Source organism: Bombus terrestris, chromosome 17 (assembly GCF_910591885.1).
Source record: "Bombus terrestris chromosome 17, iyBomTerr1.2, whole genome shotgun sequence".
In the NCBI taxonomy this organism is placed as follows: domain Eukaryota; kingdom Metazoa; phylum Arthropoda; class Insecta; order Hymenoptera; family Apidae; genus Bombus; species Bombus terrestris.
Genome location: NC_063285.1, coordinates 3,660,096 through 3,732,184, shown reverse-complemented (window position 1 = coordinate 3,732,184; position 72,089 = coordinate 3,660,096). Strand labels below are relative to the sequence as shown.

At 39.1% G+C, this 72,089-nt stretch overlaps 3 long non-coding RNA genes across 6 annotated transcripts; 2 read left to right on the top strand and 1 right to left on the bottom strand.

The window, feature by feature from the left end:
* Positions 1-20,472: 20,472 nt before the first annotated feature.
* On the top strand, positions 20,473-28,187 carry LOC125386654. Its single transcript, XR_007227004.1, has 2 exons — positions 20,473-20,789; positions 27,950-28,187. It is a non-coding gene; the product is annotated as an uncharacterized LOC125386654 (long non-coding RNA).
* Positions 28,188-33,733: 5,546 nt separating this feature from the next.
* On the bottom strand, positions 33,734-61,295 carry LOC125386645. Of its 4 annotated transcripts, none has more exons than XR_007226989.1 (3): positions 60,946-61,295; positions 48,064-48,215; positions 33,734-33,757 (listed from the first exon to the last, which is right to left on the bottom strand). It is a non-coding gene; the product is annotated as an uncharacterized LOC125386645 (long non-coding RNA). The 4 variants fall into 4 exon arrangements; XR_007226986.1 differs by lacking the exon at positions 33,734-33,757 and adding an exon at positions 40,666-40,903 and having other exon boundaries at positions 60,946-61,293; XR_007226987.1 differs by lacking the exon at positions 33,734-33,757 and adding an exon at positions 41,013-41,172.
* LOC125386646 lies at positions 57,690-59,272 on the top strand. The gene is made up of 2 exons (XR_007226990.1): positions 57,690-57,821; positions 59,045-59,272. It is a non-coding gene; the product is annotated as an uncharacterized LOC125386646 (long non-coding RNA).
* Positions 61,296-72,089: the final 10,794 nt, after the last annotated feature.

The following is a 72,089-nucleotide window of genomic DNA, read 5'->3' as shown; positions in this document are numbered from 1 at the left end:
TATCCCTGCATAGATCTTGTATGTTGTATCCATTAATATTACTCCTCTGTAACTCTTCGCTACTCTCTTGTCCCCTTCTTATATATCGGACATATTACTCTTTTTTTCCAATCTTTTCATTTTTTCTCTTATGAACTCCTTTACTGTCTCGTCATTGCTTCCTTCGTTCCATTACTTCGTACCATTACTTTTTTTGCCGCGCTTCTGATTTCCTAACCTCTTCTCTTCTAGTTTTTTTCATTTGTATCTCTCTCTCTCGTTCCTATCTTCCTTTCGTTTTTCTTTCACTTTTTCCTCGTTTGCTCATTCTTTATTTTCCCTCCTTCGTGTCACTTTCTGTTTCCTTCTCCTTCTTCCCCTCACACTTCACTTTTTCCACAGAGTTCTCCGTCCGCGTGTTACCCTCGACCCGAATCAAACAGAAAGTCCTATGTCCAATGTATTTTACGTGAAAGAAATGGACAAAAACTTGATTATCTATGCAGGAGTAACGGATGGATATAAAAAACTTATAACAAATACAGAAACTTGATAGTAATCGTATTCAAAGAACATGGTTTGTATAAAATAAATAGTTATATTGAAAGGCAGGAGTCTCATGCTAAAAATGTAGAAAAATGACACAAAAAGAAAAATATTACAGAATCTTAGTACATGTAAATTTTAACTATTTAAATACGGTGCTGTTATGTCAAAGGGAATTGTCTTCCCTTAAATCGAAAATGATAACGCTAGTTGAAATCTATCCTTGAAAATTCCGATCGGTACGGTAGTTGCTGCCACCAGAAATAGCTAAGAACTATTTCATCAAAATTTTTTTATTATATATTCCGAAATTCGTGACGGTGTGTAACATTAGCTAGCGTTTTAACTTGTAACTGTTAAATACATTCCACTTTCCGGTTAACCTACTATGCGTAGGAATACTGGCATGGGAGAGGATTAAAGTTGTTGAAAATGCACAATTATCTTTGATACACTGGGGTTTTATTTACTTCGACTCGATTATATTATAATTGACAAAATTTATCTTTATCTTCCGAGTATTCGTTATTGTAATTTATGGGCGATGCCGCTCGTGAAGAGTAGGGTTGTGGTTCTTCCAGTCTGAGGTATTCACGTTCTGGTATCGGCGAGTTACAAGGCGAATAACTTACTTGCGTGTGGTGTCGATCGCTCTTAATAGTAATATCGGTTAAATACTAAAAGTGTCAATAGAGTGAACTCGGACAGTTTAATTTCTGTAGATTAACTAATGTGATTAAATTTATAAACTTTCAACTAACTTTTATTGGCTGAGCACCAACTTTCAGCTGGCAGGATAATTTGTAAAATGTTTAATAACTATTGGATGCTACTAAGTTAACTCTTGATGACTTTAATTATACAATGTTAAACACTTAACTCGGTTGTAAAAGACGCGACAATAGACAACGCGAAAAGAAACATACGATATCTAAAAATTAACTCGTTCGAAGACTTATATTCATGCTGAAGACAACACGTATTAACATCAACAACTATTAGTAATTGTAGGGACAAATTAAAGAATTTAAAACAAGGGGCAACAGAAAGTGTACAATCTTTCAACTCCAGATTCCGATAACAGCTGAACGAGTTAAATTACGCGGTTCAAAACGAAAACCGCACACCAACTGAACGACGCGTAGCTATAGATATTGAAGAACGCGAAGCTCTTAAAACATATTTGCACAACTTACGATACGAAATAGGACAGATGGTTGTATCTAGCGATCCAAAGAACCTAAACCTTGCCCAACAACTAGCAGCTGATAGAGAACAATGGTTAAAAGAAACAAATCGTGTCGCCAACCGCCCAAAGAATCAATCTCACAACACTATATTAGTATCCAAGCGAAATACTACCGATCCACGACCACGAACTTTTGCTCAGCTACCTAGCCAACCATTAGACGGCCGCATGAAACCGAAGTGTCCAAAGAGTTTACGAACTGGACACACAGCCGAAAACTGCTACTCCCGAAATTTTCCATTCGCCAACCAAGGAAAGATTCCACCTCGAATAAACCAAACAAGGTTCCGGAGAACCCGGAAGAAGCTTACATAGAGTCAGCTGCACCACCACCGGAAGATTACTCACAATACCTTTATCAACCCGAACGACAGAGCGAGTATATTTGGTCGACAGAGGAGCAGGAATAAACCTAGCGAAACGTAACAAAACTGTCAACGCGATACAAATAGGGCCTAGACAAAGATTTTCTATGGGACGAGACAAATACGAAACGAACGAATACGTAACGAAACGAATTTTTGGACAAGACCACATCTTTCTCATAGTACCGGACAACTTCCCAATCATCGAAGACGGAATCATTGGGCTACCATGTTTAGAGAAGTATAATTATTCAATATCCAATGACAGAATCCGACTAAATGACAAAACCATTTTATTTCAGAAACCAATACAATCAACTCCTGGAGAAAACAGAGTTCAAACAATCTATCTGGAAGGCAAACCAACTAAAGTATGTTTTATCAACACTGGTGAGCAAAACATTGAAATTTCTAATAATATTCAAAATTCTCATGATGTTTCCAACGTATCAAAACTAAAAAGCCTAGTGAGAACAGATCACATTGAAAAGCCAATCCGCGAATCCATAGAAAAGATTATTCTCCACTACGTTGACATCTTTAATTTAGAAACCGACCTTTTGCCCTGTACTAATTTAACCCAGCGCACAATTTCATTAACCAAAGATAAAATCATTAACACACGATCGTATAGACCACCAGAATGTCATCAAGACGAAATTTCGCGACATAGGAGACATGTTAAAGAAAAATATTACAGAAGAATCAGATTCCCCTTATAACTCTCCGGTATGGGTAGTTCCGGAAAAATTAGACGCCTCAGGAAAACAGAAATGGAGGATAGTCATTGATTTTAGGAAACTAAATGAACTCACGGAACAAGACGCTTATCCTTTACCTGACATAGACGACATTTTGACACAACTAGGAAACGCGAAATTCTTTTCGGCGCTTGATTTATCCTCAGGATTTCATCAAATTCCAATGAACGAGAAATCCAAAAAATATACCGCTTTTTCGACACCGCAAGGCCACTTTCAGTTCAATCGAATGCCATTCGGTCTTAAAAACGCACCCGCTACTTTTCAAAGATTAATGGACAGAGCCTTAACTGGACTTGTAGGAAAATATTGCTTTGTTTATTTGGACGACATAGTGATATTCGGGAAAACGATTCAAGAACGTAATGAAAACCTCGCGATAGTATTTCAGAGACTCAGAGAATTAGGACTTAAATTGCAACCGGATAAGTGCGAATTCGTAAAACCGGAACTAGAATACTTAGGCCACGTAGTTTCAGCCGAAGGAGTTAAACCAAACTCCAAGAAATTAGACGCTGTAAAAAACTTTCGATTACCCCGCAATGCCACGGACGTTAAATCATTCTTAGGTTTAGCAGGTTATTACCGCAAATTTATTCGGAATTTTTCTAAAATCGCGAAAAGCCTTACAGACTTAACAAAAAAGGACACACCATTCCATTGGACTGACAAACACCAGACTAGCTTTGATACTTTAAAGGACAAACTCTGTAATTCCCCAATACTAGCTTATCCGGACTTTAACAAAACCTTTACCCTAACCACCGACGCAAGTAACGAAGGACTAGGAGCAATACTGTCACAAGACGGTCATCCTTGCTGTTACATTTCAAGGACACTAAACCCACCCGAACAAAACTATACCACGACAGAAAAGGAACTCTTGGCCATCGTATGGGCCGTGAAAAGACTTAGGCAATACTTGTTAGGACGACGCTTCATTATTCGAACCGACCACCAAGCCCTTAAGTGGCTACATAATTGCAAAGACCCCTCTAGTCGACTGATTCGTTGGAGACTTAGACTCGAAGAATACAACTATGAAATCGAATACACAAAGGGTAAAGATAATACAACTGCAGACGCCTTATCTAGGGTTCACGCGGTAACTCGCAACGAAATAGTTAATCTCGACCTATTAATTGACCACACTAATTCATTCAACGAATGGAAAAACAACAACGAAAACCCGAAACTCTTAGAAATTAAACCGAATGATCAAACGTTTTACCAATTAACTCGAAACGATTTAGGGGAATACGACGAGACACTTTGGATCAGAAAACTTTACAAAATTCTTAAAAATACAACAAAAATCGGCATAGGAAATAACGATTTCACTGAATTAGAGAAAACACAGATTAAACTTATGCTAATATATTTTAACGACACATACAAAGAAATTACTTATGCGCCCAACCCCATCTTAAAACTGGACGAAAGCGAAATACTACAAGCAATAAAGGAAAACCATAACGACACCGTAGGACATTTAGGGATACAGAAAACGTATCAACGGATTAAGGATAAGTTCAAAATCCCCGGCCTTTTTGAAAGAGTAGAAAACTTCGTGAAGACATGCGACACATGTCAAAAGGAGAAACTAACACGTATCAGACCCAAAGAGTCCCCACAGATCTCAGACACACCGCTTCACCCTAACGACAAAATCGCTATGGACATCATAGGACCGATGACGAAAACCAAACGCGGAAATCAATATATACTTTCAATTCACGACGAAATTACGAAATATCTGATCCTTGTTCCCCTCAAAACGCAACGAACTGAATCTATAATTAACGCGCTCATTGAGCACTATATTTACATATTTTCGGCACCAAAGACGATTCTGACAGACCAAGAACAAAATTTTGTTAGCGATTTAATGACGAAATTCGAAGAGGCCTTTAAAATTAAACACGTCAAAACAACTTCATTTCACCCACAGAGTAACGGATCCCTCGAAAGAACACATGCCTCGGTTAAAGATTTAATTCGTACTGCGTTACACGACAATGACAAAGAATGGGACGAAGTACTTAATTTCATTTGTTTAGGATACAACACTGCAAAACATGAAGGAACAGGATTCTCCCCCTTCGAATTGACTTTTGGGCGAAAAGCGAACTTACCTTCCGCAATATCCAAATTCCCCACATTTACCTATGACGATATGTACTCATTTTGGCAAAAACAGTTAAATAAATATTGGGAAATAGCTCAGAAAACACTTATTCAAAATAAGCAACGCTACAAGCGAGACCAAGAAAGAAAGATTGTTAAAACTCAGATCGTGTTTAGGAAAGGAGACTTTGTTTTAATTCACAATGACCATAAAAGAGATAAGTTGGACATTGAATGGTTAGGACCCTATAGAATCAATGATGTGAAAACTCCTTACTATATTATATCTTTTTTTTTTTTTTATTTATTAAAATTCACAATTTGTCCAATTTGGACATTTGGTGGAATTTTTTAACGGTTTAATTAACATGTTGGTGGCTACCTCCAGCGGGGTACCATCCTCGTGTTTCTTAGGTTATGTCCTTTATAAGGTCTGCTGGGTGCTTCCTTTTTAGTCTTCTGTCCATATTTATGGTTTTCAGTTCGCTGTTGAGTGCCGAAGCGTGCAGACGTGTCTCTAGTGCCCAGTGAAGTTCCAAAGCAACACGTGTCACCCAATCGTCGAAAGTGAACACAGCGTGCTCCTATTCTCCCAAGTGTTTCCTATCCGTCAGGGAGAAGAAAATCCCACGCACCTAACCCAAACCCGAATTTTTTCCTCATAGCCTCACGACTAGTTATTCATATTGAATTAGCTAGCTCGATGTTGGCTCAGCATTCACGACTAGGCTCTCCTGAGCAAACACACAACTACCTCGCGCTACCCCCTCCGTGGCAAAAGTGCAGCAGATCCCACCGTGCCAGCGACGCCAATAAGTCGAAAAAACGCAAAATTGAAACATCAAAAACAAACTCGAACGAACAGCCATCAATACAAATTAACACTCACAACAGGTTCGCAGTATTGGAAACCTGTGTAGCAAATCAAACCATCACGCACAGAGAACCCCCCCCCCCCCACCAATATTTGTTGATGATGTCATCGACATCCAAACAATGATCAAGTCCTTAGAGAGAGATATCTCCAAGGAGGACTACAACTTGAAGATAACCAACAACAAAGTCAAAATCCAGGCGACGAACCCAGAAACCTACAAGAAGCTTACCAAGATACTTAGGGCCCTGAACGCCAACTTCCACACCTATCAACTCAAAGAAGAAAGTCCTTTCCGGGTGGTGCTGCGAAACATCCACCACTCCGCAGACATCGACGAGCTAAAAATCGAACTATCAAAACTCGGCCACGAAGTCATCAACGTCAGCAACATAAGGCATAGAGTCACAAAAGACCCGCTATCCCTATTTTTCATCGATTTAAAACAGAAACCTAACAATAAGGAAATCTACAACATCAGTCGCCTAATGAACGCTATCGTAAAATTCGAACCACCGCTAATCAAAAAAGAGATAGTGCAATGCAAAAGGTGCCAAAGATACGGACGCACGCAGAAATACTGCAACCATACCTTCCGCTGCGTCAAATGTGCAGGTACACACCCCACCGACCAGTGGAGTAAATCGCCGGTAACCCCAGCGAAGTGCATCCACTGTCAAGGTGACTGAGGTGGCCGTGTTGTGAGTTATAGTTGTTGGGCCTGGTCTGCTGTACTTGTCACTGGGGGCTGTAGATGTCGCTGCCGGGGTACTGCTGATTTTTCCTCCGTTTTTTGGTGCGTGGGAGTAAAATCGGACTCCGGTCGCCGGGATTCGAACCCGGGTTTCAAACGTTCGCAACCTAAGACGTTAACCACTGCGCTGCCGTCGTCCGACACTAGTTAGTGTCGAGTGGTGGTATTTGGCTTGTCGAGTGCCGCCACAGTGACCATCCTGCCAACTACAAAGGCTGCTTAGCCTACAAAACACTGTACTCAAACAAGTACCCCAAACTTAGAGCAAAAGAGGTAACCCACCAAACATCCAGCCCGCCGAAATTCACTATTACCCCAATCCCCTCAACCAATAAAACACCCAGTCCTACCAAATTCACCACTCCCTCAACCTCCTATGCCCAAGCGGTACAAGGCACTCAAAATACACAAAATAGCCACAGGGATCCTCCCCAAAATAGTGCCCCCACCTCACCTAACACAGACAACGTCTCTAGACTTGAAAAGCTAATAGAGAAACAATCAGAGCAAATAAACAATTTGCTATCGCTATTAACACTCATCATGGATAAATTAATACGCCCAGACACAAAATAAAACCAAGACGCATAGCTCTGTGGAATGCCAATGGTCTAGCGCAACGCAAACTTGAGCTAGAACTCTTCCTAAAACACCAGCTAATCGACATAATGCTCATATCTGAAACCCACTTCACCGACAAAAACTACCTGAACATAAACGGATACAAGTTCTACCATACCCAACACCCCAGCGGAAAGGCCCACGGCGGCACCGGAATCATAATCAAAGCAAACATCAAGCACTACGAACTTCCACCATTCCAGAAAGACTACCTCCAAGCAACAAACGTAGCAATAGAAGACTATCATGGTACAATCACCACCTCAGCTGTATACTGCCCTCCCAGACATTCCATCGCCAAAGAAGACTTCGACCACTTCCTGGACACCCTGGGCAACAGATGCATAACCGGAGGAGACTACAACGCTAACCACACCCAATGGGGTAGCAGACTGGTTACAGTAAGAGGCAAAAACCTCCTCAACAGCATAATATCCAACAACCGCAACTACCTTACCACATGCGAACTCACACACTGGCCCACCGACACAAACAAAATACCCGATCTCCTTGATTTCCTCATAACTAAAAATATCTTGTCAAGACACGTCCAAATCAATTCCTCGGCTGATCTCTCCTCTGATCATTCCCCCGTGATAGTAACTGTCAGTTCAACTATCATCGAGAATGCACCTAATGGCTCCATTCATAACCAACACACCAACTGGCAGCTCTTTCGAGAAGTCTTTACCCACACAACTTCAGCCTCAACCTCACTAAAAACCAATGACGAAATCGAAGCAGCCACGGAATACCTAAATGCGAGCATAATAAACGCTATCCGCGTCTCCACACCGGCAAAAACGTCCATCAGCAATCACGAATACCCCCAGTACATATTAAAAAAAATAGCAGAAAAACGTAGACTAAGAAGGATATGGCAGACCCATAGAACACCGGAGGACAAACGCAAACTAAACAACGCAACTAGAAAACTATCCAAAACCATAAAGAACTACAATAATGACCGTTTTCACAAATATCTCGCCAGCCTGTCCCCCACAGCCGACTCAAACTACTCACTATGGAAAGCCTCCAGGAAACTCACGCGCCCTCCACAAATAATACCTCCAATCCGCCGCCCGCAGGGTGGATGGACGCGTAGCCCTATAGAAAAAGCCAACCTATTTGCCAAACACTTGACTGAAGTATTCCAACCCCATTCCTCCATAGCTGCAGCGGACGTCACCGAATACCTGCACACTCCCTTCCAAATGTCCCCTCCTATTCAACCCTTCACTTCTGCAGAGATCATAGAAGCAATCAGTCGCCTAAACCCCAAGAAAGCAGCAGGTCACGACCTCATAGGAAATAAAGCAATCAAGGAACTCCCCATAAAAGGGATTGCACTCATCGCATCAATCTTTAACGCCATCCTCCACCTTGAACACTTTCCTAAGGCGTGGAAAATCTCACTAATCACCCTCATCCCCAAACCCGGTAAACCAATATATGAAGCCAGCTCCTATCGCCCAATCAGTCTCTTACCTACCCTGTCTAAACTATTCGAGAGGATGCTCACGAATCGTCTCCTTCCACTCCTAGAAGAATTGAAAACTCTCCCAGATCACCAATTCGGCTTCCGAAAACAACACTCAACAGTAGAGCAAATCCACCGCATAACCCACATGATCAGCCAAACCCTTGAAAAGAAAAAATAATGCTCAGCCGTATTCCTAGACATCCAACAGGCATTCGATAAAGTATGGCATGAAGGGCTACTCTACAAGCTTAAAAAAATCCTACCCCACCCATACTACTCCATCTTAAAATCCTTCCTAACCAACAGACAATTCATAGTTAAATGTCTAGGCGCCACTTCCGCAACATTCCCAATAGAATCCGGCATACCGCAAGGTAGTGTCCTCGGACCCCTACTATTCTCCATCTACACTGCCGACTTACCCATATCAAACGAGGTAACAATAGCAACATTTGCCGACGACACAGCACTATTAGCTACCCACGCAGACCCGGCAATTGCCTCATCTACTCTCCAGCGAAGTCTCGACTCCATGGAAAAGTGGTTCCAAAAATGGGGTTTTAAAATAAACGAAAAAAAATCCTCCCATGTAACCTTCACGCTCCGAAAACAAACCAGCCCCCAGGTCACCATTAACAATACAATAATCCCAAGCAAGGACTCCGTAAGATACCTGGGCATGACCCTGGACAGGAGGCTAACCTGGAAAAAACATATCTCGGAAAAAACAAAGCAACTATAGGAAAAACTAAGAAAATTCTATTGGCTCACGGGCCGACGCTCCAAACTAAACATACAGAACAAAATAACCCTCTACAAGGCCGTAATAAAACCTGTCTGGACCTACGGAATCCAACTATGGGGAACAGCAAGTAACTCCAACATTGAAATACTCCAACGCTTCCAATCGAAAACGCTAAGATCCCTATTAAATGCACCCTGGTATATTACCAACGAAACAATCCACCGAGACCTCAAGATACCTACAGTCAAAGAAGAAATACACAAGTCCAGAAGCAGATATAACACAAGAGTCAACAACCACCACAACCCAATAGTCACCCAACTACTGGACACGACGGACCAGATCCGCAGACTAAAAAGAAAATACCCACTAGATTAAATCCTTAGTCCTACTAGAGTCAACAATATAAAGCTATTATAATCCATGTCATTGTATCACGCCAAATTAAGTTACTGAAAATTCTCAACGAGAATTGATTGTAAATATTCTAATAAATAAAAAAAAAAAAAATATTTATGGTTTTGTATGTTTCCGCAGCTAGCCGGTTTATGTGTGTTGCTATTCATAATTTGTATTTCTCGGAGAATCTGCTAATTTCTTCCTTGACCATTGGCATTCCCAGGTCCCTTCGTATATCTTCGTTTCTGACGTACCAAGGTCCGTTTACTATTGTTCTGAGGATTTTAGCCTGTATTACCTCTATTTTGTTTATATGGCTCATTGCTGCCGTCCCCCATAGTGGTATTCCGTACGTCCATATTGGTTTTATGATCGTTTTATATATTTTTAATTTATTTTCTGTGCTTAGTTTGGATTTTCGGCTTGTTAGCCAATGCATTTGTCTCCTTGTTTTCTGTATTTTTTTCTACTATTGATTTGATGTGTAGTTTCCAGGAAAGTTTTTGATCTAAGTGGAGTCCTAGGTATTTGACATGCTTTGTTTGCGTTATATGCGTGCCGTTCAATAGGATGTTGGGTGGTATCTTTTTCCGTAGCGTGAATGTAATATGGTTGCATTTATTGGGGTTTGCTTTTATTTATTTTTCTTGTAGCCAATTTTCTATTTTTATGATATGTTCTTGTAGTATTTCGACTGCCGTTTCTGGGTTAGTATGCCTGAGTAGTATAGCTGTGTCGTCCGCGAATGTCAGTACAGTGCTGTTGGTACGTTGTTGGTATGTTCGCCGTGTATAATGTGTATAGTATTGGGCCTAGGCCGCTTCCTTGTGGTACCCCGGCCTTGATGTCTTTGACTTGAGAATGTGTGTCCTTGATTTTTATTACGAAGGTTCTGCTGCTTAGGTAAGATTTTATTAATTGGTGTATTTGCTCCGGGAATTGTTTCCTAATTGTTTGTAGTAGTCTTTCATGGTTAATTTTATCGAATGCTTTCTCTATGTCTATAAAGAGAGCTGTGCAGTATTCCTTGTTTTCTAGTGCTACTATTATTTCGTTTATAAGCCTGTGTATTTGCTCTATCGTGGAGTGTTTGTTTCTGAAACCAAATTGGTGATCCGGTATTAGTTTTTTTGTCTCTATTATTGGTTTTATGCGGTCGTATATTATCTTTTCCAGTATTTTGGAAAATACTGGAAGCAGTGATATTGGTCTGTAAGATGCAGTTTGGTGCGGGTCTTTGCCTGGTTTATGGAACATTTTGATCTGTGCTAATTTCCATGGTTTGGGGAAGTATTGAATTCTTAGAATTGCATTGAATATTATTGTCATTAGACTTATTGCTTTTGGCGGAAGGTTTTCCAAGATTTTACCATTGATCAGATCGATTCCTGGTGCTCTCCTGTTTTTTGTTTTATCAATTATGTTTCTAATTTCTTGTGCTGATGTTTTAGGTATGGTGTATTCCTTGTCGGTTGTGGTAATAGTGGTTTGTGGATCCTCCACCGTATGACTTTTGATGTTGCTGTTGTTGATAACGTGTGGTGTGAATGTGTTGCAGATGTGGTTGGAGAATTCTTCAGCTTGTTCTTCGTTGCTTCTTGCCCATGTGTTATCTGCTTCTCTGATTGCCGGGACGGGTATTATTGGCTTCCTTATTTTTTTCGTGGCTTTCCATAGTGAATAGTTGGTGTTCTCGTGTGTGGAGAGTGTCCCTATGAACTTTGCGAATTCGTTATCGTTGTGCTCCTTTATTTTGTTTTTTATTTCCTTTGCAAGTTCGTTTATGTGTTTTTTGTTTTCTCGGGTTCTGTATTTTTGCCATTTTGCTTTTGCTTTTCTTTTTTCTTTGATTTTGTCGAGTATTTCTTGCGGGATTGTTATTGTTTGTCTGCTGGTTGGTTCGGGAGTAGTGGTTGTCCTTGCTGCTTCCTGAATAGTTGCTGTCAATGTTGCTACTGCCTGTTCTATGTGTTCAGGAGTTTTTAACGGGATGTTGCAGTTTATTTTGCTTTCTATTATTTCTTTGAAAGTTTGCCATTTGGTGGTTTTATTGCATAGTGTTTCTGGTTTGCTATAGTGAATTGGTTTGTTTCTGTATTCAATTATTATGGGTGTATGATCGGAACTGAGCTCGAGGTTGGGTGTTATTTTTAGTTTATTTGTGTTTAGTCCCCTTGTAACTGCAAAGTCCAGAAGATCTGGTTTTTTGTTCAGGTCAGTCGGCCAATGTGTCGGTGTTCCTGTGGATAATATATTGAGGTTATTATTTCTAATGTATTTTTCCAGTGTTCTACCTCGAGGTGTAATGTTTCTTGACCCCCAAAGCGTGTGCTTTGAGTTGTAGTCTCCCGCTGCGATGTACTTGTCCCCTAGGTCCTGGAAGTATTCTTCCCACATTTGTGTTGTTATTTTGTGTCGCGGAGGCACATATACTGCTGACAACTGGAAGTAGTTGCTGCTAGTTTGAACTGTAACAGTGGTTGCTTGTAAATATTCTTTGTTAACTTGGCTGTGTAGATAATGTTTGATATCGTTTCTGACTATCACTGCTGTCCCTCCGTGAGCTTTTCCTGAGGGGTGTTTGGTATCATATATGGTGTAGTATGGTATTTTTATGTAGCTTTTTGTAGTGAAGTGTGTTTTTGAGACAAGTAGTATGTCTTTATTGTTATTGTATATGAATGTTTTAATTTCAAGGGCCCGTTGTTGTAGGCCGTTTGAGTTCCAGCCTGCTGTTTTTAGCGTGTCCATTCTTATTTTTTACCTAGCACGTTTATAAGTAGTTGTAGCATGTCTGTGATTTGTTGGGTTTGCTGTCTGAGTACTGAGTTTTGTTCGCTTATCATTCTGGTTAGCATTTTGGTGTTCTTTATGGATTGTTTGAGCAGTTCTTTGATTTCTGCAGTGTCATTGTTACTATTGCTGTGGTATTGGTTGTCTGTATGTGTCGATTGGCTGGTTACATGAGCGTAGCTTAGACTACCAATGGTGGTGGTGCTGGTGGGTTTGGTGTTTGTTGCTTGCTCTGTATTTGGTATTATTTCGGGTTTTGTGCTGTCCTGTTGGGCTTGTATGTTAGTGATTGTCCTGCTTCGTAGGGGCGGGAACAGTTTGCGTTGTAATTGTTTCTTAGCATCGCAACCTTTATAACTGGCTTGTTGTTTTCCGTTGCAGTTGTAGCATTTAACCGCCTCTATTTTTCCCGTTGATGGGCAGTGTATCGTAAGATGATTTTTTGCGCATTTAACGCATGCCGGGGTTCTATTGCAATAGTTTTTAGTGTGTCCATATTGTTGGCACCTTATGCATTGCGGGATTTCTTTTTTATGTCTAGGTGGCTCCACTTTTACTATTGTGTTTAGCAATTTTTCTATATCGTACATTTCTTTGTTGTTGTGTCTAGGTTCTAGTTCAACTAGGAATAGCGGTAATGTTTGTTTGGTATCCTATTTGTTAATGTTATTAATTGTCCTTACCTGGTGTCCGATTTTTGCCAGTTCTTCACTTATTTTTCCGGTATTTGTTTTTGGGTGTAGTCCCCTGATTACTACTTTGTAGCTTTTGTCAGTTTTGAGCTGAAAAGTGTGATACGCTGCGTTTTTTTCCTTTAGTGATCTTGTCACATTTCTGAATATTTCTGAGGTGTTGGTTTGCACTTTCACCTGGTCTATTTTTATCTGTTTGATGATATAGTTGTCTTTCCCTGCGGTGTTGTTCAGTAGTTCGATGGGGGGGTCAATTATTTTCGCGTCTATGTATATCGGTGGTGGTTTGGGAATACGGTTTGTCGGACTTTCCGTTGGGTCCGTTGCTGCCTCTTCCGGCAGTGCGTTGAATGGATTATGCAGCTTGATATCTTCTAGCCATTGTTTTTTTTCAAGTGTATCAATTTTCCTCGCGCTTGCGAGCGGGGTTACCTTCCGTTTTTTGCTGGAGGTTGCCACAGTCCAGCTTTCTTCCTGGTGTATTGGTATTTTTTCCTCCTCGTCGGATTGTGTTGTTTCCATAATATCGTCTTTTTTCTCTACATATGTAGAGTCTGTAGCTCTATTTGTGAAATATGTTTCACCTGAATTAACTATTTTAATTGGTGGAATCTGCATGATTCCACGTTTTGTAGATGGGCGTTTACTTTGTCCCTTTCTCTTCCCTCTTGCCACACTTTCACTGGAGCACTGAGTAAATGTATGGCATGGAAATTGAAACTAAGTAAAATATATGTAAGAGAATATAAAGTATATGTATGGCATGGTAGTTGAAACTATGGAAAATATATGTAAGGAAATATAAAGTACATGTATAGAATGGAAGTTGAAACCAAAGAAAATATATGTAAGGAAATAGAGAGTATATGTATGGCATGGAATCTCCTCTATTGCATAGTGATCACGTCTAGTGTCAATAGGGATTCGTTTACGCCCTTAACCCTAACTCTAATCGTAACGCCAACCCGACATCAGAAGTGGGATCAGTGCCGATTATAACAGTGTTAGAACTTACGACCATCGTGCGCGAGTAACCCAGTCGCTAGTGCAAAATCGAGTGTGAAACCTAACAAGTTTTCGCTACCACGTTTTAACCCTTAAAATCGCACGTTCCGACCCCGCTGCACGGGGCGCAACTGTCAACCTGATTATGAAAGAAAACCATAATTTCAATAACAAGTGGCGAGTCGACTTCTACGTACTGGAAGCATCATCGGGTAGATCAAGTCATCTGGGTGAGTCGTTTCCATTTTACTCCGATTCGGGAGCCGAGCGTTCACTAATTAAAGAGTCCGTGGCCTCGAGATTTCTGGCGAAAGAATGACTGACATATCAGTAATGCGAGGAGCAGGAAATACTTGTATTAAACATACGCCTCCTATTTGTTCATCGTGTGTATTAATGATTTTTACATCGAAGACAATTTCTCATGTCCTTGCTGATAGTTATCTAAAATATGATATCGCGATTAGTTGCGGAACTCTAAGTCTGGGTTTTGACGTAACATTACACAAAATAGCCTCGCTATGTGTAAAACAAAATAATTAATGTCTGTAATGAAACCACTGCAAACGAGATCGTCGTTAATGAAGCTGACACTGATGTACATGGTAATAATAAAAGTCGATCAATTTCTCTTCTCGACAAATTCAAAGATTCATTCGTTACGGATTCCCTACGTATTCGCGTAAATACAGGCCGGTTAGAAATACGATTAATTGATCCTAACATCACCGTACGAGGAAGTTCTTATAGATTTAGTGAGGAGGACCGAAGAGCGGTACGTGAGAAAATAAGCGTTTTAATTAAAACAAAGATCATAAGGCCTAGTAATTCGCCATTCGCGAGCCTTACGTAACTCGTGAAGAAGAAAGCGGCTCAGATAGATTACGAGTGGATCCCCGAGAACTAAATCAAAGTACCGTCGCGGATCGGTACCCTTTACTCCTTATTGCGGATCAAGTCGCGAGATTGCAAGAGGCGAGATATTTTATTAGCCTGGATATGGCCAGCGGGTTTCACGAAATTCCTACTTATCCTAATTCAGCGCAGTATACAGCGTTCGTTACTCCCGACAGACAATATGAGTAGATAACGATGCCGTTTGGACTGAAAAATTGCGCCGTCCGTCTTTCGGAGGGCCATTCGCAAGGCCCTAGGCGACCTCGCTCATTCGTACGTTGTTATTTATTTCGATAACGTTCTAATTATTGCCGACTCGATAGATCAAGCTTTAGGAAGATTGAACACCGTATTAGATACCCTCGTAAAAGCAGGATTCTCTGTTAACATTGCGAACTGTTCTTTTCTAAAGACATCGGTGCTCTATTTGAGATATGTAATTCATAACGAAGAAGTTCGTCCGAACCCGGGTAAAATACACACCTTAAGCTCTTTACCTGTGCCATCAGCCGTCACACAGTCCAGGTAGTTCATAGGCTTAGCTTCGTACTTCCGAAAGTTCATCCCTAAATTCTCACAGGTGATGAAACCCCTGTATGCGCTCATCTCAAATAACAGAAATATAACTTGGACAGATAGGCACGAGAAAATAAGACAACAGGCAGTTTCCGCCCTGACCGACGCGCCGGTGTTAATGATATTCGACCCCAGTTACCCGATAGAACTACATACTGACGCTAGCTCGGAGAGTTACGGGGCGATTTTGACGCATCAAGTCGAAGGTAAAGGCAAAGCAATAGAGTATTACAGCAAAAGAACTACCCTCGCAGAATCTAGGTATAATTCCTACGAACTAGAGACGTTAGCAGTCGTAAACGCAGTCGAGCGTTTCCGTCACTATCTACATGGACGGGAATTTCTTGTCGTCACGGATTGCGACTCGTCGAAAGCGTCGAGTAATAAAGTACATTTAAATGACAGGGACCATCGGTGATGGGCCTACTTGCAGACTTTTGTTTTTGACATTATGTATCTGGAAAGTAAACGGACAGCCCACGTAGATTTCTTCTCGCGAAACCCCGTAGATTTAGACCACCGTAAAATTGATAAAATTGCGGAGAAAGAAATCAATCTGGCCGAAATATCGGAATACTAGCTATTAGCCGAACAACGTCGTGATTCTCAAACCTTGGGAATCGTCAAGAAATTGCAAAACGATGAGCTCGCGGAAGACATCGCGAATACATACGAATTACGGTCCGGTACTCTTTACCGTAGGATACAAAGAAAAGGCAGGACTCTCTGTTTACCTATAGTCCTAAGAGGTTTTAGATAGTCTGTTATTAACCATGTGCACCAGTCAATTATGCACTTAGGTTGGGAGAAAACGCTCGAGAGACTGTACAGGTATTACTGGTTCGAAGGGATGGCGAAGTACGTTCGCCGATTCATTGAGAACTGTCATGCTTGTCAAGTTTCGAAAGCTAGTTCAGGTAAGATACAAGCCGAACTACATCCTATACCTAAGACCAGCATACCCTGGCATACGGTCCACATGGACATAACAGGCAAGTTGAGTGGTAAAAGCGATTCAAAGGAGTACGTCATTGTTTTGATCGATGTGTTCACTAAATTCGTATACCTGCATCGTACTCGTAAGATAGATTTCCGTAACACCATTAAAGCGCTTAAACCCGCTATATTTTATTCGGAAGTCCCTGCCGGATAGTAGCAGATCAGGAAAGATGTCCTAAGGGTAATGAATTTCGAGAATTCTGCGAAAGCAAACGAATTAAAGTTCACTCGATAGCGACCGATGATAGAGCCAATAGACAGGTAGAGTGTGTTATGCGTACATTGAAAATACGTTCACGACAGTAGAAACGACCGGGCGGCCGTGGCAAGACGCGATTGGGGAAATACCGCTAGCGTTGAACTGCACCACCAACCGCGTGACTAATTCGAGCCCTTTACAACTACTAATCGGTAGAACAGCGAGACCGTACGACCTATTGCTACCCGACAATATCGAGGAAAAGGAAGTCGATATCCCTGATGTAAGATAGCAGGCTGTGTAGAACATAGAGAGTAAAGCCCAGTACAACAAAGAAAGATTTGATAGAAACAAAGCTAAAGTGGTTAGGTTTAACCTCGGCGATTTCGTACCACGCAAAAACGAGAAAAGAAACCAAACCAAGCTAGAGCCAAAATTCAAGGGTCCATTCGTAATAGCAGAGATTTTGGAAGGGGATAGATATACTTTAAAGACATTAGGTGGCAAACGAACGTATAAATACAGTCATGACAGATTAAGAAAAATGCCGAATAGTTGCGTTCCTGCTGAGTTGGACGTCTGTAGTGATGACAATGGCAGTGACAATGACGATATGACTACACCGATCTCAGAGGATCATTAACACTATGACTATGACATGTAACACAGTGTTTCCACACACAAGCCTAGTGTTACCATACACTAGCACACAAGCCTAGTGCGACCACACACTAGCATTCGATGATATTTCCACACAAGCCTAGTGCGACCACACACTAGCATTCGATATTTCCACACAAGCCTAGTGCGACCACACACTAGCATTCGATATTCCCACATAAGCCTAGTGTGACCACACACTAGCATTCAGTGTCTCCATACACGCCTATTACATCAATGCACTCGTGTTCAGTGTCTCCATACACTGCACTCGCATTCAGTGTCTCCATACACGCCTATTACATCAATGCACTCGTGTTCAGTGTCTCCATACACTGCACTCGCATTCAGTGTCTCCATACACGCCTATTACATCAATGCACCCGTGTTCAGTGTCCCCATACACTGCACTCGCATTCAGTGTCTTCATACACACCTATTACGTCAATGCACCCGCACTCAGTGTCTCCACACACGCCCAGTGCGGTAATATGATCCAACAAACTGAGACTCGTCCGTGTACGAAATCGAAAATGATCTGTCATGTCATTACGGTCTGACTGGTAACTCACAAAATGCAACTGGCGCTTTGAATACCAATCATAATGCTACTGACTTTTGTGTTTTTTTTCTTCCCTACTTTATCATTGAACGTCCGATCGAAATTTTTGTTGTTAACCTGGGCCCTTGATCTATTTAGACAGTTAGTTAAACCATAAATAAACTAGTGTAATATAATTTAGCTAAACTATAAAGGAGTAAAATATTAGTCATATCAAGTCTAATGTTGGGAGAACCCAATATTTTAGATCCACCCGAGGACGTGTGATAGACAGAATGGCCGTGTCGGAGATGAAAGAACACAGGAACCTTCCATTTGGAACTTTGGGAAGACCCCTAGTATTGTAATTTAGATTTCACCATAGCCGTATTAAGAAACTGTTGTCATTCGATCCGACTGTATTTATTTGAGATTTATGATAGTGAGCTCGGGCTCGAGGCGACAACCGGTCGCCGAACGTAGTCGCGGTCAAGGGATGAACGTTTTACCTAACAGAGGCATGAAGTAATTCTATAGCTCTCCTTAAAAGAAATACTTGGGACAGGGCACGACGGTAAACGTTTCAATGGTTTCTGCCCCGTGGCTCGCCACACGCAGACTCTATTCTTTGAGTAAGATGATTACCAGATGTCGACGCGTCTCCACAGTACATGTTCAGCTAGCCCGAGGACCTGCTATAAATCTTAAGATCTGTTTAACTAAAGTCCTTCAAACCGACAAACAGTCCTCGTCCCAACTACGAGAAAATAGGAGAAATCTATTTTTCTCACCAACGACGCTTCCTCTTCTCGAACTTTCTCTTAAGGGCGGCTAGCACCCTTCCCTAACCACCAACATGGAAATTGACCAATTAACAGTAACGCCAATTTCCCTCACTTTCCGAATGAAGGCTTCTCTCCACGAATCCAATGATTTCGTGCCCTTGGGCACACCCGTCATAGTTTTCCTCGACAGCGTTACCGTGATGGAAAACCACTCTCCGGTACGATCTCAAAGACGATTCAAGTAACTCTCAGATACGTAGTGATTGCCTCGTGCATTAACATTGAGTACAACTTAGACGCTGAAGAAAAGTAGAGTTCGTCATCCCCTTGACCGCGGATTCGTTAGTGAGCCTAGAATCATTGTCATTAGCTTCTCGAGTATCTAATTATCGCGATTACTTGTCCAATTCCATCATAGTCATATTTGCACTAGTAAATATCTCCTCTATTGCATAATGATCACGTCTAGCGCCAATAGGGATTCGTTTCACGCCCTCAACCCTAACTCAAATCTTAACGCCAACCCGACATATATATATATATGTCGGGTTGAAGTGAGGATTATGGAGAGGGGCGTTTAATGAATTCTCATTAGAATTAGCCATTGCTGTGATACAATGAAGAGATTATTAGCACAGGCTTATTAACAAGATTAGGTACTCGTAGCACTAGTGATAATGACCGATATCGTATAGTTTTTCCGTCGTTTTACATGTTATGAAATAACTAGACTCCATGCTTTTATTGATTTTCTCTATCGCTATACCTGCATCTTGGTGGAGGGGAGCTTTCTCTGGAGGCAGTTTGAAAGAAGGGATAGAGTTAGATTCTTTTTACCTAAAAATTTGATTTGTCTGCAGGAACATTTTAGACATATTTTTTTTTACTTTGTTTGCCAATCTTCTCTTTTTGTCGTAAGAATAGTTGTATTTTAGATTGTTTATTTTGGATAGTACGTAGCTTTTGCCTCGTTGTAGCTCGTTGTAGCTCGTTGTAGCTCATTGTAGCTCGCTTTCACAGTCAAGGCGCTATTTTAGAAGGGTACTCCAACAGCTAAAACGATTCCGTTCAACATTCGTAGCAGTATTTCTAATTTCCTATGCTATGAGTTTTTTGTAAGGATAATTGACGGATTTTAACGGTCCGAACGGTCGAGCGCCCCTTACCCCTCGGCCAATAATATCTAAGCATGGCATTCATCCAGGTATCGTTCACGCTCTTCCAGCGAAGGATCGCCCCACTTGGGGCGTATTCGCGCAGTAAACGCCATCCTGCGGGCGAATATGCCGTTTGACGATTTTCTTGAAAACCAATCAGCGTGCGTATTTGGGGTCCTTCGTTTTGAGCCTTGTTGGAGTCTCACTCGACGCTCGCACTTGGGTCTAACACGCTCGAGTTTAACAACGGTATTGGTAGTCTCGTTCGAGTAGTTCAATCGCGAACATGTAGCATCGATTCAGTTTCCGTGCCTTCGTATCGCTAAACGTGGACTAAACAACCGTTTCAATTTCTCAGTGCTCTTCAAGCGCTCGTGCAGGTGAAATCGTTTCGTCAGTCGTAATGATCAGTTGATACTTTTCTGAACAGGTTTCCTCGGTGCGTCAATATCTTCAAGAATTCGTGGACATGGCTGCAAGCGTTAGTGGAGAGGACAGAGTCGTTCTATCAGGCGTAACGATCAGTGGACAGTCCTGTGCGAAATCTTCAGTTGCGAACAGTATCTCCAAGCATCGATGAAGGTAAGTATCGTTTTAGCGAGCGAACGATTAGTAAACCGTCTCGTGCGGGTCTTTCAAATGCGTGCGGCATCGACACGCGTGTATCGTTAATCATTCGCATCGTCGTACGATAATTCAGTCGCATTCGTTCAGTCGTAAATCGCGTCGCGGCATTCGCTTCAGTTGTATTCGTAAATTTCGTTTTAATCGTCGAAAACAATTTGAAACATTCTCATCGTTTGTTCTTCGATATTTCTTTTTTCCAATTTTAACTTTGTCAATTGTTCTATGCGCATTAAAGCTGTTACCCAAGATTAATTCGGCGGGGAACAAGTTAGAGAGCGCGGTATCGTCGTTATCAGACACACGCGCACGTTAGACGTATCGTTGTTTCTTTAACCGATTGAGTAGCAAACAGCGTGATCGGGCTGTTTAGATTTTGTGTCGAAAAGTCCCAGTACATTTGAACTCTACGGACGACTAACGGTATTTTGTATTTCATTGTTATCTTGATGATTTTTATTGAACAAAACTTGAAATATTTATAAACTAATAGTACGCGTATATAAATATATAGATGTATTTCGTAAGAGTAACAAATATGACGAGCGCTATTGTGCCGCTTGTTTCTCTTCGCAATCGATTAAGAGGCTATCGTGCCGTTCGGCACGTTTCGACCCTGGTTTTTCAAAGACCCCTGGGGCTCAAACGGTTAAATTATGTCAATATTATCTGCAAATAATTATTTTTCTATTTACTCTATATGATTTTCGAAACATTAAAAGATTATTATTACTCGACTACTTCAATATTGATTACGATAATTTTTTAATTACGGTTAAAAACTTGTCACTACTGGTGTGAGAGACTGTAAAATTGATTCGAAATAGTATTTTACAGAGTAACCGATGAAACCGATGAAACCGATGAGTTAGATATTTATATAATAAAAAGTTATTTCTATTTCTGAATTTCCTTTCTGGATATTTCTTTTAAATACCATTTTAAGTAGTTGTTGTTTTACAGTACGAATAAAATATTTTAAATATGTAGTAAAAAATAAACTATCTTTATTTTCACAACGCGGTACATAAAATAAAGTATTTTATCTTTGTATTGTAAATAGTATTGTGTTTAAAATGTTTCTTAACAATGAAAATAGATCAAGCAGAAGGTTAATATCAGGATGCGAGAATCCAAAATATTTGGAAATTAAATTCATGTTCTTTTTAATCCTGATGCGCGCTCTTCGGGTCTCTTTGTTCTTACTGCTCTCCTTTCTTTCTCTAAGAACTTTTGTATTCTTTAAACGTATAGAGCAAAATTTTGTCCGACCGTTGAAACCGACATATTTGAGAAAAAGACGTGCGATCATAGAAAATCTAGGGAACGCACTGATACAAAATTATATTATAAGATGGTAATATGACCCGCGTAGGAAAGCTGCGAAAGAAATAGCAGAGAATGTTATAAATACATTGGAACATTTCAAAGAGAAAATAAGAGTTTGTAAAAATTTCACTAATGCCAAAATTTTGTTTGCGATAATAGAATGTACCGGTTCTTTGCAATGAAAATTATTATGAAGGATATAAGTAACATATTACTACATTTCCCCGGTCCTTACTTAGAAGATAAACAAACGAAAACGAATCTTTGTATGCAAAGGTAATTTTCTTCTTCAAACTCTTACCGAATAATTTAGTTGAATGGAAGACCGCAGCAGGGTGTTAAGTAACATGCATTATTCAAAGTTTTCATCGCTTGGATTACTCTTATATGGGCAAACATGCAATCCATTTCCTTTTTTTTCTTTTTTATTCTTTTTTTATTCTTTTTTTTTATATTTATATTTAATTTGCACTTTACAATTTGTCCAGCTGGACATTTGTTAAATTTTTCTAGCTTTATCCGAGTTTGACTATTTTATTTCTGTAGCGAGGTCAGTGGGGTGTTTTCTTTTTATTTTTCTTTTTACGAGAGTTTTGCTCGCTTCAGCAGCTAGCTGGTTTGGATGTATTGCCGTTCTTTCCTTGTGTTTTTCTTTTTAAGTACTTGCCGATTTCTTCTTTGACCATTGGTATTTACGTACAACTCTCGATTCCAACTGACGATTCTCTCCCCTCGGTTACAACTCAACTATTTTCTTGATCCGATTCGTTTCTTTTCGTCATCCATCAATATCTGTACTACGCGCGCGTTCGTTACGCGTCCGCCACCGTTGCTACCTACGCCTTCTTCCAATATTACAAAAAATGTCCTATAAGGAAGAACTTTACGGATATCGATGGCTGATTAGGCCTGTCGGCACTTGCGCCTCGGTGATGTTTGGACCGCCGTTGGAAAGTTTTGTTGCCGAGTGCCGCTAAGCCCTATTCAAGTTTTCCGACCGTTTCTGCTTGTTGGCATTTGCTCTTCGTCGCCGACATTGTCTCTATGTCGGCGATCTTTCCGCGTTACTATAATAGAGACCAAAGAAGCCGTTCTACAGTGTCACCTAACTAGTACAGTGTCACGTAAAATTTATGATAAAGAAGGAGTAACGTAATTTGACCGTGTTTTTTAAATTTTGTAGGCTTTTATTCACGAGAACGATTAAGTATAATATTACAATGAAGTTCAAATCACGGCCAAACTGTACACAAGACTAGACTCGAGACTAAAAAAAGACTCTTCTTGGTCGAATGATTGCAGTTTTTACAGGCTGCTGCGTTTGTCGGTGTTGAGGGACAAGGGACGGATCCTAATTGCCCTACGTAATGGGGGGCAAATGTAATGTTGGGCCATGTGCAAAGGTCAATTCAAAACCTTAACGGTCCGCTGTCAGGTAGTATGGAATGACGTGGATTTGACGATTTATGATCGTTGTCAGAACAGCCGTTCGTGAATGTTAATATTTTGCTGTTGGTAGTTATACGCAATGCAGTGAAACTAAATAATTTCAAAATTGAAGTAGGCGAGAAAATTAGAGTATTATGATGGTGCAGGTCGAAAGGGCCTGATTTCCTATACAAAAATAAGTCGATGATGAAGTGACAATTTTTAACACAAGACTTGGTTTTCCAGAAAATCAATTACGAAGTTCTGTCCACTTGACTCGCTACTTTTTAAGTATACGCGTACCTATATGACGGAACTTCACAATCCATTGTGTGGGAAACGAAGCCAGGAAAAATGTTATATATCTGTATGCACGTCTAAAAAAATACCATTTATCCTCATAGATACATGTATGTTTTCTTAAATATTTTGTCTATTGTGATAACATGAAATAACAGAGCTGATTACTTCAGCCAACGCTCATACCGCGTTGAAAGTACTCGTTCTCGTCCATATGTGAAATCGTTAAACAAAATCATTACCGTAAAATATAATTGACGACTTAAATAATTTTTAGACTTTTTTGTTTTTCAAGTATTAGTGAATATTAGTCATGCTTACTTAGAAAACTGCACGTGCGCATACAGTGTTTTTATGAATTTTGAGAATTTGTTATTATTATGATCTTTTATTTTACTTTTTATTTCCTTTGCGAGTTTGTTTAGATGTTCTCCTTACTTAGAAATATGCACGATGGGCAGTTTATAGGTTGGCCTGTGCTGGCGCGGCTGGCTAAGTATTAATAAGATATGGTCGTATACATGAAGAAAATATCTTTTTAGCATTAAACGATTATCACCATATGTTGTATCATTCTCGCATACATGCTTACTTATATATTACTTTGTTTATACTTTCCGATAATGTTATATGTATTCAAAATTGGGAATTGGAGAATGTGCAAGTATTATACATACGTACGTCGTTTGAGAGAGTGCAAAAATACATGTGCCAAAAATTGTGACACAAACCGAAGGGCGATGATTCCCTGCGCGTGGCGAAAATGAAGTCGAAAATGTAAAATGACATTTTTCGCTTTGTTTTCGCGAAAGTCAATTATGAAGTTGCCTCTACTTAACTTCACAGTCCATTTTCTTGAAAACGAAACCGGGCATGATTTTACATATCTCTTTTATCCTCTTACATAATTGTACGACGTAAATGCTTTTTATTCAATAATATTATATACCAAAATTGATTACTTCAACTAACGCTCATACCGAGCTGAATGCATTCTTTCTCGTCAGAGTGCTGGGAACCCCCCAAGCAGGTCGGTCCTCACTGGAAAAAAATACCAGGCGCAAGGCCTGTTAGTGAGTTTGCCAATTTATACAGTAAAACTCAATAACGAAAAGTGATAAATAATGCTCACTATAAAAACAATCAAGAAAATAAGAGAAGGAAAGAAACAACCAAAAGAAAAATATAGCAAAAGTGAATCAGGAACTTTCTTGGCAATACAAGCTTTGGCACCCAAAGGACGCGGAAACTCAACCGCCCACCAAACCTGTTGAACAGGAATAACAGGGCACAAAGTAGCCAGGAAAGTGTAAGCAAAAAGGAAAGCACAACAGGAGACGCGGACCGCGAATGAAACGAAACCATAAATTCAGCAGATAGCTCCCCATTATCGGCAATACGAACGAAAAATAGGTTCAGCGTATTGCAATCGTAAGAGTCCTGCCTATCTCGGATACAGCAACACCCTCAAATAGGAACAATAAAAGAAACCACCATAATAAGGAAAAAGAACGGAAGCCTACGGAAGAAAGCAAGTAGGAATACGGCCTCTCAGGAAATCACATGTCCGAAAGAGAATAAAGAATGGATCGAGAGAGAGATATACTATCATCAACGAAAACCTCAACGTCCCAGGCGTAGCCCAGCGAAATGGACAATGAATTTCCAGCGGCAACGCTACCGAGAAGCCAGACACAACCCAGGCAGGCCACCAGCCTCTACAACAAAGAACGCTGACACCACTGCCCCCCACAAATAGAGACAAATCGCCTCCAACATACATTACCAATCAAGACCAGAAGGAGACAGTAAAACTCTTTGAAGAGACTCTAAACACAAATTCATTCCATATTAAACGGATACACACAGATAAACATGTGCTATTCCTACGAAGTATGCCAGTCTTTAACAAAGCGAAAGAAATCGTAATTGCAACTAAGACAGCGTTTACGCATATACACCCAAATCAAAGAAGTACCACACGGTCTTACTAAAGGGTCTAAACAATAGCTTCTCCGAGACAGAGATACTCGCAGAGTTACAAGCACTACAGATGTCTGACGTACAATTGACAAAATATTGGTGCTTCTCAATAAAAAGATCAATAGAGAACAATGAATTGCTTCCAATTTACATAATCCAAGTATCCCCACAAAGCAATATTAGTTACCTACTAAAATTGAACCGTCTAAATTACTTTAGGGTAAATTGGATAAAGTCAGAAAAAATGACATAACGCAATGTCACAAATGCAAACTGCACGGAGCCGCACTGTTCAAGCGAGTGCAAACTTTGCAAAAAACTTTGCGAGAATATCATCAAATGCAAAGAATCAACAATTTGCGTTGCTCAAATAAGCCGCAAATTCACCCCGTAGTCAAATTTCTTAGCCATCCTAAGACAAGGAATAAGCCGAAACCAAGTCTCTGAAAACCAATCACATCGAACAAATTTATTACCACGCGTAATGCAAAATCCAAATCCAATTAAAACCATATCCGTAACAAACCATACCGTAATAAACTTATCGAAGACTTCAAAAAAAGCATATTCAAAGCCCTAAATGAACAACAAACACAATTGAAATAAAATAATCATTAAGAACGCACGAAGAATGGATTGACTCTTGCCCAAAAGAAGGCTCATACCTAAACATATGCCTTGGAGACACACAATTACAATTCCCTAATTTACGGGCAAATAACAGGCTCAAAACTATAGACTACGAATGCGACCATAATGCTCCCGTATTACAGATAAATAAAAATACATCTGACTTCCTAACCCTAGAAACACAGAGTGACGAACCCAGGTGCGAGTACAAAAAAATAAACTAGAAAAAATTACAAAATCAGCTCGAAAAGTACTGCGACCTAAGTATCCACAACAATGTCAACCTAACCAAGAGGCAAATCGTCTCATTTACAGACAAAATAGAAAAACTTATACAAACCGCTCTTCAAGAATCCGTACTAAAAATAAAGTAAGAAAGTCGGCTTTCGAGCCCTATACCTATAAAAAAAAAAAAAAAAAAAAAAATTACGAGACAAAAGCTTGATACCATCCAATATTAACAATCTAAAATAAAACTATTCCTACGATCAAAAAGAAGATTTAGAATAATTAAAGTACCTTTTGCACAAAATAAAGTTGTGTCAAAACAAGAATTCGCAAACATTATAAATCAACAGTGGGCAAACAAAATAAAAAATATCTCTAAAAAGGACTCTGCTAGCATGTCCCACAGAGGAATCAAATTTTTACATCAAAAGAATCAAACTCTACCCCATCTCTCAAATTGCCTTCAGACGAGAATGATTCCATTATGCGCGGTATGAACGTTAGCTGAAATAAGTGATTTATTTGCTTTTAATGTACAAAAAAAGAATATTTGAAAAAATGTATGCAAGAATGAGTGTTATATATGGTATTAGTCATGTAATACTATAACATTTCTATTTCCTCATGTTTAGATTATAGATTATTGAAAATAGATTATTAAGGGAAGTAAAAAGGATTGGAAAAACAAAAAGGTGTTTTGTTTTTCACCACGCGGAGTTACCAAGCGGTCACCTATTTAAGTACTATCCGTGCCTGGCGCTGCTTAACTTTCGTGATCGGATGAGAACGAGTGCTTTTTTTCTATATAACATTTATTGACCAGTAGATGAGAATTACATTTGTATGTTGTTCACAATAAACAATGAACTTCGAGTGCGGGGTGGCTTAGGCAAAAGTACCGATACGTGACGATACGACATAGCCATACAATGTTTTGTGTCGGAATTACAGTTTTTACCGGTTGCAGTTTACCAGTTTGAATCGGCGTCCTTGATCGATAGTTATTTTCGAAGGTACGCCGAAACGAGCTATTCGTGTAGAGAGGAGAACCGAGGCAACGGTTGTCGCTTCCATATCAACGATGGGAATGGCTTCGGGCCAACGCGAAAAACGGTCGATACACGTTAGACAATGTCGGTATCCTTGTGAATATTGCATCGCGATAATGTCTATGTGTATGTGCTTGAACCGGCCTGCTGAAGTTTCGAACGTTCCGACAGGTGAGAATACGTGCCTGGTGACATTGCATCGTTGACACGGGATACATTGTCGTGCCCAAGTCCGGCAATCTTTATTTACGGACGGTCAAATGAAACGCGACGTCACCAATTTTTGCGTGGCACGTATCTCTGGATGGGAAAGTCCGTGGAGCGAATTAAACACGTCGCGCCGCAAGGATTTCGGTACGTACCATCGTACAATGTCGCCTGATATGTCGCAATAAATTTCTACCTATAATTCTAATGGTAAAAAATTAATTCCTTCACCAAGCTTAGCGTAAATTAGTGTTGTAGTTACGATGAACGTCTTGAAAAATATGTCTAACCTATTACCGTGAATTTTCTTAACGACCTTGTCAATTATTATCTCATAATAAGATGTTTTGACTGGATGGATTCGATATGGTTCTAACCATTCGGTATCCCTTTTGTCTTTCTTATGATCGTTGTGAATTAGTACAAAGTCTCCTTCTTTGAAAATTGTTTGAGTTCGCACGACCTTTTTTTTTGATCTCGAGCGTAGCGTTTCTCGCTACGTATTAGTGTTTGTCTCGTTAACTTCAAATATTTGTTCAACTTTTTTTGTCATGGAAAAGACATATCATTACACGTTAGGGTAGTGGTTTTTGCAATCGCGGAAGGTAAATTAGCTTTTCTTCCGAACGTTAATTCAAAAGGGGTAAATTCTGTTCCTACGTGAAGTGCTGTATTATACCCTAAACATATAACATTGAGTATCTCATCCCATTCTTTATCATCGTTATCTCGTAGGCTAGTATAAATTAGATCTTTAACTGCTGTGTGAGTACGTTCTAATGATCCGTTGGATCGAGGGTGAAAGTTAGTCGTCTTGATATGTTTAATCTTAAAAGCTTCGTCAAATTTCGTTATGAGCTCGCTAATAAAATTCTGTCCTTGGTCAGTAAGGATTGTCTTGGGAGCAGAGAATATATAAATGTAAGATTGTTTATCTCGGGGTAATTCAGGTGACCGATTCTGAAATCTGAAAATGGAGTTTATTGTGAAAATACTTAAATAAAATACAGGAGTAAACAATAATTAATAATTAACAACAATTAATAACAGTAATAATTAAATAAACAGGAACCAATTAATAACATTAAACAATAAATAACAAGTTCTGTGCAATGTCTAGCTGAAAATCGAGAATCGATTTTCAACCTCCTGAGCTGCCGATCTTTCTCCGTCAATCTTCAATGTTTTAAATAATTACTCCTTCTTCTGTAATCTTGATTATCTCTGATGTTGCTCTCTGTCCGTCCGTTTGGGAAATGAATGTAAAACAAAGAAAGTCGCTCTGTCCGTGAAAGAAAAGAAGTCGTGCTGTCCGTAAACCGAGAGAGTTCCTATCACACTTGAACTCTAGGGAGTTTATATAAATATAATGATTTAATTGCGTTAATAATGGACTCGCTTTGTTGTGTCCTCAGTGAAACTAGCATCAAGTATTTCGTCAGTTCGTCGTGAATTGATAGGATAAATTGGTTTCCTTATTCTTTGTTGTTGGTCGTATAGTGTCCATGGCTATTTTGTCGTTGGGGTTTAAAGGCGTGTCTGAAATTACTGGTTCTTCCTTAGGTCGTATTCTAACTAGTTTTTCTTTTTGGCAAATGTCACAATTTTGAATGAGATCTTCGATTCTACTTATTAAATTTTGGATCTTACATCGTTCTTTGATTCTTTGGTATATCTTTTGGATTCCTAAATGTCCTATCGTACCGTTATGATTTTCCTGAATTATTTTTTCTATCTCTTCCTCGGTTAATTCCTGGATTGGGTCCCATGCAAAAATGACAGGATATCGGGTATCATTGAAACATAGAAGCATATGTTTGATCTGGTTCTTTTCTAATTCTGCAAACGTGTTGTCTCCTATACCTACTTTTTTGTTATTTCGTAATATGTTGTCGATTTTCCGTAACCATATTGCCTCGTCGAACTCTTCTAATTCTGTTTTAGTTAATTGATAGAAAGATTGATCGTTAGGTTTCATTTCTAATCGTTTTGGGATTTCTTTTTCCATTCCGTAAAATGTTGTAAGAAATCTAAGACTACTGTTCCTTCAGGGGTTTCTACTTTTTGAATCGCATGAATTCTAGATGAACTATCTGCGACTGGGTTTTCTTTGCCTTTAACGTGTTCGATTGTGTATTCATACTCTTCTATCTGTAGCGAGGCACGAGACAGAAACCGTTGGGAAGTTTGCTGTCGAGTGCCGCTACAGTACCCCCTTACCAGTGACAACGTTACAATTTTTTTACCAAATGTCGGGGTTGATTCCGCATTCGGCGACTTTTAACGCCTAGCCGAAACCTGCCTGAAACCAATCGGGAAATCGGACTCTACGCCCTGATCACGTAACGTGTCTATTCCGAGCGTTTTCTTCGTTCGTCCGGTTGTTGTCGGCTACATCGCTTTCGTCGCGGGCGTTCATTTGATCGGTGTTTTGTTCGTACCGAAGCCTCATCGGAATCGACACGTTACGAGTCTCGGCGGTTCTTTGTTCGAGGTCCTCCGGTATGATAAAAGCGGGCTTTAAGCGGTCTATGGAGACCGTCACGTCGCGATTATTTATCTTTAACGTGTAATTTTTTTCGCCTCTTTGGATTATCTTAAATGGCCCGTCATAAGGCGGCTGTAAGGGACCTCCGATCGCGTCGTGGCGCAAGAATACGTACGGCGAAGATTCTAACTCGCGAAAAACGAAAATTTTCTTTTCACCGTGTCGCGTAACCGGGTGCGGTCTGACGTTGCCCATTTGTTCCTTTAGTCGGCTCGCGTATTCCGAATTGGCCCGTTGATTCGTCGGTAAGAAAAATTCTGCTGGCAATCGTATGCCGGTGCCGTAAATCATTTCGGCCGCCGTTGCGTTGAGGTCCTCCTTGATAGCGGTTCGAATGCCTAACAAAACTATTGGCAAAATGTCGACCCAGTTGCTCGTGTCGTGGCACTTGATTGCCGCTTTGAGTTGTCGATGGAGGCGCTCTACCACCCCGTTGGACGCAGGATGATAGGCCGTCGTGCGTAGATGTTTGACGCCGAGCAACCGGCATAATTCCTCGAATAAGCGCGATTCGAATTAACGTCCTTGATCGGTTGTAATTTTCAAAGGTACGCCAAAACGAGATATCCAGGTCGAAAGGAGGACCGTAGCAACGGTTGGCGCTTCCATGTCGGCGATAGGGATTGCTTCGGGCCAACGCGAAAAACGGTCGTACGCGCTATATTTTCGCTGGGCGGAACTCAACGGTTTAGCGAGGAACCCTAACGGCTGCCAAGAGTCGTTGACGCGTTGCTGGAGTACCGCTCCTACTGCATAGTCGGATGCGTCTACCGCGAGGCTAACGGGCGCGCCAGGTATCGGGTGCGCTAACATCGTGGCGTTAGCTAGGGCGCGTTTCGATTCGCGGAAACTAGCTTCGGATTGCTTCGACCATTCGATGGGCGCGTTGCCCTCTTTTACTCCTTTTAACAGGTCGTTTAGCGACTGGAAAATTTTTGCTGCCCCCGGTATGAAACGTCGGTAGAAGTTAATCATACCGAGGTACCTGCGTAGTGCTTTAACGGTCTCGGGGAGCGGTACTTCTACAATGGCGTCAACACGTTCTGCCAGCGGCTTTATTCCGAATGCGTTTACGGTATGTCCCAGGAATGTGATCTCGTTCACACCGAATTCGCACTTTCCGGGGTTGATGACTACCCCGTAATGATTCAGGCGTTGGAAGAGCATTCGGAGGTGTTCGCGGTGCTGCTCTTCGGTTTCGGAGGCGATTAGAAAGTCGTCGATGTACGCGAACACGAAATCTAAACCTCGGGTGATTTCATCGACAAACCTTTGACACGTTTGCGCGGCGTTTCGAAGCCCAAACATCATGTTGGTTGCTTCGGAAAGTCCGAAGGGTGTCGTGATCGCGGTTTTCTTGACGTCTTCGGGCGCGATCGGGATTTGATGGTAAGCGCGGATGAGATCGATTTTTGAAAAAAAAACGCTTACCGTGCAGGTGTTGCGCGAAATCCTCTATATGCGGGGGGGGGATACTTGTCGGGCACAGTGCGGGCGTTCAACGCACGATAATCGCCGCATGGTCGTAGATTTCCGTCCTTCTTGGGTACGATGTGTAGGGGGTGATGCCCACGGGCTTTTCCATGGCCGCATCACTCCTTGCACGATCATGGTTGCGAACTCTGCCTTGACTTGCTTGAGTCGATCTGGTGCGAGGCGGCGAGGCTTGCAGGAGCCGGGGGGGGGGGCGGGTGTGGTTTCGATATGGTGTACCACAGCGTGTCGAATTTTTGAACTTTTCGAGAATAGAAATCAATCGGCCTTTATCGTTACCAAGTACCTCAGTGTCTATTTCACTAAGATCGATCTCGTTTTCGACGGTCTCATTACAGGCGTTAACTATCTTCGTTTTGCAAATATCGAGGCTGTCGGGCGTAATACGTACGTCGAAGCCTTGACTTAGAATTTCGCGACCAATCATGATATCATATTTTAAGTGACTATCAGGGAGGACGTGAAAAGTTATCTCCAATGTAAGACCGTTGATACATATGGTGGACAAAATCTGTGACGTACTCTTAACACATGTATTCTCTATCCCTCGCATTACTACTATATCGGTCATTCTTCTGCCGGAAAATTTCGGGGCTACGGATTCCTTAAGTAACGAGCATTCGACTCCAGAATCGAAGCAAAATGGGAACGACTCACCCTGGTGACTCAGTTTACCGGTTGAGGCCTCCACCACGCAGAATCCGACTCGACGTTCCTTGTCGTTGCTGTCTCTTCCCTCCTTCCGCAACGGGCAGTCAGGTGCGATGTGGCCCTCCGCTTGGCACTTGAAGCAAACCACCTTGGACGATGTAGCTGGTCGGCTTTCTTCTGGGCGTCGTGTCTTCGGTTTTTCGGTCCGCATTCTCTTGCGGCACTCGGTTATTCTATGTCCGGTGATTCTACAGTGGTAGCATCTGGCTCGGCCCGAGGTCCTGCTTCGCTTAACTCCAGGTTCCGTCGGTAGATCATTTGACGAAGAAGTCAGTCCCTTTCCTCGCGTATGAGAAAGCCTGCATCTCTTGATAGAATTGATCCCGGGTCCGGATATCACGCGAGAATGCTAGCCGCTCGGCCTCCTTGTCCGATAAACGCAGTCGATAAAGGACGAAAGCGTTAACTATTTCGATCATGGTTAGATTTTCCCACCTCGACCATAGGAGAGAGTGAAGACGATGGCCGAAAGCCCCCGTGGTTTCGTCCTCCAGTTGCTGTTCATTGAGGAATCCGACCATCATTGAGGTTATTGTCTCCGTGGTGCCAAAACGCGAGAGAAAATATTCGGTAAATTTTGTCCAAGTAAGACCATCGACCGGAATTTGCGAAAGCCGCCGTGCTGCAGTACCTTCCAGAGCACTGCTTAAAAGGAGATATAGGTCGCTATATCTTGTATAGACCTCGAAATTTCTTGTTGAGTTTTTGAATGCTTCTTCTCTGTCTCTTTTTAGGTTTATCTTATTCTCCATTATTCCCTTAGGGACGATTTCAATCATTTTTCCATACAGTAAATGATTTGGAGCAAATCCCGTTACACTGTGTCTGGTGTTATTGTACTCTTCTACGCTTTCTTCTGCGATTTTTGTCCAGTTTCTTTTTTTTTCGAATTGATTTTACATCTGATCCTGTTTACTAATGTTTGATTTACCCTCTCGTTCAGTCCATTGGAGGACGGACAGTCTGTCGAGTTTCATTGGTTCTTGCCTTTATTCTTATTGATTCCAACGGTTTATGATCTGAAAGGACAGTGAAATATCTATCGATTAACCAATGTTGCCAGTACTGAATCGCCTCTTTAATAGCGAGCTTCTGCGTCTTTTGTGCGGGAAGTCCTATGATGCTGATAGTGTCTTTGGTTGTCTTTTGAATTATGATTTTCTGTTCGATTCAATGCTAAGCTGAATCTATGGCGGGTTCCGCCTCCTTGCTTTCGGTTTCACTGTCGGCGTCCTGTAAAGTTCACGGCCAACCGACGAGAACGAGTGCACTCAGCGCGGTATGCGCGTTGGTTGAAATAACTGGTTTTCTTATTTATTTTTAATGTGCAAAAAGATAATAAACATAATTAAAAGAAACGTAAGTACATTGAGTAAAAGAAACATAATTTAACATTGTAAATATTGTAAATAATTCTACAGAAGCAACAGTAGTTCTTCATCGAGCAACCGTGGCAGTCCGGGAGTGGTCCGAGTGAAGCATTCAAAAACAGCAAGAGAGTCTTGCCCGTTTACAAGAGGATATGTTACGTTTGTCTATGCAAAGTGACGAAACAAATAGATACTGGGTAACAGAATTCGGAAGTCTTGGGAGAACCGTCGCAGACTGGGTTCGGATCCCTTGCGACCGACGATTCTGGTTCCATCATTACCGAAAGCAACGAAAGTAAATCGACGGCGATTAATCGCACCGGGAGTACGGTTAGGGCACGCGAACCGACCGGGTTAACGGTTCCAGGCATCCCACCTGCGCACTTCGACACCGAACAACCCGAGGTTGAAGAAAGAGGCTATTTTCCACCCGTTCTTTCCACTCTACGAGTTAAGGATGCAATACGTTGTATTCCAATGCTCAACGGAGACGATGACGTAGGTGTGGAAGAATTCATCAAAGAAGTGAGCAGTATGAAAGACCGTTGCATGGAGCAAGATTTAATGCTAAAAGCAATAAAGGTAGAAAAAATCGTAGGAAAAGCAGCTCAAAGTATCCGCAACATCCCCATTGAGTGCTACAGTGATCTGTACAACGCACTGAGGAACAATGTGGCAGCTCAAGTGACTGTGGAAGAATATCGGGAACAATTAAAAGAGTTGAGACAGGGACGGGAAGAATCAGTGCAGAGTTTTAATATTCGGTTCATAAGAATACTCAACCGTTTACTGTACGCAGTAACCAACGAGTACCCACATCCACTTCTACGCAAGCTAATGATCGAAGAAACTACAAAGAAAATTGTCCGTGTGTACCTAAAGGGACTCAGGCGCGACATAGGTCGAACATTATTAATCATTGAACTCGTGAATCTTGAAGAAGCTGAAAAGAAAGCAGCCGACTTAGAACGCTACTCACGAGAAGAACGGCAAGCCAATTGGTCAAGTAGTCGCTTGCCTTCCGCTAGTAATCGCCTCAACAATCAATCAATGCAGATAAGACTAAACGAGAGGGTAAATCAAACATTAGTAAACAGGATCAGATGTAAAATCAATTCGGAAAAAAAAAGAAACTGGACAAAAATCGCAGAAGAAAGCGTAGAAGAGTACAATAACACCAGACACAGTGTAACGGGATTTGCTCCAAATCATTTACTGTATGGAAAAATGATTGAAATCGTCCCTAAGGGAATAATGGAGAATAAGATAAACCTAAAAAGAGACAGAGAAGAAGCATTCAAAAACTCAACAAGAAATTTCGAGGTCTATACAAGATATAGCGACCTATATCTCCTTTTAAGCAGTGCTCTGGAAGGTACTGCAGCACGGCGGCTTTCGCAAATTCCGGTCGATGGTCTTACTTGGACAAAATTTACCGAATATTTTCTCTCGCGTTTTGGCACCACGGAGACAATAACCTCAATGATGGTCGGATTCCTCAATGAACAGCAACTGGAGGACGAAACCACGGGGGCTTTCGGCCATCGTCTTCACTCTCTCCTATGGTCGAGGTGGGAAAATCTAACCATGATCGAAATAGTTAACGCTTTCGTCCTTTATCGACTGCGTTTATCGGACAAGGAGGCCGAGCGGCTAGCATTCTCGCGTGATATCCGGACCCGGGATCAATTCTATCAAGAGATGCAGGCTTTCTCATACGCGAGGAAAGGGACTGACTTCTTCGTCAAATGATCTACCGACGGAACCTGGAGTTAAGCGAAGCAGGACCTCGGGCCGAGCCAGATGCTACCACTGTAGAATCACCGGACATAGAATAACCGAGTGCCGCAAGAGAATGCGGACCGAAAAACCGAAGACACGACGCCCAGAAGAAAGCCGACCAGCTACATCGTCCAAGGTGGTTTGCTTCAAGTGCCAAGCGGAGGGCCACATCGCACCTGACTGCCCGTTGCGGAAGGAGGGAAGAGACAGCAACGACAAGGAACGTCGAGTCGGATTCTGCGTGGTGGAGGCCTCAACCGGTAAACTGAGTCACCAGGGTGAGTCGTTCCCATTTTGCTTCGATTCTGGAGTCGAATGCTCGTTACTTAAGGAATCCGTAGCCCCGAAATTTTCCGGCAGAAGAATGACCGATATAGTAGTAATGCGAGGGATAGAGAATACATGTGTTAAGAGTACGTCACAGATTTTGTCCACCATATGTATCAACGGTCTTACATTGGAGATAACTTTTCACGTCCTCCCTGATAGTCACTTAAAATATGATATCATGATTGGTCGCGAAATTCTAAGTCAAGGCTTCGACGTACGTATTACGCCCGACAGCCTCGATATTTGCAAAACGAAGATAGTTAACGCCTGTAATGAGACCGTCGAAAACGAGATCGATCTTAGTGAAATAGACACTGAGGTACTTGGTAACGATAAAGGCCGATTGATTTCTATTCTCGAAAAGTTCAAAAATTCGACACGCTGTGGTACACCATATCGAAACCACCCCCCCCCCCCCCCCCGGCTCCTGCAAGCCTCGCCGCCTCGCACCAGATCGACTCAAGCAAGTCAAGGCAGAGTTCGCAACCATGATCGTGCAAGGAGTGATGCGGCCATGGAAAAGCCCGTGGGCATCACCCCCTACACATCGTACCCAAGAAGGACGGAAATCTACGACCATGCGGCGATTATCGTGCGTTGAACGCCCGCACTGTGCCCGACAAGTATCCCCCCCCCGCATATAGAGGATTTCGCGCAACACCTGCACGGTAAGCGTTTTTTTTTCAAAAATCGATCTCATCCGCGCTTACCATCAAATCCCGATCGCGCCCGAAGACGTCAAGAAAACCGCGATCACGACACCCTTCGGACTTTCCGAAGCAACCAACATGATGTTTGGGCTTCGAAACGCCGCGCAAACGTGTCAAAGGTTTGTCGATGAAATCACCCGAGGTTTAGATTTCGTGTTCGCGTACATCGACGACTTTCTAATCGCCTCCGAAACCGAAGAGCAGCACCGCGAACACCTCCGAATGCTCTTCCAACGCCTGAATCATTACGGGGTAGTCATCAACCCCGGAAAGTGCGAATTCGGTGTGAACGAGATCACATTCCTGGGACATACCGTAAACGCATTCGGAATAAAGCCGCTGGCAGAACGTGTTGACGCCATTGTAGAAGTACCGCTCCCCGAGACCGTTAAAGCACTACGCAGGTACCTCGGTATGATTAACTTCTACCGACGTTTCATACCGGGGGCAGCAAAAATTTTCCAGTCGCTAAACGACCTGTTAAAAGGAGTAAAAGAGGGCAACGCGCCCATCGAATGGTCGAAGCAATCCGAAGCTAGTTTCCGCGAATCGAAACGCGCCCTAGCTAACGCCACGATGTTAGCGCACCCGATACCTGGCGCGCCCGTTAGCCTCGCGGTAGACGCATCCGACTATGCAGTAGGAGCGGTACTCCAGCAACGCGTCAACGACTCTTGGCAGCCGTTAGGGTTCCTCGCTAAACCGTTGAGTTCCGCCCAGCGAAAATATAGCGCGTACGACCGTTTTTCGCGTTGGCCCGAAGCAATCCCTATCGCCGACATGGAAGCGCCAACCGTTGCTACGGTCCTCCTTTCGACCTGGATATCTCGTTTTGGCGTACCTTTGAAAATTACAACCGATCAAGGACGTTAATTCGAATCGCGCTTATTCGAGGAATTATGCCGGTTGCTCGGCGTCAAACATCTACGCACGACGGCCTATCATCCTGCGTCCAACGGGGTGGTAGAGCGCCTCCATCGACAACTCAAAGCGGCAATCAAGTGCCACGACACGAGCAACTGGGTCGACATTTTGCCAATAGTTTTGTTAGGCATTCGAACCGCTATCAAGGAGGACCTCAACGCAACGGCGGCCGAAATGATTTACGGCACCGGCATACGATTGCCAGCAGAATTTTTCTTACCGACGAATCAACGGGCCAATTCGGAATACGCGAGCCGACTAAAGGAACAAATGGGCAACGTCAGACCGCACCCGGTTACGCGACACGGTGAAAAGAAAATTTTCGTTTTTCGCGAGTTAGAATCTTCGCCGTACGTATTCTTGCGCCACGACGCGATCGGAGGTCCCTTACAGCCGCCTTATGACGGGCCATTTAAGATAATCCAAAGAGGCGAAAAAAATTACACGTTAAAGATAAATAATCGCGACGTGACGGTCTCCATAGACCGCTTAAAGCCCGCTTTTATCATACCGGAGGACCTCGAACAAAGAACCGCCGAGACTCGTAACGTGTCGATTCCGATGAGGCTTCGGTACGAACAAAACACCGATCAAATGAACGCCCGCGACGAAAGCGATGTAGCCGACAACAACCGGACGAACGAAGAAAACGCTCGGAATAGACACGTTACGTGATCAGGGCGTAGAGTCCGATTTCCCGATTGGTTTCAGGCAGGTTTCGGCTAGGCGTTAAAAGTCGCCGAATGCGGAATCAACCCCGACATTTGGTAAAAAAATTGTAACGTTGTCACTGGTAAGGGGGTACTGTAGCGGCACTCGACAGCAAACTTCCCAACGGTTTCTGTCTCGTGCCTCGCTACAGATAGAAGAGTATGAATACACAATCGAACACGTTAAAGGCAAAGAAAACCCAGTCGCAGATAGTTCATCTAGAATTCATGCGATTCAAAAAGTAGAAACCCCTGAAGGAACAGTAGTCTTAGATTTCTTACAACATTTTACGGAATGGAAAAAGAAATCCCAAAACGATTAGAAATGAAACCTAACGATCAATCTTTCTATCAATTAACTAAAACAGAATTAGAAGAGTTCGACGAGGCAATATGGTTACGGAAAATCGACAACATATTACGAAATAACAAAAAAGTAGGTATAGGAGACAACACGTTTGCAGAATTAGAAAAGAACCAGATCAAACATATGCTTCTATGTTTCAATGATACCCGATATCCTGTCATTTTTGCATGGGACCCAATCCAGGAATTAACCGAGGAAGAGATAGAAAAAATAATTCAGGAAAATCATAACGGTACGATAGGACATTTAGGAATCCAAAAGATATACCAAAGAATCAAAGAACGATGTAAGATCCAAAATTTAATAAGTAGAATCGAAGATCTCATTCAAAATTGTGACATTTGCCAAAAAGAAAAACTAGTTAGAATACGACCTAAGGAAGAACCAGTAATTTCAGACACGCCTTTAAACCCCAACGACAAAATAGCCATGGACACTATACGACCAACAACAAAGAATAAGGAAACCAATTTATCCTATCAATTCACGACGAACTGACGAAATACTTGATGCTAGTTTCACTGAGGACACAACAAAGCGAGTCCATTATTAACGCAATTAAATCATTATATTTATATAAACTCCCTAGAGTTCAAGTGTGATAGGAACTCTCTCGGTTTACGGACAGCACGACTTCTTTTCTTTCACGGACAGAGCGACTTTCTTTGTTTTACATTCATTTCCCAAACGGACGGACAGAGAGCAACATCAGAGATAATCAAGATTACAGAAGAAGGAGTAATTATTTAAAACATTGAAGATTGACGGAGAAAGATCGGCAGCTCAGGAGGTTGAAAATCGATTCTCGATTTTCAGCTAGACATTGCACAGAACTTGTTATTTATTGTTTAATGTTATTAATTGGTTCCTGTTTATTTAATTATTACTGTTATTAATTGTTGTTAATTATTAATTATTGTTTACTCCTGTATTTTATTTAAGTATTTTCACAATAAACTCCATTTTCAGATTTCAGAATCGGTCACCTGAATTACCCCGAGATAAACAATCTTACATTTATATATTCTCTGCTCCCAAGACAATCCTTACTGACCAAGGACAGAATTTTATTAGCGAGCTCATAACGAAATTTGACGAAGCTTTTAAGATTAAACATATCAAGACGACTAACTTTCACCCTCGATCCAACGGATCATTAGAACGTACTCACACAGCAGTTAAAGATCTAATTTATACTAGCCTACGAGATAACGATGATAAAGAATGGGATGAGATACTCAATGTTATATGTTTAGGGTATAATACAGCACTTCACGTAGGAACAGAATTTACCCCTTTTGAATTAACGTTCGGAAGAAAAGCTAATTTACCTTCCGCGATTGCAAAAACCACTACCCTAACGTGTAATGATATGTCTTTTCCATGACAAAAAAAGTTGAACAAATATTTGAAGTTAACGAGACAAACACTAATACGTAGCGAGAAACGCTACGCTCGAGATCAAAAAAAAAGGTCGTGCGAACTCAAACAATTTTCAAAGAAGGAGACTTTGTACTAATTCACAACGATCATAAGAAAGACAAAAGGGATACCGAATGGTTAGAACCATATCGAATCCATCCAGTCAAAACATCTTATTATGAGATAATAATTGACAAGGTCGTTAAGAAAATTCACGGTAATAGGTTAGACATATTTTTCAAGACGTTCATCGTAACTACAACACTAATTTACGCTAAGCTTGGTGAAGGAATTAATTTTTTACCATTAGAATTATAGGTAGAAATTTATTGCGACATATCAGGCGACATTGTACGATGGTACGTACCGAAATCCTTGCGGCGCGACGTGTTTAATTCGCTCCACGGACTTTCCCATCCAGAGATACGTGCCACGCAAAAATTGGTGACGTCGCGTTTCATTTGACCGTCCGTAAATAAAGATTGCCGGACTTGGGCACGACAATGTATCCCGTGTCAACGATGCAATGTCACCAGGCACGTATTCTCACCTGTCGGAACGTTCGAAACTTCAGCAGGCCGGTTCAAGCACATACACATAGACATTATCGCGATGCAATATTCACAAGGATACCGACATTGTCTAACGTGTATCGACCGTTTTTCGCGTTGGCCCGAAGCCATTCCCATCGTTGATATGGAAGCGACAACCGTTGCCTCGGTTCTCCTCTCTACACGAATAGCTCGTTTCGGCGTACCTTCGAAAATAACTATCGATCAAGGACGCCGATTCAAACTGGTAAACTGCAACCGGTAAAAACTGTAATTCCGACACAAAACATTGTATGGCTATGTCGTATCGTCACGTATCGGTACTTTTGCCTAAGCCACCCCGCACTCGAAGTTCATTGTTTATTGTGAACAACATACAAATGTAATTCTCATCTACTGGTCAATAAATGTTAAATAGAAAAAAAGCACTCGTTCTCATCCGATCACGAAAGTTAAGCAGCGCCAGGCACGGATAGTACTTAAATAGGTGACCGCTTGGTAACTCCGCGTGGTGAAAAACAAAACACCTTTTTGTTTTTCCAATCCTTTTTACTTCCCTTAATAATCTATTTTCAATAATCTATAATCTAAACATGAGGAAATAGAAATGTTATAGTATTACATGACTAATACCATATATAACACTCATTCTTGCATACATTTTTTCAAATATTCTTTTTTTGTACATTAAAAGCAAATAAATCACTTATTTCAGCTAACGTTCATACCGCGCATAATGGAATCATTCTCGTCTGAAGGCAATTTGAGAGATGGGGTAGAGTTTGATTCTTTTGATGTAAAAATTTGATTCCTCTGTGGGACATGCTAGCAGAGTCCTTTTTAGAGATATTTTTTATTTTGTTTGCCCACTGTTGATTTATAATGTTTGCGAATTCTTGTTTTGACACAACTTTATTTTGTGCAAAAGGTACTTTAATTATTCTAAATCTTCTTTTTGATCGTAGGAATAGTTTTATTTTAGATTGTTAATATTGGATGGTATCAAGCTTTTGTCTCGTAATTTTTTTTTTTTTTTTTTTTATTATAGGTATAGGGCTCGAAAGCCGACTTTCTTACTTTATTTTTAGTACGGATTCTTGAAGAGCGGTTTGTATAAGTTTTTCTATTTTGTCTGTAAATGAGACGATTTGCCTCTTGGTTAGGTTGACATTGTTGTGGATACTTAGGTCGCAGTACTTTTCGAGCTGATTTTGTAATTTTTTCTAGTTTATTTTTTTGTACTCGCACCTGGGTTCGTCACTCTGTGTTTCTAGGGTTAGGAAGTCAGATGTATTTTTATTTATCTGTAATACGGGAGCATTATGGTCGCATTCGTAGTCTATAGTTTTGAGCCTGTTATTTGCCCGTAAATTAGGGAATTGTAATTGTGTGTCTCCAAGGCATATGTTTAGGTATGAGCCTTCTTTTGGGCAAGAGTCAATCCATTCTTCGTGCGTTCTTAATGATTATTTTATTTCAATTGTGTTTGTTGTTCATTTAGGGCTTTGAATATGCTTTTTTTGAAGTCTTCGATAAGTTTATTACGGTATGGTTTGTTACGGATATGGTTTTAATTGGATTTGGATTTTGCATTACGCGTGGTAATAAATTTGTTCGATGTGATTGGTTTTCAGAGACTTGGTTTCGGCTTATTCCTTGTCTTAGGATGGCTAAGAAATTTGACTACGGGGTGAATTTGCGGCTTATTTGAGCAACGCAAATTGTTGATTCTTTGCATTTGATGATATTCTCGCAAAGTTTTTTGCAAAGTTTGCACTCGCTTGAACAGTGCGGCTCCGTGCAGTTTGCATTTGTGACATTGCGTTATGTCATTTTTTCTGACTTTATCCAATTTACCCTAAAGTAATTTAGACGGTTCAATTTTAGTAGGTAACTAATATTGCTTTGTGGGGATACTTGGATTATGTAAATTGGAAGCAATTCATTGTTCTCTATTGATCTTTTTATTGAGAAGCACCAATATTTTGTCAATTGTACGTCAGACATCTGTAGTGCTTGTAACTCTGCGAGTATCTCTGTCTCGGAGAAGCTATTGTTTAGACCCTTTAGTAAGACCGTGTGGTACTTCTTTGATTTGGGTGTATATGCGTAAACGCTGTCTTAGTTGCAATTACGATTTCTTTCGCTTTGTTAAAGACTGGCATACTTCGTAGGAATAGCACATGTTTATCTGTGTGTATCCGTTTAATATGGAATGAATTTGTGTTTAGAGTCTCTTCAAAGAGTTTTACTGTCTCCTTCTGGTCTTGATTGGTAATGTATGTTGGAGGCGATTTGTCTCTATTTGTGGGGGGCAGTGGTGTCAGCGTTCTTTGTTGTAGAGGCTGGTGGCCTGCCTGGGTTGTGTCTGGCTTCTCGGTAGCGTTGCCGCTGGAAATTCATTGTCCATTTCGCTGGGCTACGCCTGGGACGTTGAGGTTTTCGTTGATGATAGTATATCTCTCTCTCGATCCATTCTTTATTCTCTTTCGGACATGTGATTTCCTGAGAGGCCGTATTCCTACTTGCTTTCTTCCGTAGGCTTCCGTTCTTTTTCCTTATTATGGTGGTTTCTTTTATTGTTCCTATTTGAGGGTGTTGCTGTATCCGAGATAGGCAGGACTCTTACGATTGCAATACGCTGAACCTATTTTTCGTTCGTATTGCCGATAATGGGGAGCTATCTGCTGAATTTATGGTTTCGTTTCATTTGCGGTCCGCGTCTCCTGTTGTGCTTTCCTTTTTGCTTACACTTTCCTGGCTACTTTGTGCCCTGTTATTCCTGTTCAACAGGTTTGGTGGGCGGTTGAGTTTCCGCGTCCTTTGGGTGCCAAAGCTTGTATTGCCAAGAAAGTTCCTGATTCACTTTTGCTATATTTTTCTTTTGGTTGTTTCTTTCCTTCTCTTATTTTCTTGATTGTTTTTATAGTGAGCATTATTTATCACTTTTCGTTATTGAGTTTTACTGTATAAATTGGCAAACTCACTAACAGGCCTTGCGCCTGGTATTTTTTTCCAGTGAGGACCGACCTGCTTGGGGGGTTCCCAGCACTCTGACGAGAAAGAATGCATTCAGCTCGGTATGAGCGTTAGTTGAAGTAATCAATTTTGGTATATAATATTATTGAATAAAAAGCATTTACGTCGTACAATTATGTAAGAGGATAAAAGAGATATGTAAAATCATGCCCGGTTTCGTTTTCAAGAAAATGGACTGTGAAGTTAAGTAGAGGCAACTTCATAATTGACTTTCGCGAAAACAAAGCGAAAAATGTCATTTTACATTTTCGACTTCATTTTCGCCACGCGCAGGGAATCATCGCCCTTCGGTTTGTGTCACAATTTTTGGCACATGTATTTTTGCACTCTCTCAAACGACGTACGTATGTATAATACTTGCACATTCTCCAATTCCCAATTTTGAATACATATAACATTATCGGAAAGTATAAACAAAGTAATATATAAGTAAGCATGTATGCGAGAATGATACAACATATGGTGATAATCGTTTAATGCTAAAAAGATATTTTCTTCATGTATACGACCATATCTTATTAATACTTAGCCAGCCGCGCCAGCACAGGCCAACCTATAAACTGCCCATCGTGCATATTTCTAAGTAAGGAGAACATCTAAACAAACTCGCAAAGGAAATAAAAAGTAAAATAAAAGATCATAATAATAACAAATTCTCAAAATTCATAAAAACACTGTATGCGCACGTGCAGTTTTCTAAGTAAGCATGACTAATATTCACTAATACTTGAAAAACAAAAAAGTCTAAAAATTATTTAAGTCGTCAATTATATTTTACGGTAATGATTTTGTTTAACGATTTCACATATGGACGAGAACGAGTACTTTCAACGCGGTATGAGCGTTGGCTGAAGTAATCAGCTCTGTTATTTCATGTTATCACAATAGACAAAATATTTAAGAAAACATACATGTATCTATGAGGATAAATGGTATTTTTTTAGACGTGCATACAGATATATAACATTTTTCCTGGCTTCGTTTCCCACACAATGGATTGTGAAGTTCCGTCATATAGGTACGCGTATACTTAAAAAGTAGCGAGTCAAGTGGACAGAACTTCGTAATTGATTTTCTGGAAAACCAAGTCTTGTGTTAAAAATTGTCACTTCATCATCGACTTATTTTTGTATAGGAAATCAGGCCCTTTCGACCTGCACCATCATAATACTCTAATTTTCTCGCCTACTTCAATTTTGAAATTATTTAGTTTCACTGCATTGCGTATAACTACCAACAGCAAAATATTAACATTCACGAACGGCTGTTCTGACAACGATCATAAATCGTCAAATCCACGTCATTCCATACTACCTGACAGCGGACCGTTAAGGTTTTGAATTGACCTTTGCACATGGCCCAACATTACATTTGCCCCCCATTACGTAGGGCAATTAGGATCCGTCCCTTGTCCCTCAACACCGACAAACGCAGCAGCCTGTAAAAACTGCAATCATTCGACCAAGAAGAGTCTTTTTTTAGTCTCGAGTCTAGTCTTGTGTACAGTTTGGCCGTGATTTGAACTTCATTGTAATATTATACTTAATCGTTCTCGTGAATAAAAGCCTACAAAATTTAAAAAACACGGTCAAATTACGTTACTCCTTCTTTATCATAAATTTTACGTGACACTGTACTAGTTAGGTGACACTGTAGAACGGCTTCTTTGGTCTCTATTATAGTAACGCGGAAAGATCGCCGACATAGAGACAATGTCGGCGACGAAGAGCAAATGCCAACAAGCAGAAACGGTCGGAAAACTTGAATAGGGCTTAGCGGCACTCGGCAACAAAACTTTCCAACGGCGGTCCAAACATCACCGAGGCGCAAGTGCCGACAGGCCTAATCAGCCATCGATATCCGTAAAGTTCTTCCTTATAGGACATTTTTTGTAATATTGGAAGAAGGCGTAGGTAGCAACGGTGGCGGACGCGTAACGAACGCGCGCGTAGTACAGATATTGATGGATGACGAAAAGAAACGAATCGGATCAAGAAAATAGTTGAGTTGTAACCGAGGGGAGAGAATCGTCAGTTGGAATCGAGAGTTGTACGTAAATACCAATGGTCAAAGAAGAAATCGGCAAGTACTTAAAAAGAAAAACACAAGGAAAGAACGGCAATACATCCAAACCAGCTAGCTGCTGAAGCGAGCAAAACTCTCGTAAAAAGAAAAATAAAAAGAAAACACCCCACTGACCTCGCTACAGAAATAAAATAGTCAAACTCGGATAAAGTTAGAAAAATTTAACAAATGTCCAGCTGGACAAATTGTAAAGTGCAAATTAAATATAAATATAAAAAAAAAGAATAAAAAAAGAATAAAAAAGAAAAAAAAGGAAATGGATTGCATGTTTGCCCATATAAGAGTAATCCAAGCGATGAAAACTTTGAATAATGCATGTTACTTAACACCCTGCTGCGGTCTTCCATTCAACTAAATTATTCGGTAAGAGTTTGAAGAAGAAAATTACCTTTGCATACAAAGATTCGTTTTCGTTTGTTTATCTTCTAAGTAAGGACCGGGGAAATGTAGTAATATGTTACTTATATCCTTCATAATAATTTTCATTGCAAAGAACCGGTACATTCTATTATCGCAAACAAAATTTTGGCATTAGTGAAATTTTTACAAACTCTTATTTTCTCTTTGAAATGTTCCAATGTATTTATAACATTCTCTGCTATTTCTTTCGCAGCTTTCCTACGCGGGTCATATTACCATCTTATAATATAATTTTGTATCAGTGCGTTCCCTAGATTTTCTATGATCGCACGTCTTTTTCTCAAATATGTCGGTTTCAACGGTCGGACAAAATTTTGCTCTATACGTTTAAAGAATACAAAAGTTCTTAGAGAAAGAAAGGAGAGCAGTAAGAACAAAGAGACCCGAAGAGCGCGCATCAGGATTAAAAAGAACATGAATTTAATTTCCAAATATTTTGGATTCTCGCATCCTGATATTAACCTTCTGCTTGATCTATTTTCATTGTTAAGAAACATTTTAAACACAATACTATTTACAATACAAAGATAAAATACTTTATTTTATGTACCGCGTTGTGAAAATAAAGATAGTTTATTTTTTACTACATATTTAAAATATTTTATTCGTACTGTAAAACAACAACTACTTAAAATGGTATTTAAAAGAAATATCCAGAAAGGAAATTCAGAAATAGAAATAACTTTTTATTATATAAATATCTAACTCATCGGTTTCATCGGTTTCATCGGTTACTCTGTAAAATACTATTTCGAATCAATTTTACAGTCTCTCACACCAGTAGTGACAAGTTTTTAACCGTAATTAAAAAATTATCGTAATCAATATTGAAGTAGTCGAGTAATAATAATCTTTTAATGTTTCGAAAATCATATAGAGTAAATAGAAAAATAATTATTTGCAGATAATATTGACATAATTTAACCGTTTGAGCCCCAGGGGTCTTTGAAAAACCAGGGTCGAAACGTGCCGAACGGCACGATAGCCTCTTAATCGATTGCGAAGAGAAACAAGCGGCACAATAGCGCTCGTCATATTTGTTACTCTTACGAAATACATCTATATATTTATATACGCGTACTATTAGTTTATAAATATTTCAAGTTTTGTTCAATAAAAATCATCAAGATAACAATGAAATACAAAATACCGTTAGTCGTCCGTAGAGTTCAAATGTACTGGGACTTTTCGACACAAAATCTAAACAGCCCGATCACGCTGTTTGCTACTCAATCGGTTAAAGAAACAACGATACGTCTAACGTGCGCGTGTGTCTGATAACGACGATACCGCGCTCTCTAACTTGTTCCCCGCCGAATTAATCTTGGGTAACAGCTTTAATGCGCATAGAACAATTGACAAAGTTAAAATTGGAAAAAAGAAATATCGAAGAACAAACGATGAGAATGTTTCAAATTGTTTTCGACGATTAAAACGAAATTTACGAATACAACTGAAGCGAATGCCGCGACGCGATTTACGACTGAACGAATGCGACTGAATTATCGTACGACGATGCGAATGATTAACGATACACGCGTGTCGATGCCGCACGCATTTGAAAGACCCGCACGAGACGGTTTACTAATCGTTCGCTCGCTAAAACGATACTTACCTTCATCGATGCTTGGAGATACTGTTCGCAACTGAAGATTTCGCACAGGACTGTCCACTGATCGTTACGCCTGATAGAACGACTCTGTCCTCTCCACTAACGCTTGCAGCCATGTCCACGAATTCTTGAAGATATTGACGCACCGAGGAAACCTGTTCAGAAAAGTATCAACTGATCATTACGACTGACGAAACGATTTCACCTGCACGAGCGCTTGAAGAGCACTGAGAAATTGAAACGGTTGTTTAGTCCACGTTTAGCGATACGAAGGCACGGAAACTGAATCGATGCTACATGTTCGCGATTGAACTACTCGAACGAGACTACCAATACCGTTGTTAAACTCGAGCGTGTTAGACCCAAGTGCGAGCGTCGAGTGAGACTCCAACAAGGCTCAAAACGAAGGACCCCAAATACGCACGCTGATTGGTTTTCAAGAAAATCGTCAAACGGCATATTCGCCCGCAGGATGGCGTTTACTGCGCGAATACGCCCCAAGTGGGGCGATCCTTCGCTGGAAGAGCGTGAACGATACCTGGATGAATGCCATGCTTAGATATTATTGGCCGAGGGGTAAGGGGCGCTCGACCGTTCGGACCGTTAAAATCCGTCAATTATCCTTACAAAAAACTCATAGCATAGGAAATTAGAAATACTGCTACGAATGTTGAACGGAATCGTTTTAGCTGTTGGAGTACCCTTCTAAAATAGCGCCTTGACTGTGAAAGCGAGCTACAATGAGCTACAACGAGCTACAACGAGCTACAACGAGGCAAAAGCTACGTACTATCCAAAATAAACAATCTAAAATACAACTATTCTTACGACAAAAAGAGAAGATTGGCAAACAAAGTAAAAAAAAATATGTCTAAAATGTTCCTGCAGACAAATCAAATTTTTAGGTAAAAAGAATCTAACTCTATCCCTTCTTTCAAACTGCCTCCAGAGAAAGCTCCCCTCCACCAAGATGCAGGTATAGCGATAGAGAAAATCAATAAAAGCATGGAGTCTAGTTATTTCATAACATGTAAAACGACGGAAAAACTATACGATATCGGTCATTATCACTAGTGCTACGAGTACCTAATCTTGTTAATAAGCCTGTGCTAATAATCTCTTCATTGTATCACAGCAATGGCTAATTCTAATGAGAATTCATTAAACGCCCCTCTCCATAATCCTCACTTCAACCCGACATATATATATATATGTCGGGTTGGCGTTAAGATTTGAGTTAGGGTTGAGGGCGTGAAACGAATCCCTATTGGCGCTAGACGTGATCATTATGCAATAGAGGAGATATTTACTAGTGCAAATATGACTATGATGGAATTGGACAAGTAATCGCGATAATTAGATACTCGAGAAGCTAATGACAATGATTCTAGGCTCACTAACGAATCCGCGGTCAAGGGGATGACGAACTCTACTTTTCTTCAGCGTCTAAGTTGTACTCAATGTTAATGCACGAGGCAATCACTACGTATCTGAGAGTTACTTGAATCGTCTTTGAGATCGTACCGGAGAGTGGTTTTCCATCACGGTAACGCTGTCGAGGAAAACTATGACGGGTGTGCCCAAGGGCACGAAATCATTGGATTCGTGGAGAGAAGCCTTCATTCGGAAAGTGAGGGAAATTGGCGTTACTGTTAATTGGTCAATTTCCATGTTGGTGGTTAGGGAAGGGTGCTAGCCGCCCTTAAGAGAAAGTTCGAGAAGAGGAAGCGTCGTTGGTGAGAAAAATAGATTTCTCCTATTTTCTCGTAGTTGGGACGAGGACTGTTTGTCGGTTTGAAGGACTTTAGTTAAACAGATCTTAAGATTTATAGCAGGTCCTCGGGCTAGCTGAACATGTACTGTGGAGACGCGTCGACATCTGGTAATCATCTTACTCAAAGAATAGAGTCTGCGTGTGGCGAGCCACGGGACAGAAATCGTTGAAATGCTTACCGTCGTGCCCCGTCCTAAGTATTTCTTTTAAGGAGAGCTATAGAGTTACTTCATGCCTTCGTTAGACAAAACGTTCATCCCTTGACCGCGACTACGTTCGGCGACTGGTTGTCGCCTCGAGCCCGAGCTCACTATCATAAATCTCAAATAAGTACAGTCGAATCGAATGACAACAGTTTCTTAATTCGGCTATGGTGAAATCTAAATTACAACACTAGGGGTCTTCCCAAAGTTCCGAAGGGAAGGTTCCAGTATTCTTTCATCTCCGACACGGCCATTCTGACTATCACACGTCCTCGTGTGTAACTAAAATATTGTGTTTCCTAATATTAGACTCGATACAATTGACATTATTCACAATTTAACTAGATGTTCGAATAAGGCAAGGGTCCAGTGTAGCAACAAATCCTGTTCGGGGGTTTGGCAGCAAAGAAATAAAAGATAATGAAAATTAGTAGCGTTATAGTTTGTATTCAAGGTGATAGTTGCATCCTGCAGGTTATTAGTCGGATCGTAACGGCATGATGGACCATTTTCGATTTCGCACTCCAAAGGATCTCGGTCTTCTAGATCGTGTGAGCACATAGAGCCTTGTTCCACGGTTTCACCGAGTTTTACCATATTGTTGCCCCGAAATGCATGCGAACCACACCGCATGTTCTCACTGAGCCTTATCATACTGTCGCCCCGAAATGCATGCGAATCACATCGCATGTTCTCACTGAGCCTTATCATACTGTCGCCCCGAAATGCATGCGAATCACATCGCATGTTCTCACTGAGCCTTATCATACTGTCGCCCCGAAATGCATGCGAATCACATCGCATGTTCTCACTGAGCCTTATCATACTGTCGCCCCGAAATGCATGCGAATCACATCGCATGTTCTCACTGAGCCTTATCATACTGTCGCCCCGAAATGCATGCGAATCACATCGCATGTTCTCACTGAGCCTCATCACACTGTCACCCCGAAACACGTGCGAACTCGCTCTGCCGGGTGTTAATGGCATAGTGCTACTGATCTTCCGAGATCGAAGTGCTCATATCGTCATGGTCACTGTTATTGCCTTCACTACAGACATCCAACTCAGCAGGGATGCGACCATCTGGCATTTTCCACAACCTCTCGTGACTGTATTTGTACGATCGCTTACCGTCTAATGTCTTTAGGATATACCTGTCCCCTTCCAAGACTTCTGCTATTACAAGTGGACCTCTAAATTTTGGATCTAGTTTGGTTTGATTCCTTTCCTCATTCTTGCGTAATACGAAATCACCGAGATTAAACCTAACCGCTTAAGCTTTAGCTTTGTCAAATCCATCCTCATCATACCTAGCACTAGTTTCCATCCACTTTATTGCCTGTCGTCTTATATTGGAGATACCGATACTTTTGATGTTATCGGGTAACAACAGATCGTGAAGTCTTGCCGTTCTACCTATTAGTAGTTCTAATGAGCTCGAGTTTGTCACGCGGTTGGTGGTGCAATTCAAAGCCAACTGTATTTCCCCAATCGCGTCTTGCCACGGCCGCCCGGTCGTCTCTACTACCGTGAACATATTTTCCAATGTACCCATAACACGCTCTACCTGTCCATTGGCTCTACTAGCACCGATCGCTATCAAGTGAACTTTAATTCGTTTGCTTTCGCAGAATTCTCGAAATTCTTTTACCCTTAAAACATTTTCCCCCGATCTGCTATTATCCGGCAGGGGCTTCCGAATAAAAATATAGCGGATTTAAGCGCTTTAATGGTGTTAAGGGAATCTATCTTACGAGTATGATGCAGGTATACGAATTTAGTGAAGACGTCGATCAAAACAATGACGTACTCCTTTGAATTGCTTTTACCACTCAACTTGCCTGTTATGTCCATGTGGACCGTATGCCAGGGTATGCTGGTCTTAGGTATAGGATGCAGTTCGGCTTGTATCTTACCTAAACTGGCTTTCGAAACTTGACAAGCATGACAGTTCTCAATGAATCGGCGAACGTACTTCGCCATCCCTTCGAACCAGTAATACTCGTATAGTTTCTCCAGCGTTTTCTCCCACCCTAAGTGCATAATTGACTGGTGCACATGGTTAATAACAGACTATCTAAAACATCTTGGGTCTATAGGTACACAGAGAATCCTGCCTTTTCTTTGTATCCTACGGTGCAGAGTACCGAACCGTAATTCGTATGTATTCGCGATGTCTTCCGCGAGTCCATCGTTTTGCAATCCCTTGACGATTTCCAAGGTTTGAGAATCACGACGTTGTCCCGCTAATAGCCAATCTTCCGAAACTTCGGCCAGTCAGCTATTTTCTCTTTGATTTTGTCGAATTTAATAGGGTCAACGCCTGTGGGGTTTCGCGACAAGAAATTTGTGAGCCGCCCGTTTACTTTCCCGATACATAATGTCAAAAATAAAAGTCTGCAAGTAAGCCCATCACCTATGGTCCCTGTCATTTAAATGTACTTTATCACTCGATGCGTTCGACGAGTTGCAATCCGTGACGATAAGGAATTCCCGTCCCTATAGATAGTGACAGAAATGTTTTACGGCATTTACGATAGCTAATGTATTGAGTTCATAGGAGTGATATCTGGATTCCGCGGGGCTGGTTCTTTTACTGTAATACTCTATTACCTTGGTCTTACCTTCGGCTTGATGCGTCAGAATCACCCCGTAACTCTCCGAGCTAGCGTCAGTATGTAGTTCTATCGGGTAATTGGGGGTTGAATATCGTTAGCACCGGCGCGTCGGTCAGGGCGGAAACTACCTGTTGTCTTATTTTCTCGTGTCTATCTGTCCAAGTTATATTTCTGTTATCTGAGATGAGCGCATACAGGGATTTCATCGTCTGTGAGAATTTAGGGATGAATTTTCGGAAGTACGGAGCTAACCCTATGAACTGCTTGAACTGTGTAACGGTCATTGGCACAGGTGAAGAACTTAAGGTGTGTATTTTACCCGGGTTAGGACGAACTTCTCCGTTATGAATTACATATCGCAAATAGAGCACCGATGTCTTTAAAAAAAAGAACGTTTCGCAAAATTAAAAGAGAATCCGGCTTTTACGAGGGTATCTAATACGGTGTTCAATCTTTCTAAAGCTTGATCTATCGAGTTGGCAATAATTAGGACGTCATTGAAATAAATAACAACGTACGAATGAGCGAGATCACCTAAGGCCTTGCGAATGACCCTCCAAAAGACGGACGGCGCATTTTTTCAGTCCAAACGGCATCGTTATCTACTCGTATTGTCTGTCGGGGTAACGAACGCTGTAAACTCCGTTGGATTAGGATAAATAAAAATTTGGTGAAACCCGCTGGCCATATCCAGGCTAATAAAATATCTCGCCTCTTGCAATCTCGCGACTTGATCCGCAATAAGGAGTAAAGGGTACCGATCCGCGACGATACTTTGATTTAGATCTCGGGGATCCACTCGTAATCTATCTGAGCCGTTTTTTTTCTTCACGAGTTACGGCTCGCTAATGGCGAATTACTAGGCCTTATAATCTTTGCTTTAATTAGAACGCTTGTTTTCTCACGTACCGCTCTCCGCTCCTCCTCGCTAAGTCTATAAGGACTTCCTCCTACGGTGGTGTTAGGATCAATTAATCGTATTTCTAACCGGCCTACATTTACGCGAATACGTAGGAAACCCGTAACGAATGAATCTTTGAATTTGTCGAGAAGAGAAATTGATCGACTTTTATTATTACCATGTACATCAGCGTCAACTTCATTAACGACGATCTCGTTTGCAGTGGTTTCATTACAGACATCAATCATTTTTGTTTTACACATAGCGAGGCTATTTTGTTTAATGTTACGTCGAAAACCAGACTTAGAGTTCCGCAACTAATCGCGACATCATATTTCAAATAACTATCAGCAAGGACATGAGAAATTATCTTCGATGTAAAAATCATTAATACACACGATGAACAAATGGGAGGCGTATGTTTAATACAGGTATTCCCTACTCCTCGCATTACTAATATGTCAGTCATTCCTTTGCCAGAAAATCTCGAGGCCGCGGACTCTTTAATTAGTGAACGCTCGGCTCCCGAATCGGAGTAAAATGGAAACGACTCACCCAGATGACTTGATCTATCCGTTGGTGCTTCCGGTACGTAGAAGTCGACTCGCCACCCGTTATTGAAATTATAGTTTCCTTCCATAATCAGGTTGGCAGCTGCGCCCCATGCAGCGGAGTCGGAGCACGCGATTTTAAGAGTTAAAACGTGGTAGCGATAATTGTTAGGTTTCACACTCGATTTGCACTAGCGACTGAATTGCGCGCGACTTGCGACTTGCGCACGATGATCGTAAGTTCTAGCACTGTTATAATCGGCACTGATCCCACTTCTGATGTCGGGTTGGCGTTAAGATTTGAGTTAGGGTTGAGGGCGTGAAACGAATCCCTATTGGCGCTAGACGTGATCATTATGCAATAGAGGAGATATTTACTAGTGCAAATATGACTATGATGGAATTGGACAAGTAATCGCGATAATTAGATACTCGAGAAGCTAATGACAATGATTCTAGGCTCACTAACGAATCCGCGGTCAAGGGGATGACGAACTCTACTTTTCTTCAGCGTCTAAGTTGTACTCAATGTTAATGCACGAGGCAATCACTACGTATCTGAGAGTTACTTGAATCGTCTTTGAGATCGTACCGGAGAGTGGTTTTCCATCACGGTAACGCTGTCGAGGAAAACTATGACGGGTGTGCCCAAGGGCACGAAATCATCGGATTCGTGGAGAGAAGCCTTCATTCGGAAAGTGAGGGAAATTGGCGTTACTGTTAATTGGTCAATTTCCATGTTGGTGGTTAGGGAAGGGTGCTAGCCGCCCTTAAGAGAAAGTTCGAGAAGAGGAAGCGTCGTTGGTGAGAAAAATAGATTTCTCCTATTTTCTCGTAGTTGGGACGAGGACTGTTTGTCGGTTTGAAGGACTTTAGTTAAACAGATCTTAAGATTTATAGCAGGTCCTCGGGCTAGCTGAACATGTACTGTGGAGACGCGTCGACATCTGGTAATCATCTTACTCAAAGAATAGAGTCTGCGTGTGGCGAGCCACGGGACAGAAATCGTTGAAATGCTTACCGTCGTGCCCCGTCCTAAGTATTTCTTTTAAGGAGAGCTATAGAGTTACTTCATGCCTTCGTTAGACAAAACGTTCATCCCTTGACCGCGACTACGTTCGGCGACTGGTTGTCGCCTCGAGCCCGAGCTCACTATCATAAATCTCAAATAAGTACAGTCGAATCGAATGACAACAGTTTCTTAATTCGGCTATGGTGAAATCTAAATTACAACACTAGGGGTCTTCCCAAAGTTCCGAAGGGAAGGTTCCAGTATTCTTTCATCTCCGACATATATATAAATGTATAATATATTTTATGAATACAGAAATAATTATATATTCATGTTTTCCAATATATTTTCTAAAATAATTATATATTTAAAGATTATTAAATAATAATGTTTTACATAAACAATAATATTTATATAAATAATTATATAATATATTTTTTTTGTTTAAATTTTAAAATATATATAAATTTTTATATAATATAAATATTTATATTAAAAGTATATTTTATTTATATTTATAATTAATAATTATATGTTAATATATACTTATATATAAGATAATCTATTTTTTAAAAAAAATAATGCATTTTTTATAAAAACATCATTTTTTTATATATATATTTTTAAATATTAAATTTTTTAAAAATATATTATTTATAAAAATAATATTTATAAAAAATATATTTTTTATAAAAATATTTTTTTAAAAGAATATTAAATATTTTTATAAAATATCATATTATTATTACTATTGTTTAATACAATATATATATATATATATATATATATATATATATATATATATTCAAGCAAATTTTTAAATATTTAAATTTTATTAAATTTCCACTTTTTTTCTTAAAAAAAAAAAAAAAAAAAAAAAATCATAATAATTTATTAATAATTTACATTTTATTAATTTTAGTTATTAATTTTTAAATATTATATATTTATTTTAATTTAATTTTAATATTTTAATTAAATTATATTAAATATTTTTAACTTAAATAAAGAATAATATTATTTATATAAATATAATAAATTAAATTAAAATCAATATATTTATACTCTATAACGAATTTATAAATTTTTGACTTAAAATTTAATCAAAATTAATATAATTCTTTAAACAAATTATAAACACTAACAACATATTTAAAAAATTTTTTTATTTTTAATAAATATTTACATTAATAAATTTATATACTTTTAATAATTCTTGAAATTTTAGTATTAAATAAAAAAATAATTAATATATTTTTAATAAATTATAAAAATAATATTTTTTAAATTTTTAAATTATTAAAATTATTTAAATTAACATTTATATAATAAGCTAAGTTCAAGCTAATAGGCTCATGCCCTATCGATGAATTTTTAAAATTTTTATATAAAACCACATTTCTCACAAATGAACCAAAATAAATAAATAAATATTTTTTAAATAACTATAACCTAAATAATTATATTTTTAAAAATTTATAGTTTTAAAAATTTTATTATCAACATTTAAATAATAAATTAAATATAAATTAATAGATTTATATTCTATTAATAAATTTTTTAAATTTTTATATAAAAATATATTAATTATTTAAAATATTAATATTAAAAATAAATTTCATTAAAAAAAAAATATTATAACTAAAATATTTTTATTTAAAAAATTAAATAAATTTAAAATCAATTTATAATTTAAATATTTAAATACGTATATATATATATATATATATATATATATATATATATATATATATATATATGTATAATAGGATAAATTTAAGCTTATAGATTCATACCCCGTCGATAAATTTAAAAAATTTTTATATAATTTATTTTATAAAATTTAATTAATATTATAAATTTATTTATATTAATTAAATTTAAAATTATATTTATTAATCTTTCAATTTTATCAAAATTTAAATTAACAAATTTAAAATTATCCTCCCCCCCAACCCAATTTTACAAAAATTAAACTTATTATTTTAAAATTTTATTTAATAATATAATTTAAATTAAAATTTATTTTATTAATTGAAATTTAAATTAATAAATTAAATTGATTAAATTTTATTAATAAACTAAAATAATATTCTTATTAAAATTTAAATTGAACTGTATTTTTCTTTAACAATCAATATAATTTAAAATATATTTATTAATTAAATTTCAATTTAAATTTATTCTTTCCAAAATTTAAATTATAAACTTATGTAATATTTCTATTAAAATTTAAACTAATAAAATAAATTTGATTTATTTCTAATAATTAATATAATTTCAAATCTATTTATTAATTAAATTTATATTTAACAATTAATATAATTTAAAATCTATTTATTAATTAAATCTAATCAATTTAAATTTATTCCTCCCAAAATTTTAATTCATAAACTCAAATAATATTCACATTTAAATTTAAATTAATAAACTAAATTTCTCTTTAACAATCAATATAATTTAAAATCTATTTATTAATTAAATTTTAATTTAAATCTATTCTCCTTAAAATTTTTGGTTCATAGACTCATAATAATATTTCTATTCAAATTTAAATTAATAAACCAGATTTCTCTTTAACAATCAATATAATTTAAAATCTATTTATTAATTAAATATAAATATAAATATTTGGCTGGTAGTGCAACTGGTTTAATGGAGTAACGTTAGTCCTGAAGAATCACGGTGACGTATATTATGTACGTTAAGTAATAAAGAACAATGCTTTTATATAAATATTAGAATATATTAAAATACCAGAATTATAGAATATTAGAATATATGAGAATACCAGAGTTATAAAATATTAGAATACGTTAGAATATTAGAATACAATAAAATATCAGAAATGTAGAATATTAGAATATAGGTTAGACTATACGTTATAATAAAGGCAATTTTTGAGCTTTAGAAAAAAATTCATACATAATTTATCATGTTTAAATGTTACATTTAGTCCCATTTAGAAAGATAAGAGTCGCCTGAAGATTCTAGAGATATTTTTACATAAATAAGAGTAGTATTTTTACTTCTAATAACAAATAGGTTGAAGAATAATTGCGTATAAATATTTAAAGAAATATAACTCGTAAACACGAATATGTGTATACATTTAGTAACAAAATTAAATATCGCTAATTGTATACGTATAATAGAATAATTACATAAAATCTAGTCAATATCAACATTAGATACATATAAATATTCTTTTTTTATATTAGATTATTCATATAAAAGTTTATATAACCTAACCCCAATCTGGAAAACAATCATGGATTTCAACGACTACTGACAATTGAATATGAACAGAATTATATGCATTCATCATTATTATGTTTGAAACTTATAACCAATTGGGATATGACAGCAAAAAATCATATAACAGAGGTCTTAGGAAAATATGTACTGTTCTTCTTATTTTCATAGAATGTTTGCGTAAAAAATTTCAAGTAAAATTTTGTTACAAAACTGCATGTTACTCTTTGTGTTTTTTAGGCTTTGTAACACATGAACACAACTTTTAAATTCATACAATTGACAATTATTAAGTTTAAGATTGTGTCACTTAAATTTAAAAAATATTAAATAGGATAAATGTTTTAAAATTTATGTAGATATTGTAGCTGCTGTAAGTATTATACAAGGTATTCCTCCAACTCTGTTCACTTCATTTTTATTGTTTCAAATAATAAGAGAAGAATAAGAATTATTTACAAAAAATTAGGAAGAAGACATACTTTGTTGTGATAGTTTCTTTGTAGGCGAAAAGGTAAAACGCTCTGTAGAATTTGTGTTGTCAAGGCATATAACTTTTATGTCTGACTTCAATAGAATAGGGATTATATTGAAAATAATTCCTCATACATTTGAGTTTGTCGAATTTATTACTTGCATTGTGAAATATTTCTATTATATTTTGCAGTGTTACTGATATACTACCCAACAAAACATCCAAAAATAACAATTGTAAGGTTCGAGCAGGCCAAAAAATTGTGTTTCTGGTATGAAAAATATGTGTGGTTTAGACTTTCACAATGTCTCAATATCAATATTCTTGTAAGAATAACGCCAACAATCTAACACTGCTGTTTCTAATAGTCACTATTTACTATTTGTTTGTATCTAAAATATTAAACGTGTACTTATCTAAGCAAAGGTTGTACTAAATTACAAGCCTCATTACGATAAACAATATATGCACACATACACATCTAAAAAACACTAATAAAATTAATCTTTCTGTAAAGAAAGATAGAAGGAATCTTAGTAACACTGAATTTTACAATTAATCTAATGAAGTACTTTTATGTTCATTATTCAACATTTTATGAAATTGGAATATAAGACATTTCACTAAAAAATGAAACTGACATGAAGGTCTTAAAAGGTCTTGAAAGGACTCTGAAGATCTTTTGTATATGATATCACCATATATATATATAAAAGAAAATACATTGTCATCATATTAGATCTGTTTTAGAATCTAAATATATTTTATAACTTACTGTTTTCTGTTATTTAAAGTAATAAGAGATATTTCAGATAGACAAAGTTGGTATACATCTTTTATAATATCCTTTTGTAAGTTAGATTTAGGATACTCAGTAATTTGTTAAAGTATTTGAAGACGACCTCTAAATCTTTATTATACATGAAAATTGTAAAATAATATCATTCTTAATAGTTCGCTTAATAATGTTAAAACAGTCTGATAGAAATCATTTGTCGCTATGTCTATTTAATGAGGCTTATCATTTTGTTAGGCCATAAATCTCTTAAATATACTATAAATATTTACACATATTAATAAGTCTGTAAGTAGTAACCAGTCATACGAGGTTCTAAACATGGTTTCTTCTAAGTTACATGTACCATTTTATAATCATATAGGAGATATACATTATATTGTATACCTAAACAAATATTTTTTGAGCCGTTTGCTTAAATAAGAGAGAATTTATTTTAGTATAACCAAAGAAAAAAAATCTAAATATTTTCAAAATGTATATGATTGACTGTTTTCATAATCATTATTACTAATATTTATTACTAGTAATAGTAGTTAGCAATACTAATATTACCAACTACTATTACTAATACTTTGTGGTCGTGTGCTTTTTACATTAACAGCAGCGACACGGTAAAGTCCTAAGTTTCTATGTTATTCATTTCTGGTGGTTTTAGACAAGTCCACAGTAACCTTGTAAATAGGTAGATGTAAAATGACAAATGATAATATTAATTAAAATCGTTTTACATATTGTTTTTGGAATATACAGTAAAAAATTCATCTAATTGGAAATTTGCTGTACATATATATATATATAGATACATATCTTTTCTTTCTTTTTTTTTTCTTTTTTTCTTTTTTTTATTTAATTTGTACTTTACAATTTGTCCAGCTGGATATTTGGTAAATTTTTCTAACCTAACATACATACATATGTATGCAATATCTGTATAGATGTATATTTCAATATTATAATATGAATGATTTCTTATTTGTATAAAATTAAATTATAACTTCCAATGTTCATAAAAGGTGACCTTCACGGATATTTAAATTGTTGTCTGTTTTAGAACTTTAAGCGCTACATATATACATAGAACACGAACGTGAAAACCACTAACTTTCAAATAACCTTTTTATGAGATATGGACGTCACAGCAGAAAGGAAGTTTCCTCTCTGGTCATAGATTAGAAGATTAAAAATATGTCATACTATCACAATTATATAATAGAGGTTTATGTAATGGATGGAGTGTTTAAAGTGTTCAATTTGTTAATAGTAATTTTGATGGAAGTGCAGAAATGCTACCTACCTTTCCATTTCGATGATTCTTAGACATGTCCTAAAACTCAAAATTTCTAACAACTGTGAGACTGCAATAAATGTCTATTATAACCATAGATATACAAAGAGTTAGAGTACGCGAGTCATATAGTCTTAAATTATCGTGTAAGTGGATGCGATATAGGAGTAGAAAGAACGCTGCATAAAAGTGTCTTCTGTCCTTGTCTAATCAGGCATGACACTGACAATGTTTGTGTTGGCTATACACTTATATGTTTGCTATACGAACGAGCATGCGTTATTAGACAAGGACACAAGAGGCCTTTATGCAGCGTTCTCTTTCGCTTTCGCTTTCGCTTTCTCAGCTCGCCCTCGCACTCTATCCTTATATCTCTATGATTATAATTTACAGCTAAATTAAAAGTGAATATGATCTATGTTTCCGATTTGGTTTAGATTTTTCAATGCCGTTGCCAGAGGGTTGAGTTGCATGAAATAATAACGAATCAATTATTAGAATAGTAGGCGAATGATTAATTAGATAACATTATTCTATGAAAATAATATTTTTTATTATTTCACGTAGTGATTCGAGAAGCTAACTCAAACTCAATACATAGATAATATTCATTTTTGATTGAATTACGACAGATATTTCTTACAGCCTCGAGTATGTTGGTTGTGCACGGTGTTTTAAGTTCGCTTGATCCCCGTTGATAACAATGGTTAAGATTACTCTATTTACATATTACAGTATAATAAGTATACTGCAGCAACCTGCATTTGGTATGGCAATGCTCGAGTGCCATGCTATAAAACTTCAACTCGTTTATATTTATATTATTTAAAATCTCGTCAACTTTATATTTATTTGTATTAAATTGCAATACATTATAACAGAAAGTCCTTATAACAGTACATTATAACAGAAAGCTTGTATCTGTACTGATACAAATTACAGTAAATGTATTAATAGCGTGCGCGTTAATGGAATTATGCGGGATGTTCGGTCACAGGTGTAAAAATATTTAAGGGGTGATTCCTGAAACTAAAATAAAGTCAAAATCAAGGATAAAAAAAATTGCGTTTCGGGCTCTGTTTTTTTAGTTATTCGCAACTAAATATTAGTTTCTTTCTGAATGGACTCTCCACTACTATCTTGTTACATAACATGTTTAGATTTTAGAAATTTGGTAGGAGGGTAAAACAGTTCTGGAAGGGCAGGATCATTTCAACAGTCAAACATAAAGAACAAACATAAAGTTTAATTTAGTAGAGGTTTAGGTTATTCTACTGTAGATATTTTTGAGCCTTTCCGTTTTTAGTTTTTTAAACGTTTTGATTTCTTTTACTTTTAAATATTATTTGTCATTCATTTACGATTTTTCTTACAAAGCGTCGCGCAAGATGGTTTACGTCGTCAAATGTCATAATATTCTTTTCTACGATTTGTGCTAGGCAAGCCTATGTGTCGTTCGATTTGAGGATCCCTGTGCGTCTCGCTGTTTAGGCTGACCTACTTTTGTTCAGTTAAGGAGGTTTGCTCGGACACAGAGACATTTCGGCTAAGTTTTAATTGACAATAACTAAAAAACAAAGCTGAAAACGCAATCTTTTTATTCTTGATTTGCATCTTATTTTAGCTTGAAGAATCGCCTCTTAAGTTTTTCTACAGCTGTAGAGTATCGCCCTGTATATGTGTATATATATATATATACACATACAACCCTGAGAAACAAATAGCGTGGAAGAAATCTGAACACATTTACCATTTATAGAAGACTAAAAAGAAAACACCCCACTGACCTCGCTAAAGAAACAAAATAGTCAAACTCGAAGATGGTATCCCGCTGGGGGTAGCGATCCACATATTATTTAGCAATTAAGTTAGAAAAATTTACCAAATTTCCAGCCGGACAAATGGTAAAGTACAAATTAAATAATAATAATAATAATAATAATAAAACTTACCATTGGGGAGCTGAAGGTACTTGTTTAGTTTAGAAATTTAGCTATGTCTGGCAATAAAAACGAACTGATCGCACGCTCGATGGCCGCTGACCATTGATATTGAGCCGATCGGAGGATGCTCGATCTTCGATTCCATCAGCGATTAGCACGAGCTGTAATTGGAAAATAATATCATTTAGGATTCAATAAAATCGTCGAAAGTATTAGTAGAGTACATTTGTTGACAGAAAGTAAGACAGAAATATTTTGGCAATTGTTTGAAATGCTCAAAGTTTTCGCCGACTAGTGGTAAAATCGAAGGATATTTGCGTAGTTGAGAAAAGGTAACGTACCTTTTCAAACGGTTATGCCCATGCCAGTCGACAAAGACATAAAAGGTTGGTGTTTACCAATATGAGTTTTCATGACGAAATATTTTAGAACTTAAAGTAGACCCAGACGAGTAATTAGCAATCGAGGCTTTTGTTTTCTCGACTGGGCCATTCAAAGAATTCCTAACTAATAATGCGGTCGAACATGTTACATTCGGTACTCCACAGGCAAACGGAACACCGATGCTGGCAAAATTGTCGGAAACACCCGGGAAATGGCAGTCTTGAGTCTAGAGTCCAGTCGAATTCGCCTAGAACAATACAATTTGCAGGTCAACGGGAGAAAGTCTTTCGCAATTGTTGTTTGAAATAAATCAGCTTGGCTTCATTAAGCGACAGGAATAAGTGACAAGCCTGAGCAAGAAAATGAACGCGTCTACGACAGAAAACATAAAAATGCGACAGGGTATCAAAATCGACGATACGTGATGATCGGATACGTGATTCGGACGTCGCACCGGGAGTAGATAAGGAATTGGTAAATTTGAAAGCCCCTACGTTATTAAAAAGATTTTAGAGAAAAATAGATATGTTGTTACAGATATAGGTGGGTTTTAATTAACACGTATGCCCTTTACAGGAATAGTAAGAGTCGATCAGATGAAATTTTGCATTTCAGAGGATAATTAACAATTAATAATTCGATTATTTATAAAGCACACCTTCTGTCATTTTACTTTTGTATTTGCGTGATTACCTCGAAAATGAAGGTAAATTCGCCGGCGATATTTTCGATATGTGTGTATACCCATGCGATATACATAGGTTAAGAATATATTTTTGTAATATTTATCGGAAATCCGTGTCTACGTATGCATCGCATTATTTTAGATTTATTGTTACATCAGTTTTGGTTTGATTTTGCCGTCGGAATATCTTGCATTTCATTTGACTACATCGTACTGACAAGCTCTGTTTGGATTCGTTCTGTAGTTCGTATTTCTTTCGTTTATGTTAATGAGAAGTCGTAAATTCGTGACTATTATCAAGGTCGTCACTATTGTCAGGAATGGCTGTAGACGGTTATTTTACGACTTTCTCAATTAGCCTCTTTGGAAACTTAGAGACAGTCCAGACCATCACGAGCTCTGAAACAGTTAAGCATCCCTAAATATGCCCTGACCGTTTTTCCATCGTATTGTGTGCTAAACGCTTCAGTTGAAATCCAGGCATCTTTGTAAAGTTTTAACCCTTCTCCTTACACTTTGTACTCATCTTAACAATAAAGGTTATCTTTATATATGTATTTAGGATATGTCTATATATTGTAGTATCTTTAATTTTGCGCCACCTTCGAAAAGGTTGCGGTATATATAATATGCTGTTTAGTAAGTGAATGAGTAATCCTAACTATTGTTATACGTGCGTATAAATAAAATATAAATATGGTTGACATTATTTAATTCTTGTAATATTCCTTATTTGTATAAATACAAAGAAAATTATTTGTCACTTTGCAATGCATTTCAAAATTGATAATATTTCTTTGGAAAAGATTTTTCATCTTATTATACATTCTTTAGTGTAGCGACCAATAATACAGGGTGAACGTAAAACGGTTTTCATTGTTATTGATAAGGCGGTAATTTCTTTCTATCTATTTATTACTCTTGTTTCGTTTCTTTATACTTATTAATGAATAAACAATTGTGTGGGCTATCCAGTGCTGTATGCGAATAAGGAATAAACCAGCTATACTGCGCCAGCAGTATTATACTTTGAACAGTGACAGAGAAGGATATTTCTATAACTTAATAGTGCGTCAGACATCACTTCACGGCGAACAGATTTCCGTCGAAAATGAATAATTCGCAGAAGATCGTATCCTGTGACGATTTATGCCGACTAAAGAATATACAATGACCACTTAGATTTATATGTCGGGTTATCGTTAGAAATTTTAGGCGTGAAATAATTAATAAGTATAACGAAAGCTATTGACAATGTTCCTGGGCTCAATAACGAATCCACGGTCAACGGGTAAACTCTTTGTACAATGGAATACATTTTGTAGCACGCAGACACGTTAACTCAGACGCTGGGTTACTTTCAGACTGACAGCCAAGACGATGACAGTAAACTCTCTAAGGTGATTGCAAAATAAAAGACAGATACAGTCACATATGTCAAATACATATAGATCGGGAATATCAACAAATTCCCAAGCGCCGTAACTAGGCAGTCCCGCGTAAACCAGCATTGCTCCTGATCGAGACTTGATTGCTTATACAGCGTATCCCTCAACATCGGTACCTCCTCTGTAAGACATTTCGTTCATCCCGTGACCGTGGCTACGTTCGGCGACCAGTTACGTCACCTCGAGCCCAAGTATTGGGGATCTTCCTAAAGAAAGGCCCGATGTCCCTACATCTCCGACATATATAAAGATTGACGTTACTCTCGTTGAAATATTTGGGATAATTTTGTATCTGTCTGTTTCCCCTTGCCTATTGAGAAAGGCACTGCTATAACCGCGTGACAGGACAAAAGTTTGAACAGGAGGAACGAAAGTGACGTCATAAAAGATAGTTGATTGTTGATGAGATCTCAATGGTATCTTACGAGAATTTGCGAATAATTCATTTAAGACTGCAAGAATTCAAGATATATAAAAAAATATTTGGTGACAGAAATGTATTTCTCTTCGATGACATCTCTTTCATGCGATTATTCCCAGCAAAAGAACATTGTTGTATTGTATAAAAACAGTGGTGTGCTGTAAAGATTAATTTATAGTACCAAGTTTCATTCTGCGAACTCATCATTAATATGAGGTAAAAGGATGATACAGAGTTTATCGACCTATTAGATAATTTACAGTTTGGCGAAATAACAACTTCTGAGTTTGAAATACTATGAGTGCGAAGGAGTGATATATAGCAGTAAGAATATTCCAGATAGTAAGATTCGTAGACGAATATAACACAAAAATGATTGATGAATTAGCGAAATTACGTCGTGTGTACGTTATTCATTGAGTAGGCGAGAGTCGGGAAGCAGCTACATGCGAGAAAAAAACTTCCGAAAATATTATTCATGCAGATGTAAATAATCATGGATAACTGTTGCATGCAATAACATTAGCCGAGGGATCACGAGTTATGTTGCGACGAAACATACCAATTTCCGTTGGTTTGATAAACGACGCAATGGGAATGGCAAAGAAATTTATTTGTCAGAAATTTATTTGAAGAGGTCAGCTGAAAGTGAGAGAATTGGAAGCAGATTCAAATATGCTGACGGCTACATTCCCATATCTCCAGTAATAGCAATGTTTCAACTGACGAAATGTTACGGAGATGTTGAATAAAGAATGTCATCGCTTGTGCTAAGCTGGACAGTAGCGGTACACAGATTACAAATGGCTATAATAGATAGGACCGTAATTGATCTTGGCAAAGAGAATTTTGCAAAAGTGCAAATCTATGCCGCTTCTAGTCGTGTGGAAAGTTTAGGCAGCTTGGACATATCTGATCTAGCATCGAATGAAATTTTTAACAAACCATGTGACGAAAGAGCACTTGCAGCGACCAGTTTCCATGGAGAAACGCTCAGACACAAAGAAATGAAATTGGCGAATAATAACATATCATTCGCAATAACAATAGTTAAGAATGGAAAAGTAGGAAATTTGCAAGCTATCTCTACAAGACGTATAAGATTACGTCACAATAGCTTAATTCAATCCAAAGTAATCAATAAACCTTTAGAATTCTATCTTGCTTTTGGCATCTAATGTGAACAAATGGTTATTTATAACAGTGTCCTCTGCGGGAACCAATGCGGCTTCGCAAATCGTGCCCAAAGACGAGCAGGTTATTATCCGCTAACTGTGAGAGGGCGATTGCGAAAACCGGTAGGCGTTTTCAGCTACTGAAGATACCGTAACTCGTTGCGATTCTTTCAACCGCAGCAGGGTCGAAGGTTACAACAGCGAATAGTTGTTTGTAGATATTTGCTATTATTAATTATTATATCAGGAAATCAGAATTTATATTTCAAACGAATATATATTTCAAATCGAATTTATATTTTCAAAATAACGCCCTTGTAAGTTGGTAATAAGTTGAACGCCCTTCGCCGACAAGAGGTCGGATTGATAGCTCGTCTACGCACTACCTCAAATTCTCTTGCAGCCGCCTCATTCTCGCTTTTGGTTCGCTTCTTAGAACTCGCGACAGAATTTGTTTGTACAACTCTATAATTCGCGCGATCCTCGCTGCATCCTACAAAAACTTCATCGCAACCGTCCATGTCGTTTCCACCCGACGCTATTGCGGTTATGTTTGTCGCAACCGATTCATCTAACGAAATTTTGTTCATTACGACGGTGTCCTTGAGACAAGCACTCGTGGGAACTACAACTGCCTGCTTGTGTCGACACGAGATAGATCTACCTCACGCGCTCCCGTCTCTATGTCTACTTTAAGGACCTCTGGAAACCCATCGGAATTCTCGTTTTTTATTCTACTAATGGAGATATCTCCCCTCTTCATGTTTATCTCGACGGTATCCAGGAAGTCTGTACCTATCAACAACGAGTGTTGCATCGCAGTGTTCGGAACTACGTGTATCGTTATATGATACAATTCACCGTCTATAATAATATCTGTCGGAAATTTCCCGAGCGTAAAATTTCTTTTAGACCCGATACTGTGAAATTCAATAATGTCTCGACTTAATTTGGGCGCTCCGATTCTTACATACTGATTATACCGCATCAAGGTTAACTCGCTACCGGTGTCTACCAGCGCGCTCAGTTCGAAATTTCCGATCTTCACGACTTTACCACGCTTCGTCGGTAACAATCGAAACACACTACCAACCTCTTTAATGGACTCGCTCAGATTGTCGCACCTCGATGCAATGTATCCGTATTCTCTACACTTGAAACATTTAGGTCCCCTCGACTTGTTCGGACACTCTGCACACACGTGTTCTTCATCACCGCAATTATAACACCTTTTATACTTCCCTACATCTTCCGACTGCTTGTATCTTCCATTGTCCTTAGCTCTCACCGGTCTCATAGTTGACTCTGCTATACGGGATTCTTGTTCCTCATAGATGATAAGATTTTCTTTTAGCTCTTTTATTGATTTAGCCCCGTACAATATTGTTTTATTGACTTCTTTGTCTCTTATTCCATCTATGATGTACCTTATCTTTGCTGCTTCTTCCATATTCATTTGACTGGCTATACCAAGCATTCGGTACATGTACGCTGTACATCCTTCGTCGTCTCCTTTTTTTTTTTTTTTTGTTTCCTGCAGTTTCCGGTGTATTTGCCAAGTGTTAAATTTTTTCGAAAACTCCCTTATCAGACCTTCTTTTAACTCGCGCCAAGTTCTAGCATGGCACTCATAATTCACAAATATTTTTGCCGATCCGTTCATCAACTTTTTTGCATAAATTACCTTTTATTCTTTTGTCCACCTACATATGCTTGCAGTTTCTTCGAACGCCTCGAACCATGGATTAATATTTTCGTTGTTTTCGCCTGTAAAAACTTCTAAGGCGTCTTGGACATTCTGAAAACTTACTGTTGTATACCTACGTGCTTTCCTACGGAATTTGTCAGGTTTTTGATATACACCTCGCACGTTCCTTTTGCTTTCTCTTTCGTCTTCTTCGTCGTCTTCAGTTTCGCTTTCGTCGTCGCTCTCTTCTTCCGACGACGTATTCTCTTCTTCCATCGCCGCCTGTAGTCTCACACGTAACTCAGCTTTTCTTCCTCTCGTCTCTAGCCCCATACTAGCAAGACGTTCTCTTAATTCTTTTGTCCTAAGCTTCTCGAGATCTTCGTCTTCATCTCGATCACGCTTAGTTTTTGGTATTGCCCCTGAACCTTGCTTCTCCGTGGTCTTTTTACCGTTTGCTGGCTCTTTAGGACTTGGTTGTCCAGTACTATATGCTCGACTTAGCCTGGCAACCAACACTGACCTTGCACCAGATATTGGTAGATTTAACTGTGCAAGCTTGTTTCTTAATTCTTCCAGCGTTAGATTTTCCTCACTTGAAAACTGTTCTTCTTCACAATTTGCCATTTTCAACTCTTTTCTTTTCAGCACGAGTAGTTCCGTAAAACGTGTCGTTCTCTGTCTGGTTTCAATCCCGGACGAGCCCCCAAAATGTAGTATCGGAAAGGATAGGATTAGGATAATTTTGATTTGTAAAATTCTCCTAATGCTATTTATTTAAGATAAATAAAAATAACAGAGATTTATTGGACAGAGAACGATAAATGTTCAACTTGAACTAAACGCAAAAATCTTATTCTACTCAAATCACTCTCGCAACTCTATAACTCTAACAACTCAATCTCTCAAGAACGCTAGCAACTCAGGCAACTCCGCTGACTCTTTCAACTCTACAAATCTACTCCTCCGCTTCTCGACTAACTCTGACCTCTCGATAAAACGTTCTCACATCTCGATCAACGTTATTTTGTCCTTTTCCTAATCCGGTCCTGTTTTCGTGCCGCAAGGACTAGGTGACTTTAGTCAATAGGTTTTTCTCTTATGTAAACCAACAGCCGAAGGTCAGACGACAATGTTTTGGTTTGTTTCTAACCAGGTTTTTTCCTCACGATACTACAATACACATGTATATATATATATATATATATATATATATATATATATATATATATATATGTCGGATTGAAGTCAGGATTATAGAGATGGGCGTTATATCGATGTCGTCGAGGAAAACTATATTGGGTGGGTCTAAGGATATGAGATCCTCGAATTCGTCAAAGAAAGCTTTCGTTCCAAAGGGGAGGGAAATTAGCGCTATTGCTAATTGGTCGATCTCCATATCGGCGTTTTGAAAGAGATGCTGGCCGCCCTTGAGGGGAGGTTGTTGACGGGGGGCAACGCTCGTGGAGGATAGATTTCTCCTATCTTCCCGTAGTTGCAACAAAGTCTATTTGACGGACTTCGCTTGACTAAATCTTAAGATCTGTAACGGGTCCTCACGTTAGCTAAACATACGCCGCAAAGGCATGCCGACACCCGGCGATCATCTTACCCGGAGGACAAAATCTGCGTGTGGCGGGCCGCGGGATAGAAACTATTGAAGTATTTACTGCCACGTGTCGCTACGACTATTTCTTTTAAGGAGAGGTATAGAGTTACTCTGTGCCTTTGTTAGATAAAACGTTCATCCCTTTGACCGCGGCTACGTTCGGCGACTGATTGTCGCCTCGAGCCCAAGCTCATGATCATAAATCTCGAACAATCGGAGCGGCATTTGTTTAATCTAAGTTACAGAGTTGCGGTATTCCCGCGAATCCAAGGAGGAGCTCCGGCGTTCTTTCATCTCCGACACGGCCATTCTGACTATCACACGTCCTCGGGTGTAGCTACAATATTGAGTTTTCTTAACGTTAGTCTCGGTACAATTAACATTGTTTACAATTTAACTTAATGTCTAAATAAGCTGAGGGTCCAGTGTAACAACAAAATTTTGTTCGGAGGTTTGACAACAAAAGGAATAGAAGAGAACATGAATTAGTAACGTTGTAATTAGTATCGGAAGTGCTAGTTGCATCCTGTGGGTTATCAGTCGGGTCATAACGGCGAAATGGACCAGTCTCGATTTCGTACCCCAATGGATCTCGTTTTTCTAGATCGCACGACCGCACCAAACTTCGTAACACTGTAGCTCATGGTGCGCGTGAACACATCACTTGCCCCTTAGTCGAGCTTCATAACACTATAGCTCATGGTGCGCGTGAACACATCACTTGCCCCTTTACCGAGCTTCATAACTCTATAGCTCATGGTGCGCGTGAACACATCACTTGCCCCTTTACCGAGCTTCATAACTCTATAGCTCATGGTGCGCGTGAACACATCACTTGCCCCTTTACCGAGCTTCATAACATACTCCGTAAGGTGCTACGGTCTTTGTGCTAAGGATCTTCCGAGATCGAGGTACTCATGTCGTCGTGGTCACTGTTATTGCCGTCACTACCGACGTCCAACTCAGCGGGAACGCGACTGTCCGGCATTTTTCTTAATCTGTCGTGACTGTCTTTATACGATCGTTTGCCGTCTAACGTTTTTAGAATATATCTATCTCCTTCCAAAATCTCGGTTATTACAAATGGACCCTTGAATTTCGGCTCTAGCTTGGTTTGGTTTCTTTCCTCGTTCTTGCGTAGTACGAAGTCGCCGAGGTTAAACCTAACCACTATAGCTTTGTTCCTATCAAATCTTTCTTTGTCGTATTGGGCGTTACTTTCTATGTTCTGTACGGCCTGCTGCCTTACATCGGAGATATCGACTTCTTTTTCTTCGATATTGTCGGGTAGCAATAGGTCATACGGTCTCGCCGATCTACCGATTAGTAGTTGTAAAGGGCTCGAATTGGTCACGCGGTTGACGGTGCAGTTCAACGCTAGCTGCATTTCCCCAATCGCGTCTTGCCACGGCCGCCCGGTCGTCTCTACTGTCATGAACATGTTTTTCAACGTGCCCATAACACGTTCTACTTGTCCGTTAGCCCTACTGGCACCGGTCGCTATCAAGTGAACTTTAATTCGTTTGCTTTCGCAGAACTCGCGAAATTCTTTACCCGTAAAACACCTTCCCTGGTCCGCTATTATCCGACAGGGACTCCCGAATAAAAATATAGCGGATTTAAGCGCTTTAATGGTGTTAAGAGAATCTATCCTACGAGTATGATGCAGGTATACGAATTTAGTGAAGGCGTCGATCAACACAATGACGTACTCCTTCGAATCGCTTTTACCACTCAGCCTTCCCGTTATATCCATGTGGACCGTGTGCCAAGGTATGCTGGCCTTGGGTATGGGATGTAG